Source organism: Phlebotomus papatasi, chromosome 3, assembly GCF_024763615.1.
Source record: "Phlebotomus papatasi isolate M1 chromosome 3, Ppap_2.1, whole genome shotgun sequence".
Lineage (NCBI taxonomy): Eukaryota > Metazoa > Arthropoda > Insecta > Diptera > Psychodidae > Phlebotomus > Phlebotomus papatasi.
Genome location: NC_077224.1, coordinates 6,582,400 through 6,654,488, shown reverse-complemented (window position 1 = coordinate 6,654,488; position 72,089 = coordinate 6,582,400). Strand labels below are relative to the sequence as shown.

Genomic DNA, 72,089 nt, shown 5'->3' with positions numbered 1-72,089 from the left:
TCACAGGACCTTTCTCAGGGATGGCTTTTTGATTTCCAACAGCTGACATCCTGCGCATCATTTCTGTTTTACATTCACCAAAATCGCATTTTTTCGGTTTTGGTTTTTGTTTTGATTTTTTTTCGTGTTTTTGGTATTTTTTTGTTTTTGGGATACAATCAGGAAAAACAAGAAATAATATTAGTTGGAATTATCACTTTAAACTGCTGTGGAACAAATTTTACAATATTAAAGACATAATTATATTAAGTATCGACATTTTACATAAATATATGGCTCTAAAATTCCATCAGACTGCAACATTATTTCATTCATTCACTTTAAATTCGAAGCATATGCATCATGCAATTTTACTGCCCTCTAGCGGGGAACTAGATAGACCATAAATGTTCTGAAAACCTCTTGGAAATTAGAATACCTCTAACAATGTATAAATACCAGAAAAATCAGCTAAAGAAACATTTGAGTTAAAAATTACGTGAACCTAATTATTCCCTTAGGGGAGACCGGAGCTAATTAGTCAGCAAATGTTTGGATTAGAATGGACAACATTGGCAAAGCGTCCCACGATAGCGGAATGTTCAAACTCGTGACTTCGATGCAATTATTTGTCTTTCACATTAATAAAGTTATTTAGCGGTGTAAGTCATGAAAACCTGTACTCACGAGTTTAAGCATTACACAAAGTTAATTTTCATTGTGCCGTGCCTAAAATATTTACACAGTTTTACAGCTGATTAGGACCGATTTATAGATCCCCTAATAGATTTTTCAAAATTGAATTTTGATAAAAAATAAATTATCGGTAATTTACCGGTTCATGACCGATTCTAGCAAAAACAAAAACGCTGAAAGTTAGGAAAGACTTGTTAAACAAAAGTGCTGATTTTCAGCGTTTGGTATTCCCTGGGGATTTTAACCATTTAAAATTTATTCAGTATTATGAAAACAATAAACTTATCTGAATCTGAGAAATACGCTCTTTAAAACTAATTAGAAGTGAACGTTTATAAAGTCGGTTCAAAACGAACCCTTCTATTTACCCCTGAAACAGTAAGAGACCCGGTCAAAATCCCGAATGGGTCAAAATTCCGAAAACCGAAAATCCCGAACACCAAAATCACGAAAAGCCAAAATCCAGAAAATGTCAAAATACCGAACGCCAGAATCCCGAAAAGCCAAAATCTCGAACGCAAAGATCCCGAACGCTCAAATCCCGAAAAGCTAAAATCCCGAACACCAAAATCCCGAAATCCAATATCCTGAAAAGCCCAAAATCCCGCAAAGCCACAATCCCGAAAGGTCAGAATCCCGAAAAGCTAAAATCTCGAACGCAAAAATCCCGAACGCCAATATCCCGAAAAGCTAAAATCCTGAACGGCAAAATTCCGAAATCCTGAAAAGCCCAAAATCCCGAATCTGTCAAAATCCTGAAAAGCAAAAATCTCGAAAAGCCAGAATCCCGAAAAGCCAAAATCTCGAACGGAAAAATCCCGAAAAGCTAAAATTCCGAACTCCAATATCCCGAAATCCAAAATCCTGAAAAGCCCAAAATCCCGAAAATCCAAAATCCCGAATGGGTCAAAATCCCGAAAAGCCAAAATCCCGAATGCCAAAATCCCGAAAAGCTAAAATCCCGAACGCCAAAATTCCGAAATCCAAAATCCCGAAAGCCAAAATCCCGAAAAGCCAATATTCTGAATGGGCCAAAATCCCGAATTCTTAAGTGTCATAGGTCATAGCTATTCCTACGATTGGACCCGCGTTTACTTACTGGAGGGAGGCAAAGGAAAATTTTTTGTGTCTTGGGAAATTATTGTACACATTATCGGATCATTTCGGGATTTTGGTTTTTCGGGTTTCTGGCTTTCGGAATTGTGCCGTTCGGAATTTTGACATTTTCTGGATTTTGGCGCTTGGAATTTTGGTGTTCGGGATTTTGGCTTTCGAAATGTTGACCCATTCGCGATTTTGGCTTTCGGGATTTTGGCTTTCGGATTTTTGGCGTTTGGCAATTTGACCTTTTCGGGATTTTGGTGTTCGGGATTTTTTTTTGCTTTCAGGATTTTGGCATTCGGGATTTAGGTTTTTATGATTTTGTTGTTCGTGATTTTATCTTTCAGGATTTTGACTTTTAGGATTTTAGCGCTCGGAATTTTGGTTTTCGGAATTTTGACATTTTCTGGATTTTGGCGCTCGGGATTTTGGTGTTCAGAATTTTCGATTTTCGTGATTTTGGCTTTCGGGTTTTTGGCGTTTGGCAATTTTACCTTTTCGGGATTTTGGCATTCGGGATTTAGGTTTTGTGATTTTGTTGTTCGTGATTTTATCTTTCAGGATTTTGACTTTTAGGATTTTAGCTTTCGGAATTTTGGTTTTTCGGGATTTTGGCTTTCGGAATTTTGACGTTAGGCATTTTGACATTTTCTGGATTTTGGCGCTCGGGATTTTGGTGTTCAGGGTTTTCGGTTTTCGGGATTTTGCCTTTCGTGATTTTGGCTTTACCGGATTTTGACCTATTCGGGATTCAGCTAACTGTGCTCACTGGGAAATTGTAGATTTTTGAAAAAAAATCCTGTTATGAGAAAACAAACACCCCTTTTTAAGTGTTACATAACCTTAAATTCTTGAATTCCTGAAGCCCTTCGGAAATAAGGCAAACACACTGAAATATATTCAACGTTCTAACGAAATCAAATAAAATTGGTTTAAAAAAAACTGCTTATTCGAGGAATTTAGAAGTTTTAGTCTTTATAAATGATCTTTTAAGGTCATGTAACCCACATTATACTTATTCTTAAGCTTCAATCTACAATAAATTAATAAATTTATATTACTTGGGGTATTATCCTCAAGTTACTAAACTTGGAAAATACTTTTAAAATGGGTGAGGTAAAATTTTGGAATTTCTGACAAATCTACCCTTAAAGTTAAGACTTTGATAATCCAATTAAATATAATTCTAGAGTACTTTCACGATAAATTATTCCCTTTTTTTATAAAGTTTTTAAGATGTTAACTAAACTATGAGTTCGACTTATCAGAATATAAGTCGAATAAGTCGATTTTTTTTTGCAAAATTCGTTTTTTCGCTTTTCGTGTACTTCTGTGAATATTATACCGGAAAGTTAATTATTAAGTTGTAGGGGTATCAAATAGAGTAACTATCCAATAAAACAAATTGGGAACTAGAATTCAAATCAGGAAAGAGGAAAGAAGCCAATTTTAACAAATTCGACAGGATGTCGTATTTTCCGTCCGCCATTTTGAGCAAAAATTTTGCATGACCTTCCGCGAAACAAGAAAATAATAACAAAATGTATTTTCATCTCTGTCGGACTATTTTTCGCAAGTAATTGAAGAACTAAGGTTACTAAAAATCCATTCCCGACAGCAATTCGGATAAAAATCGCCCAGGAATAAATCATTTAAAATCACTCAATTTGCGTATGATGTATAATACCATGGTAAGGAATGGGTTAAGAATTTTGTAGACAGCAATTGAGGATTTAATTACGAAAAGATAATATTTAGACTTATAGAATAATGCCTAACGCACATTAAATTTTGTTTAGTAAACATGTTTTTGACATTTCAATGAGAGTGATGCCAAACGCACAATAACTTTTGTTTGTAAACATGTTTGCAAAATTTTCTATAAGTGTGAGGGAGATGACTAGATCTGGATCTCACTCACTCTCATTGAAATGTCAAAAACATGTTTACTAAACAAAATGTATTATGCGTTGGGCATAAGTGAGATCTAGATCTAGTCATCTCGCTCATTATCATGGGAGATTCTGAAAACATGTTTACAAACAAAGTTATTGTGCGTTGGTCATAAGAATTCAGTTTTTTTTCTATTTATTTATGTAAAAAAAATCTTTTCGCAGTGAAGAAATCTTGTCAAAAAGGGAAAAAAAGAATATTACTCGTAATTTTTAGACATGTCGAATGAGGTAGGCACATGGCAAATATCGGAAGATGATGACACACAAAATGAAGAATTTCGCAAAATGACAAAGCATAAATTTACATTTCTAAAATTGACATGCTTGCAATGCTCTTTGATTTTGCTATTTTCTGACTATTTTTTTTTCTGCCTTTCAATCGCTTACTATTCAAAAGCCACAAAACATTAGTAGCATTTTTCATTTAAATTCTATCACAAGAATTTATCCATTGAAATACGGAAAAATTCTTTGGATGAGAAAATATGAAAATCAATTTATTTTCAATATTTATTTCAAATAAGATGCAATTTTAGAGCCATTTTTTTAATAACTATTCTACTCCCTCTCTTTCACATGAAATAAATCACAGTATATTTTCAGACAAAATTTCTCGATCACACAAAAGAATTTCGTGCAAATAAACATGACTTTTTATCACTATTTCCTTCATTCATAATTAAGCTATAAGAATTGATGTATCAATTTCCTTCTAAAATATTCCGCTGCAATATAAAGAGTTAAAATATTCTTTTGATGATTCCTCCAATGATAATGAATCATAAAGCAATGGAAAAAAAAATAGAATAAAAGAAAAGAAAACAAACATTTAAGGATTTTTAGAGGGAAATTTCTTATCGCTCTGATGTTGAATGGCAAAAAAAGACTGAATTTAATCTATTTTATAGAGTGAAATGAAATAAAAGATTTTTAACTGAGATTGGAGAAACGTATTCTGAAATATCAGCATGTATTTTTTGTCATTGAACATACACATCTTCCTCTCTTTCTATGAAACTTGAAAACATGATTTCAGAATCATCAAATTGATTATTGTTGTGAAGTGAATCATGATTAGTTAATCTTGGACACTTAGTTTCAAAATACGCAAAGATTATCTAAATTGGTGATTGGTTTTTGGAATCAATCACAATCAAAAATGTTGAAATACTCTGTTTTATCAAAATTAGAATTTTAAAAGATAATGAGAATTAGCACTGAATCATATTGAATTAAAAATTTTGTGAAATTTAACGTGGATAAGTTCTTTGACATTTCAGCTGTTTCATAATCACAGCTTTTGTATTCCTTCAGGTCAGTAAACTTTGTAGGGTAGTGAAACCACTTACGCTATTTTCTTTTTAATATTACCTTAAAAAACCACAACACTCTACCTGGCTTAGTGGTGGTTCATTTCAAAGTCATATAAGGAATTCTGTAATTTTTCTGGCATTGTCACACGTGAGTTCGAAACGTGACAATGGTAATCGAGCTTTTTTTTCTCTTATCACATGAGTTCGGAAATATACATGAGCACGATCACAAGTAGATTTTGATTCTCCAATAGTGTCTTGGATGAAAGGTAAATGGAACTCTATTTGCACAAAAAGTCGTTGAAGTTTGAAGAATTCAAGTTCAATTTCGAATTTTCATACTAAATTTTCGAACAAGGTGGGAAAAATTTATCAAATATCACACTATAAAGCTGGCAAAATAGTTACTCAGTCATTATTGAGTGATTAAATACTGGGGCAAGAACAGTAAACGTCGTTGTTCAGTTTTTTCCTCACAACAATGTGAAGACCGTCACATTTTGACACTTGAGCACTTCGAAATTCGAACAGGATGTAACTTACGCCACCTTGCGAAAGTATTAAGAAGTAAGAAAGTCTCTTTTTTGGATCTTCAAATAGATTTTCGAATTTATCAAGATATACTTCTGTACGGAAAGAGTCTATCCTTGTTGATTTTTTTAAAATAAAATTCATTGTCATTTGAATTGCTAGAAATCTCAAATATGTGACTGCAGACAATGCCAAATGGCAATGTCAGAGTTACAGAATCGCTTTTTCGAAAAAGCTCCCTGGAGGGGAATTCTGTAACGCTCTGGCAATGCCATATGACAAATTGTGTTTGAATCTTAGGAGAGCTTTTTCGAAAATGCGATTCTGTAACCGTGACATTGCCATTTGAGCTCGCGTGGCATTGTCAGAAGTCACATATTTGAGATTTCAGGCAATTTAAATGACAATGAATTTTGTTAAAAAAAAATCAACCAAGACGTACTGTATTTTCATAAAATCACCAAGGGATTTCATTTAAAATTCATTGAATTGCATTTTCGAACTCACAAGATATGACAAAAAAAGCTCGAATGACATTGTCAGGTGTCGAACTCACGCGTGGCAATGTCACAAAAATTACAGAATTCCCCTAGTAGTATTAATGATTTTGCCGATAGCACAAAAAATGCGCAAATTTGCAATTAAGAACATACGCACTAATTTAATAAAATATTTTCATTTTTTTTTCTCAATCTGACTACAGCCAGAATTTCCTCAAGGGAAAAGATGTTCGAAGATCGTTTTTGAAAGATAAAGGAAAGATTTTCACGTTTAGTTTGTGTGGACACTGAAGTACTGTTCGAATTTCGAAATGTCTCGAATGTCGAACGTGGTGTAAGTCTTCACTTTGTCAAAAAAAATCAAAACGACGAGTTTTATATTATTTCTGCCCTGTTATAAAATACCCTTCATTTGTAGCTCTTTTAACAGCTTTTAACGTCCGAAAATTCGAAATTCTGTTTGTATCTTTTCTCGAAATTCGAAATTCTGTTTGCATGTAAGAGAAAAGTTATTAGAAAAATGTTGAAATAAATTTGTTAATTATATTTTTTATCCTGTTAAATGTTATACATTATAGACCTGAGGAAGGGGCCAACAAGCTCCGAAACGTTGTCCTAGTAATAAAGGAGGAGAAGGATCTAGGTCAAAATCCGTGTTTCTTTTCATTCTGTTTGTATCTTTCGAACATTAATGACATTTTTGCAAATAAAACTCGTGAAACACTTGTGAATAATCAAACTCCAACAATAAGCATACGGATTGCGTGTTTGTAAAAATGCGCTTCTCTGTTTAAAAAGGGGGAAAGTGTCTCGGTTAAAAAGAGAAATAGTGACATCGTTCAGTAATAATCTTTCGAAAAGACACTCTAAAGCCAAGCCAAACCTATTCGAAAATCTACCGGAACCCTAAAGTTCAAGTTCACGTACTAGCCGTTTTAGCACTGATTGTTCTACCATTTCGAATTTCGAAATTCTTAACACTTCAATTGACAACATGTCAAAAACTGTGTGTAAACGTTTACCGATGTAAAAAGTTAAATTTTGCGTAGATTTGAGAAATATCCGGATGGTAGAACGTTCAAACTGCAGTTTTATTAAAATAAATGTCCTTTTGATGAACTTGCTTAGTTTTGAGTAACTCGTCGGTTTAAACTTTCGAACTTCCAACAGGTTGTTAGGTAAGTTCTCTCTGATATACCTTCGAATCGGTACAGGAAAAAAAAAACCTCGGGAAGGTTATTACTGAACGAGAAAAATGTAGTTCACAAGGTATTCTTACGATTCACAAGTAGATTTTGAAAAATTCGAAGACCTTTTTGAAAAGCTAAGAAAGACATTGTACTTGAAAATTCCGAAAAGTGACTGAAACACTTCTTATTCGAATTTCGAAGTGCTCGAGTGTCAAAATGTGTCGGTCTAAGGAAAAAAACTAAGCAATAATGCTTCCTATTGCAGTCCCTTGAATTCCATCATGATCATTTAGTCATTCTTTACCCTGCGTTTAGTGTGTAGATTTCATAAAGTTTCCCTTACTTTGTTAGAAAATTAGTATAAAAATTCGAAACTAAGTTTGAATTCTTCGGAGATTAACGAACATTTGCGCAAATAGTAACATTTACCTTTCAATTGGAAAAAAAAACTCAATATCTATAGAAAGTAATACTTGAAAAAGCAAAATAATAATTTGGGAAGCAAAAAACTAAATTCGAAGACTAACTGATTTAAGTTCGAAACTATTTTTTGATTTTTTTGCCAATTGCTTCCCTCACACGGTTGGAGTTTGAAAAATTCGAAGATCGGTTCCGAAAGTCCCAAAAGTCATTTTCACTTGTAATTTTAAAGTGTCTCAAGTGTCGATCCTCACTTTGTTGTGAATAAAAACAAATCAACGACACTCTTAATATTCTTAGTCCATTACAATTCCCTCATATGAAAAAATTGAGTTCGAAAATTCAAAGTTTCGAGCATCAGCGACATTTTTTGCAAAAAGAAAGTTCCTTTTACATTTTATCGAAGACACTATTGGAGAATAAAACTACAGCTATGAATGGGGAGAATTTATAAAAAACCAAGAACTATAGGAATAATTTAGCTATATACTTCCTTACGTCGCATTTTGTTGGTAAAATGCACTTTAATTAATTTATTCCTTCGTAACAAATGTCATAAACAATATCTTTCTCTTGATTCATTGCTATCATGACATTTTTGAAATATTAATGACAATCACTCTAAAGAAATATCTTTAAATTGCATGTCTTCTTCATTGAACGATGATATGAACAATATCCCTGATTTAAATTTATACTCAGACAGTTTTTTTTAAACAATTAATAAATTTTAAGAATAAAATATAAAGCTATCTAAATTTTACCTGACAGTTAAAAATATAATTTTTAACACTGTTCATGCCTGTAAAAAACCTTCTATCTCCTATAGCGTGCGATTGGTTGATGACTGTACATTTTATTTAAAAACTCTTTTGAGTAAAATCGTAATAAATTTGCTGCAATTTCATATTCATTGCATCTGAATGTGTCCCTCAAATTTGCAAATTAATGTGACTTTAAAGAATTATAGATTGTGCACGAATTATCTCTCTCACGTAAAAAACGAATGAGAATCTGCTTTGTTGTAAAATTTTATTATCGGGGTGATATAATATTTCTACTTAAGGAAATAACGATATTTTAATGCAATTGAGTTTAAAAATTCGAAGATCGGTATCGAAATCCAAATAAAAGACATTTTTACTTCTTGTTTCGTCCGCTTGGTGGCCGAAATACTTCCTATTCGAATTTTGATGTGTAACGAGTGCCAGTCTTCACTTTTTGTGGAGAAAAAAGACTAAGCAATGACGCTCATAATATTCTTAATCCATTATAATTCCTCTCATAATCACTGAGAAATTCTTTTAACAGCTTTTTAATATGATATATCATAAAATTTACCAATCCTGTGCAAAAATTTAAATAGAAAATTCGAAATTGTGTTTGAATTCATCGAGTATTAAGGACATTTTGTGCAAATAAAAGTTCTATTTTCTATTTACCTTTTTTCCAAAACACTATAGGAGGATTAAACTCCTATAGTCTATAGGCTATAGGCCTATCTCCTATAGGCTATTTGAACAAAATCTAGTTGATGTTCGAAGATCTAAACACAATTTCGAATTTTTAAATTAAAATTTTCGCATAAAGTGGAGGAAATTTATAAAATACCCACCAAAAAGGTGGCAGAAGAGGTACTGTAATTACAAAGGATTTTAACTCTTTCGCGTCATTAGGGTCATATATGACCCGGGGAAAAGACAATTTTTTTTGACTATTTACATTAATTGAAATCTATCGGTTTGTGCACGAAATCATAATAGAAGGATGTAAGATTCTTGGCTAATTTTCTCAAGACTCCAGATATTCAGGAAAAGAAAATATTTGAGATCAAAAATCACTAATTTCGAACTTTGTGAAATGACTTTTCTTTTTCAAAATTTTTTATATTAATTTATTTTTTTCAGCAAAAAGTTCTTTAGAAACACAAAATAGAATATCCAAAGATTGTATATTGCATATTTTGATATAATAAACTACTCTCAATTTTACAGGAAAGCGTGTAGAATTTTCCGGGTCATATATGACCCTATTGTCCCCAAGGGTAACAGTGTTTTCGTCCCAAACTTGTAGCGAAATGTAGTTGGGACATTGTTTTTCTTTGTGAAATGCAGGTGGGACATCTTGCTCCTGGACATTTCATCTTATATCTGATGAATTATAACATATTTTGCAATATTTTAGAGTATTCTGCAAGCGTCTCATATTGTACAATTGTATTGTGTGTGAATAAATATGTAGATAAGTTTATTTTTGCCAAATACCACTCAAAATATTGTGACAGTGACTGTTCAAGGGAATACCAGGAAGATTCCTTGAACACCAGGAGTACAGTGTTCATCAATCCAGTTTGTCATGATTTTGGCAAAATTAATAACTTCAAGCAAAAGAACTCTTAGAAAGCCCGTGATATAGATTTTAAAAATGGTATGTACACTTCCCTTGAGGACAATAGGGTCTTATATGACCCGGGATTTTTCCAAGTTTTCACGCAACGGAAATTTTTTTTTCTCTCTGAACTATTATATTTGATCATAAAGCATTAGGAAAAACTCAATTTTAGATGAATTCATCTACTGAATAAAAGTGTGACGCGAAAGAGTTAATGAAATCTAAGATATAGTCATCTCACTCAGTTTCATAGAAAATTTTGAAAGCATGTTTACGAACAAGTTACTGTGCCCTATAGAGGAATTCTGTAATTTTCATGGCATTGTCACGCGTGAGTTCGAAACGTGACAATGCCAATCGAGCTTTTTTTTGTCATATCATATGAGTTCGAATATGCAATTCATTGAATTTTTAATGAAATCGCTTTGATGATTTTATGAAAATACAGTACGTCTTGGTTGATTTGTTTAACACTTGGAAGGACCCTAGTAGCAGCCGCTGCCAATTTAGTTTTCAATTTAATTTTTTATAGTGAAGAATATATCATTTCGCCTGGAGGCCTGATTGAATGCGTGTAGAATTTATCTGGATATTTTTTCATTATACAATTTTTAATAAAAATTAAATATTAATGTAAATATATTGCAAAAACAAAAAACTGGACTCGGAAGGACCAAGTGGCAGTTGCTGCCATATGCATTTTATATGGGAGTTTGACGTTCTGCAGATGTAATTTTCTTGATTGTTAGTGTATAAAAGCCTTAAAAGAAGAAATTTAAAGTGTTTTTGCAAATTATTGAGAATAATTATGGGGGAAAGTGACATGCCTTTGAATGCGGCAGTCTTTGAATGCTTAAATTTTTCTCTTATTTACCAAAGCTAAAAATCTATTTTGTTAACTATTGTTAACTATAGTATTAACTATTGTTCATAAAGTAGAATATTTGTTTTGAGAAATGAGAGAAAAATTGAAACATTCAAAGGCTACTGCATTCAAAGGCAGACTACTTTCCCTTACTCCATTATTCTGATAAAGATGAAAACATCGAATGGTTAAAAATCTTTAGATACAGTACCCAAGGAGATGAAATTTCTGATTCAGACACTAGAAAAGAACTGACTAAAGCTCCGAATGTTTAAATATAAGTAAAAATATCAAAATATTATGTAAAATTCAATAAATGGCAGCGGCTGTCACTTGGTCCTTCCGTGACACTTTTAGCTAGGGTTCTACGAAGTTTTAACAAAATTCATTGTCATTTGAATCGCCAGAAATCTCAAGTGACTTCTGACAATGCCACGTGAGCTGAAATGGCAATGTTACGGCTACAGACCCAGCAACGAAAGTTCCCTGTTTGAACACCGTTCAGCAAACGCGTTCAGAACAGGGTTCGGTCCAATGTAAATCCTTACGGGCTGGGAAAAAGCGAACGCGGTTGAAGCAATAGTTCTCTCTGATGGCCACCACTTTCTGAACATTTAGGAGGCCGCCACCGTCGCTGCATGTCGAACAGGGAACTTTTTCGTTGCTGGGGAATCACATTTTCGAAAAAGCTCTCCTAAGATTCGAACCCAATTTGTCATATGGCATTGCCAGAGCGTTACAGAATTCACCCTCCAGGGGGTAAATTCTGTAACTTTGTGAGAACGTGAGAAGTGCTAAAAGCGAGAAAATACCGAAACAAACAAAATACAAAGTGGTCGATTTTTTTTCGTAAGTGTCACTGGTGTCCAACTCACGAAACCCCCAGGATTGGTTAATTTTTTACCAATCAGCGCCACTTCCGGTAATTCCATGAACCTTCAATGTCCACAGAAGTTGTTTTTAAGTCCAGAGCATCCCAAAAAAATCAAATTTTATTGCAAAACTATGCTGATATTTCAGAATATGACTTTAAAATATTACAATAGAAGGAATTTTAGACTTAAAAAAATATATATGTATTTAAAAAACAAAAAGAGGGTTAATGCAAAAGTACAGAGGAACAGATATTAAACCACAAACACAGAAATAAGAAAGAAAAAATTCTACAAACCACCACCTTTGAGGATAAAGGTGTCTACACATTGAGCACAATTCTCGTCAAAAATTGCTTTTTTTGAAGGAAATTGGCTGCAGTGCTGTAGGCAGAAACGTCAAAATTCTGTCAAAAATGCAATTTTTGACAAAAATTGCTCCCAATGTGTAGAGGCCTTAATAGATAAAGTTTTTAGCGCGATTTTTTGGTGGGAATGACGCAAAAAAAAATATTTTTCGTCGTGGACAATGGGAAATGTTGGATAGTAAAATTGGAGACATAGTGATAAACATGAGTTAAATAAATAAAATTTGTGGAAATAGTGCTACTTGCTTTCATATCGCATCAACCAGTCCGGCTTACAATTACTTTGACTAATGCTTTCTAAGCTACGCTGAATGAGAATACGAATATCATCAAATTCAGAATCAGATGATGTACCGTTTTCAATGTGCTCATCACTGGTAAAGTCCACGTTATTGGTGGGCTTCAGGGGCGACAGGATGGCACCATCTTTCAGCTGGATGAAACTCCTTAGGGCTGCCTCAGCTGCCGCCAATCTGGCCATCTTTTTGCTCCGTCCCTGACCAGTATACGTCTGTCCGTCCACCTAATTTTTTTTGTTTTTCGTGTGTATTTGTTTGTTCAAGAGAATCCGAGTGATTCCCAAGAGACAACCCAGAGATAGAGATTTACATTTTAAATTTAGCCTAATCGCAGGAGATGCTCTGGTTTTTCTAATTGACAATTACCTCAACACTTATTGTGAATAATGGAGCATGCACTGGACCCGTCTGAGCCTCCAGTGTATACGTCAGACCCTGACGGAGTTCATTGAGAAGTGCCACGGGATTTTTTGCCTGGGGCAGTTGTTCCCCATTCTTCCTCTTCTTTCGCGGTGAACCTGAAAACCCCGATTCCTTCTTTAGCACATCCCTATCCGGAAGAGATACCCTTCCCCGGAAAAATATACGAGAAAAAAAAGACACTCACTGGAAGCAGAAAGATTCTCTCCACTCCTCTTAACCGGACTCTTCACAGGAGACGGCCCATTGTTGAAAGAATTCCCATGTGATCCACTGTTCACGGGAGACTTTTCCGGTGTCCGTGGAACCTTTTTTCATCAAAACAATCCCTCATTTTCAGCCAAAAATTTCCCCCCTTTAACAAAGTCTCTTCCTTCCCCAAAGGAACAAAAAAAAGAAGAAACCTTAGGTAACTAGACTTACCTTAAAAATCTCAGGAGCCGGATTGCGGTTGACTTGCAGCATTTTCTGCCCATACGAAGTGACAAAATGTGCATGAAACGATAAGAGAGAAATTAGATGAATGCGAAGCTGTAAATAATAAACTGGTAATTGGGATGCTTTTTGGCAATGATTTTATAATGCCCTCCCCGACACTCTCGCACACAAATATAAAAAAAAGGACGTAAGATTTGATGAAAATCAATAAATTTGATAAACTCCTTGGTGGAAGAGAGACAAAACACTACAATCACCTAATGTGTGAGTAGGATGGCAATAGCGGGAGCGCTTTTCTCTCGCCTATTGATTATTTGTTGGCGAATGGGACAGGGAGAAAAAAGCGCAAAAGCCAGGAAGAATTTTTTGCATTTGGGGTGACTAATAACACAGAATTTCAGGGTATCCGTCAACTTACTGATCTTGATCGACGTGAGTGGCACCGGTTACATGACGCTGCAACACACAGAGATGATTAATAACTCAATATTTTCCCTTTGAAATACACAGAACGCTTTGGACAAAAATCCACTCAGAGAAATGTCAATGCGTACACTCTGACCACCCCGACTGACACAATGCCTATAAAGCCTAACAGTAATGCCATTTTCAGGCATAAAATAGCAAAAATCGAGCATTTTCGTGGTCAGTCGGGGCAACACATGATTTTTAGGCGCTTTTGGGTGAGATTCACAGTGGCGCCTCTAGCGGATGAATCACATGAGCGACCTTCCAGGGCTCGCATTTGAATATTCATATTTTAACTGTAATCATTCGAGGTTAAAAGAGTTTACAGGACACAGAATTTTTAATGCTTAATTTTAATTTTTTTTCTGATTTAGAACATTGGCAAAATTCATTAAATCTGTGAGATATCCTAAAATATTTATTTTTCATTTCCTCCGCAATTTTTGTAGCTTTTGCGAAAAATATTATCGATATAATCACAAAAAATGTAAGAAAAACTTAGGAGAAGTTGGAGCACCACTTGTACATGAATGACTTTATAAACTTAAATGTACAGTTTAAAAATAATAAATTATTACAAAGAGAAATGTGTTAATACACAAATAAACTAGCTTAATTAAGCTTGTACAGGTGACTGAAAAAAGAATGCAGCAATCGAAGACGGATGTATTATCTTCATTTCTTGTTTAACTCTTTTGAAATACAGTAGACTCTTCGATATCCAGCACTTCGATATCCGGGTGACAGCTGCCAAACACTGGCGGTTGATATATTCAAAATTATTTTCACTAAACATGAAGTTTGTCCAGAGTGAATTAAAGTATTATTAACATTGTATCGAAGTTTTTAATACATAATTGTAATAAAAAATGAAACATAAGCACACCATGAAGAAAATTCTCTTTTTCTTTGTCAGACAGAAAATAAATTCATACTGCACAAAATAGAAAAACCGTTGATCATTCAAAAAACCTAAATGTCATTTTGTCCCCCAGTCAGCCGGATATCGAAGAGTCTACTGTAAAGATAAAATGGTAGTATGGGGAGACTTTGATTTTTCGCACACAAAAATGATGTTCAAGTTCAGTGATTTTTTCTAACTACCATGCAAAACGTATGGATTCTCCAACTATGCCAAAAAAATGTCTTACTTATAAGGATCATAATCCCACCCCACAAAATCCCAGGAAATCCTTAGATTTTCCTCCAGAGGAAAATGAAAATTTAATGGCGATTTGTGCGATAGATCAATCAAGTTTCCATCTTCGCACACGATTCGCGCCATCATTGAACACCCCATTTTCACCGTAAATTTTACACCGGACACTAAAAGTTGCACATCATTGTTTAAAGAGGACTCTAATATCATCCAGAAATTTCTTTTGGAAATTTAGAAGGTAAGTATTTAAATTTTTGTACCAGTGAATTTCAGCTTAAAAAATTACATAACCAATTAAAAATTTATCAAACTTCTGAAAAATTTTAAGATCTATCAAATAAAGCACATTCTGCCTGAATCCGTTAAAAATACACTCTCTTACGCAGTCTATTCATTGGCCTTGGAAATTCCCAAAAGAAATGTCTGGATGATATTGGTGTCTGAGGACGAAATGTCCGCCTTGGTCCATATCCAAACATATCTAAAAATGAAAAGGTTCGATTGTTTATTTCTTGAGATATTTCCAAAAGAATGGTTTCTGGAAGAGAAGGAGTGGGATGAGAGGCAAATGCATGTTGTTTCGATTCCTTACATTGACTTTTGGGGGGTACTCAGAACAATCAAAGTCGCTAATTTTGTCTCTTTGGTCAGAAAATTGATCAGAAGAAATTCTGCTCTTCTGAACAGATTATTAGCATATACAAGAAGAAGAGATCGGACATCTTTGAGATGTATGGATGAAATGTCCGCTAGGACACTCTCTAAAACATATTCAAAACTGAAATTCATCGATGGTCTGGTTCTTGAGATATTCCTAAAAGAGTGGTTTCAAGAGGAGAAGGATAGACGTGGGAATGAAATTGAAGTGACATTTGGAGTCCTTGGATCAACTTATGGGGGGATACTCAGAACATTCCAAGTCGATATCTTCATCAGTTTGTCCAGAAAATGGGATAGAGAGTTTCTGTAATTTTTTCCTTGAGTTTAACATTTCAAAAATCTTGCAAGTCTATGAATAAAAAAAAGTGAATGTCCAAAAAAAAGTTTCTTCTGCAAATTATACCCTTTGAGTTTCTCTAACAAATAGTCCATGTGCAAGAATTGTGGGTCACTCCTAGTTCCAGCAGTAGATGGCCAAAAAAAGACGTTGCAAAAAGTGTCTTCTTCAACATAAGTGGTTCTGGATGACCATGGTTTACCCATAGCATATTGCATTATACCAGATTCTAAGGGCCAATGAGCCAAGCTTTCCAACAATAGTTCACTCATTCAATTATGTTCATCAGGAGTTGAGATATACCACTCCAAACTTCCGACGTCTTTTACTGACAGAATATATGTGCTCATCTAATATATAGTGCCCGCTTTGTTATTTGCATGATTGGGAGACAAAATGACAGATGTCCGCTTCGTAATCCGGATGGATTTTTTGAATTGTTCAACGTCTCGAAAATATAATACAAGTTTTTTTTTGTAGAATTAGAATAAAACTTTTAAAGAAGATTAGAAAGACATAATTAGAGAAGTCTATGCTATTATACTTCGTTTATTAAACAAAAACATCAAAGGATAATTCATTTTCATTGCTGAACACGCATGCATACATATCTTGTCCGGATTACGGCGATCCGGATTAGAAAGCGGGCACTGTACGAAGTTTCGAATTTCCGAACACCAAAATCCCCAATGTGTGAAAATCCTGAAAGCTCGAAATTACGGATGATCTAAAACCCGAATGTGTCAATATTCCGAAAGCTCAAAAAGTAAATCCTAAATTTGTCAAAATTTTGAAATCTAGAAAGCAGGAATGCTCTCTAAATCTCGAATGGGAGAAAATCCCGAAGGATCGAAATTATGAGTCTATCTCGAATGGGTCGAAATCTTTTAACCTCTTTGAAGTCTGTGTAGTTAGGGGCTAAGATTATGCAGCATTTTTTTTTTAAAAAAATCATATTCCGTTGTTACTCAAGCGATCTTGATCTAACTATATGGGCTTAAACGGTTCTAATTCGACCATCAAGTTCCGTAATAAAAAAATGTCGATAACCGCCGTAAAGGATGCTTCGATCAACCCATACTTAGGCTGAATCAAAAAAGATCCTTATTTTGTATGGTGGCCACTAGGCGGTCGAAGAGCTTAAGTCCAAAATGAACTGATTTTCATCAAGATCGCTAGTCGTTCTTGAGAAATTCGAAGTCGAATTTTTGAATTTTCTAAAGTAAAGGATAATGATTTATACAAAAATACTCTGGATTTTTAGTCCTGCGTCCCGGTGTTTTTTAATCTCAAGAATCAAGACCTATTACTCCCTTGTTTAATTTTATTTGTAACATACTTAAAAAAGACGGTTTTCTTGGAAAATCCAATCAAATTCTCATCTTTCAAAAGTTTGGAGGGATTGGGATTACCCCAGTTTCCTCTATTTGAAGCATATCATTTTTACTTTCATTCTATAATTATGAAATATTAATAAGATTCTAAATATGTGATTATTGGCATTGTAAAACAACTCAAAGTTGTACTACATCAACAGTGCGAGCTATTTTCAACACAAATTACCTTTGTTTAAACTCCTATTTAATCTAAATATAAAGAAATTAAAAAAAGGTCTATAGAAAAAAAAATCTAGCAAAAGGAGTAAAAGTCTTAAGATCTTGATTCACTATGATGGAGATTATTTCTGCAACTTTCGCTTCGGTATTGCATCAAGTCGGCGAGATTCGCTTTTAGATTTTCAAACTGCACGCTTCTTAAATACCTGAATTTAATGAACTTTACTTAAAATAACAATGTAATATTAACAAATCACTCACAAAAATATATTGTGTGACGAATGCATGACAGATGTTAACATGATTGCTACAACGTGTATGTTATAATTTTAAATTTGAACTCTCAGCAGAATAATTATGTGCTGGGAAAGATACATTCCAAGTCAAATAGGCGTGAAACTAATCTAAAATATCTCTCCAATTCTGTGCAAAAATATTTCTGTGTAAAATTGCATAAACCGAAAAAAAAACAATTGAAATTGAATAAAATTCTGTAATTATTGGGTAAAATACTGTGAGTTTTCATGAGCAATTTCTCATCACAAAATTAAATAACTTGAAATAGCTTGAACAGTTTTTAGCTATTTTATGAGAAGATGATTGTTGATGTGACGAAAAGAGATTGTGACAGGAAATGCAGTGGATTGGCAAAAGTCTCATCTCAAATATCCCCATAATAATTGAGGTAATTTATCACTTGAAGATATATTTTCATTATAATTTTGTTGTTAAAGGAGTGTGAATTTGCAAGTTTGCGGAACACAAACTCAAATTACTGGTGGAAGTGTGACGCATTGAAATATTTATAAAATACGGAAGTTTAAATCTCACAATTGCACTTGGTTTCTGTGTTGAATAACTGCATTTAAAAAAATTCAAAGAAATATTTTTTTGTGTATCAGGATAAAAATACTCACAATATGCCATTTTCAGTATTACTTTGATTCTGTTTTGAGCACCAAAAAAAAAAATTGATTTTGCCACAAATCACTTACGCACTTATCTATTGAATGAGCCCCGTGAATCAATTTTGCAGTGTAAGAAGTTCGCGATGGAAATGCAATGTGACAGAAAAATAAATCAACTGAAGATTATTATTAAATGCTACTTACTTTTAATATTCAATGTGAGAGAGGTGAAGGGAAAAAGGAAAATTCACCAATATATTTATATGATTTTATTTAGGGTCACGATTTACCAGCGAGTTTCACTTGGCCAAAAATAGAAACTATCCCGGATTCGGATATTTTCGTTTTATGTGACTTTTCAATGAATTGCAATTTCATAAGATTATTCTATGCTTCACTCTCAGACACAATTGAACACGTTTAGAGTCATTCTGCACTCATCTACAAAATTTACAACATAAATCAATCAATTGTAGAACTGCTCGCTCCTTTAAATTGATCGAGCGAGCTTGAGGAATCCTTGCAAATGCCAAAAAAAAAATCCTTTTAAATTTCAATATTTTCTTTATTACACCCCATTTTGGACTAAAACGAAAAATTCTGGTGTTACCTAAACTTCCCGGGGAAGCGAGTGATCCTCCTAGTGCTCCTCTGACTCGGCTGTTTTCATTCCGGACCCAACTGGCCCGTGACGCCTTTCCCAAACCATTCTATGCTTTTGCTTCATGTAGGCCGCCTTGGCAGCTCCGTAGTAGCCTAAATCACCGTACTTGATGAACCAGTCCTCCGATGCTTTGTTGTAGGTCTCAAGAATATCAACGCACTTTGTCTTGTGATCCGGGCTTTCGTAGTGGACGCAATCTTCGAAGCGCTGACGAAGAATATTCAAGATTTCGCTGTCCACCAAACGATCCCTCTTGAATTGCTGATCGGCCTCAAATTGACACACCACATCGTCCGTGTAGCACTGGTCAATTGTAGGAACACGCCTGAACTTCTGATGATACCAGGAATAGTTCTTCTGGTTCGGCTTAACGATCGCATCTGAAAATTTGAGGTTATAGTTATGTAATGCAAAAACACAATTTCTTCCTCGAAACATCCTCTCAATCCTCCATACAAGCAATCTTCCCAAAATCCAGACCCTTCTCAATCCAATTCACTGCAAATTCACAAGAAATCCCGACTTTATGAGGAAAAAAAACAATTTTCTCACCGTGAAACCAAGTGACTGGTCCGTCGAACAAATTGAAAATAAAATTGTTGGATTTCTCAAAAGCGTTGGGCTTTCTGTCTTCCTGAACCATCTTCGAGGCTAAAAGTGTAAGTTGTCTTTAGATAAAAGTCAATTAAACAATTATTTATTGAAAAAATACCTGAGAAAAATAACAAAATACAGGAAAAGTGCAACGATGTTGACTTTTCTGAAAAGCACCCAAAACCCAGCAAGCAAATGATACTGACGGGGACACCATCGTCTGATTTGTCCCTTGAATTGTCAGCAGATTTTCCATGAAACATATGTGAAACATAAATTTTAAAAAAGCTAATTTTGAGTGAAAAAAATGGTAAAATATCGTATTGTTTGTAGTTACCATTAAGGTTATTAAGGATTTTAAAGTTTCCGGTTTTTAGGTATATTTTGTTCTATTATCACACCTCTAATAAGTTACAATTATTATTAATGTTATCAAAGCCAAAGCGCTTAGAGTTGAAACGGTTAAACATAGTAACTTGGGGTTTTCTGATCACTCACCTTGCTCCATGCTCAACACTCACAATTCGTCTTTCCCTTTTGACCATATCTGGAGAATATCCAAATGGGCAAAAGATTACTCTGACTCAAAAATGACTGGTTTTTGGTGTACAAGGAATGGTCAAAAAATTACTCCTAATAATCTTAAAAGTTAGTCGTATTCGCGTCGAATTTTAGTCAGAGCATTACTGAAAATTGAATTAGTAATATTACGGGCTTAAAATTTACCCTAACATGAAGTAATAAAAACGACTCCAAGGGACGGTCCTTTTCTGTACGAAAAAATGACGCGCCAAAAACAGTGCACTTGCTATCCTTCTCTACCGCATTACGAAATCGACGTACGTACTTTGAATGAAGACGTCAAGTGGATTTAACAATATTGTTTTGCATTATTACCGTAGACACTATTTTCTCAACAATTCTTCACATTTTCTATCGTTTTCTACTACGTTCTATGTAAATTTCCCTATTTTTTCATTATATTTCACTACTCACATTTGCGAAGATTTTTGCCGTTCGACTATTGCTGAATGAGTCGTCCGACATGTCGAAAATATTCCAGCTGAGAAACAACAACACACAAATATCTTTTAAAATTTTGACTAAATAGGTCTTTTGAACACACAATTTTGATCACAGGACACTATAGAAACTGGAGCAAACTCCTAAATCACAAAATTTAATTTTCCAAAAAAATGTTTATGTGTTTATCGTGCAAAAAATTGCCTAATTTTCACTTAATTTCTGTCGGTACTGTACTTTTTCGAATCACAACACACATCTCCATCGGGGGAGCTTTTCCTCCCAATTCACACTACAGTGCCCGTTTCGTAATCCGGATGTTTGGGAGACAATATGGCAGATGTCCGCTTCGTAATCCGGATGGATTTTTTGAATTTGTTCAACGTCTTGAAAATATATTACAATGTTTTTTTTCTAGAATTAGAATAAAAGTTTTAAAGAAGTTTAAAAGTCATAATTAGAGAATTCTATGCTATTATACTTCATTTATTAAACAAAAACATCACAAGATAATTCATTTTCATTGCTGAATATTCGTGCATACACAACCTCAAAATTATTTTAAATGTAACCGTCGATAACTCGTCCGGATTACGGCGATCCGGATTACAGAGCGGGACACTGTATAATTTTATTGAGAAAACTTGCGTTAATATCAATTACTTTGCGAATTCACAGCAATGAGTAATTCTGTTTGTCAATTTTTTTTTAAAAAAGGCAATTTTTGATGAAAATTGTTTCTAGTGTGTAGATACAATAAGAATGAAGACTTTGAGCATTAAAAAAGCTTGATGTTTGACTCTGACCTCAGTCTAAATTCCTAATCTTTATAAAATTGTAAAACTATGAAAAACAAGATTTCCAAAGACAAAGTTTCCAAAAAAACAAAGATTTACAGAAGACAAAGATTTCAAAGACAAATTGGGAAGAACAAAAGTATGAAAAAACAAAATGGAAATAACGAAGATTCCGCAAACCGTTCGAGAGTACACCTTTTTTCTAGAAATGAGGTTGTAAAATTTGAGAATTCATTATTCCCTTCTTTTTTGAGGATAGTTAAATCAATTATAGACATAAATAGAATGTATTAAATTGTTCAAAACTGTGCGTGGTAGAAAATTCAAGACCTTTCCCATATTTATAAATTTCTATCGGTCAATGTAAGTAAAACGTAAATAATAAATAATTGTTATATTTTTGTTTTATTTTAAAAATTTTGAAATTTTATATTTTACTCCATTAATGCTTATTTATTTATCGAATAGTCAAATAGATAAAAATATTTAAAGTTACGTTTTAATTTTTTTAACACTTAAAAACCCAAAGTGGCATTTTATTCCAATTTTAAGTTTGGAGCTTCATAATATTAATTCTATTCAATATTATACTAAAGTGATAGCTCGAGCACGAATGTATAGAGAATTTAATTAGATTTCGTTTAGTAGAAAAAATAGTTGATAACTTTTCTATTATTTAAAAAATTGAAAAAAAAAAACAAAAAATGGGCGTAGAATATTAAATTGGCGTAAATGCCACCTTTTTTTATATGGAGTTGGCATTATAAAGTGGACATTTGAATATGGCCTGCATAACCTAAAAATGTTACCTTTGAGTTGCGTCACGATTCGAAAAAATCGCAAAAATACTTGAAAATGTTAAAAGATTGATTAAAAATTAAATAATATAAGACCTAGAATTGTTGTAGAGTGGTATTTTAAAGAAAAATAAGGTGAAAATTCAAAGCGTAAAGCTTTGTTTCTCTTTTTCGAATTCCTGTTGGAATTTCACATAAAATTTACTTTAAAAGAACGCAAACTATATATGAGAATTTGAAAACTTCACAGGAAAATATATTGGAGTCATAAAATCCTTTCCAAATTGCTAGGAAAAAGGAAAGTCAATGGAAATTGGCTTTTTGCTACGAAAATCTGTAAAAATTCACTTTAGCATTTTTTGTCAATTTTCAGAAAATTTATATAAAAATTACAAGAAAATGGGAAAATATTTATTGGAAAATGAATTAGTGAGTCTGTGAGTCCTAGGAATTGCTGTAAAAATGTTACGGAACGAAAAGCTATGGAAAAATTGCTTTTTTGTTGAGAATAGGTATCTGCACTGGCATTTTATGCCAGTTCGGTATTTTATGTGATTTTTTTGATTCGGGTTTTAAAGTGTTAAAGTTATTCGAGTAATGTAAATTAAAGAAATTATGACTGTACCTTTATGTTTCATCTGTGTTTCAGAAACCTCGCTAGAAATTTTCAAATAAGAAACGTACTGGAATTTTGGGTGGGATTTTGGGCCAAATTGGTTGTTATTGTCTTTTCCCGCAGAAATTCTAAATCTCTCAATCGCTGCAAACTTGCCAAAGATTTTTACGTGCGTGATATTTTAGTTCTTCAGTTGATTTCAGTTGAGCCAAATGGTGAATTAAGTGGTGCTTCTTTTTGCGCTGTAGTTCATTAAGTAATCTTTGTTTTTCTGGGCGAAAGTGAGAGTGTGTCCCAGTTTCTTTTCCATGACGCAAAGTTACATAACTTTTCCAGGGCAATAGGTGAGAAATCAAAAGCCAGATTGGAGGGTTTTTTTTTGTGGGAAAGGAATATGTTTTGATGAGGGTTTGGGTTGGATTTGACACAGGGCGGTGGCAGAGAGTGGTCCAGGAGCCACGAGATGTCATCGAATCCGTCAACGCCACTGAGCCAGCGTCGGATGGTTGGTGGGGGCGCTCAGCGGGAGGGCTCGCGTATTCCGCAGCTGACGTCGCCACAGCCGTTCCGGCGTTCTGTGTCGTTGCGCTTGCGTGGCAGCAAGAGCGCAACGAGCAGTAACTTCGCCTCGCCAACTTCTCCGCCGAAGCCACTTCACATGAGCCGTCCATTGGAGCACGCTCGTGCCACGGGGAAAACGCAATCTGCCACCACGGAGTCGATTCAGAGTGGTGCCAAGGAGGCCCTACCGGGGCCCTCCTGTAACCATCACCATCACCAGTTCTGCGATGGACACAGACCCAGTCAGCTTCAGTCACCATCGGCAGTTCCAACAAGTCACATCGGTGCCCACAAACGCGACCATGGTTTGGTGAGTTCAAGTGCCCCCTTTTTCTTGCAAAAAAAAACAGCTCCAATTTTATTTTTCTTGTGAAAGTGCCGTCCGGAAGTGTTGCGAAAAGTTCTGTTAATTGTACAATGTGCTAGTGATTTGTTGCTCTTTGATGAGCATTCTGTGCACTCCTCAACATGCTGAATCAGGATCATGTTAAGTTGAAAGTGTTCAGAAGGAAATGGATGCAAAAGTTCGAGGTGAATCGATCGATAAATTCGCTGTGAATTTTTCATCTCTAAATTGATGCACAATGATGGACAAATATTATTCTCGGACTCTATTACCGCCCTTGAAAATCCCTTTCCTGCCCATATTCCCAGAGATTAGGAGTGCTAAAAGTGTACAAAAAAAAAAAAAATAATTTGACCATGGGATGTTACATGCAACATCAATAGAGTGTCAGCGACTTTTGTTCTACTGAGCGTGAAAATAATTGGGCTGTTGTTTTTTTCTTTCTCTGCTTCGCAGTCACTGAATCTAACCAATTCCATCCCATCAACTTCAACTGGAAAATCCCCAGTGACACCACAGACCCCAAAGACTCCCTCAGGAGCCGGAAAGACGCCAAAGACACCCCCAGGGACCCCTGATCTCTATCCCAATGGCTACTACGAAGACGATCTGGATTCTGTGCACAGCTACAGTTCCGGACGCTCCACAATGTCCTGCGAGCACGCCTACGTGGCCAGGTTAGTCTCAATTATCTCCAATATTTCCTTTACAAATTCATTAGAGGAAAGTACTCTCCCTTCGAACGTTCATGCCTTCGAATAATGTGAATTTTCCTTCATTTTTCCTAAGAGATTTACACATTTCTATTAAATATAAGTTAGTTTATTTTCAATAATTGATAATTATGTGATAAATATGTGCAAATCTCTTAAGAAAAATAAAAGAAATGCACATTATTCGAAAGCATGAACGTTCGAAGGGAGAGTACTTTCCCCTACTGTCCCCTTGAACTCAATCGAACGGCAAATTCTTCTCCTAAAACTTCTCAGAACATTAAAAGTTCAATCCACCACCGCTAGTGGCGCAAAAAACAAAAAATGAATCACATGAAGCATATGCTTCAGGCAAAAAATGGCGCAAAACAGAATTTGGCTGGCAGATAATATTGCATAATAAATTATTTATTGCAATGATGAGAAGTATGACATACTTTGCGCAATGTTCGAACTAAGTACATTTTTGATTTTACGAGCAAATCTATTTAGCAAAATTAATTCTTTGACAAAGATCTCAAAATTTGAACCGATATACCTCCCGAAAGCCAAAATCCCGAATATTTAAAATCCTGAAAAGAGATGAAAATTATACGGAGGATAATGTATAGAATAATTTCCCAAGACACAGAAAATTTCCCTCTGCGTCCAGCAAGCGCGTGGGTGCAATCGTGGGAATAGCTATGACACTTAAGTATTCGGGATTTGGTTTTCGGGATCTTGGTGTTCGGGATTTTGACCGGGACCCAATCAAAGGATCTCTAATCAGTGATTCTATGTCTTTAGTCATGTAGATTTAAGATAAATTTTGATTCTCAAATTTAAGGGCCTTGGCAGACCTGGGGATTAGCCGAGAGACGGCTTAGCGTAATTATATTAGAAATAATGGTCAAACTACATTTCCATTATTTTCCACTAAGTCGTCTCTCGGCTTAAGTCGTAAGTGTGTCTAGGGCATTACAGGCTAAATGGACTAAATAATTTAGCAAAACAATTCGTAACATTTGACAGGCTTTATCTTGTGAAATTGAAATGTTTCCAATTTTTGAGATGAGATCACATTCTTTCAGTAGAAGAGATCTTAAGTTTGGAGTGTTATAGTTTGATGAAGAAACTTAGATGAATAAACTATTGTTGATAAATTTGGTGCGTTAGCTTTCAGAATGTCCTAATTTTGTGCACTTAGGTTGAGGAGGCAGCCTGAATTAAAAGGCCAAGACTTAGCAGTTTTTCGAGATTTTTTTTTTAAAGGAGAAGGAAAAGACCAAACTTCATGAAATTTCCGGCATAATGTTTAATACTGTTTAGGGTAAATGTCCTAATTCAAAAAAATTTCCAGACGCTTTAACTTTGACAGAAGATTCAACACATTAAGTTCATATTTTTTCTGAAAGAATTACATAAATTTGCTCCTTGACTCTTCTAGAATGTTACTCTTTAGTGAAAATTCTTTAGATATAATTTGAAAACTTCTTAAATACAAGAAAAATACGCGAGCGTAAAATGCTTCTATTGGAAACATATTAATCCAAATGGAAACAAGGGAAAGTTTCTAATTGGAGACAAACAGTGTAAGTGGAACCGCGACGAAAGGCTTCCAAAACCTTGTTGAGTTGCTCTTGAGTGCAGGATTTGTTCTTATTCCTGGTCTTTTATCCTTTCCCATCTAAAATAATAAGAAAATCTCTCCAAAAAAATCATACTTCCAAGGTTTTCTATTGAAGCATTTGCAGACACTTCAGAAAAACCCTTTTTATTCACGATTATTTCATTTGAAAACTTCACGTACTGTTAACAATAAAGATTAGTACTTGATTTCACATAATTTTGCCAGAAATATTACATAAATGTAAAAAAACGAATAAAGAACAATCACCTTTTTTGTTTTTCATTAGAAAACATGGTCAACCGATGAAAAATTCGATGGTGAAAAGGTACACTTTTAATTTTTCTGAGAAATTTATAAATTAAAATTTGTGAATATGAATGAATTTTCGCTTTATTTGGAGTAAAATTAACTAAATAATAAAACTGAGGTAAGAAAATATATAAATAAAAATTTAATATTGTATTTATCATGGAAAAAAATGATGTTTCCATTTGGAGTAGCGAAAAGTTTCCATTTGGAACAGGTTTTGAAATAGCTTAATGTACCCTATATGGAGGATAATGTACATAATGTATAGAATAATTTCCCAAGCCTCAGAAAATTTCCCTCTGCCTCCAGCAAGCGTGTAGGTTCGGGATTTGGCTTTCGGGACTTTGGTGTTTCAGATTTTGACCGGAACCCATACAAAAGACCTGTAACCGGTGATCTTTGGTCTATGGTTCTGCGGGTTTCAGATAAATCTTGACTCTCAAATTTTACAGGCTAAATGGACTAAATAATTTAGAGAATGAATTCGTAACATTTGACAGGCTTTATTTTGTGAAATTGAAATGTTTCCAATTTTAGATGAGATCACCAATTTCAAATTTCCAATTTCAGATGAGATTCAGTAGAAGAGATCTTAAGTTTGGAGTGTTATAGTTTGATGAAAAAACTTAGATGAATAAACTATTGTTGATAAGTTTGGTGAATTAGCTTTCAGAATTTCCTAATTTTGTGCACTTAGGTTGAGGAGGAAGACTGAATTAAAAGGCCAAGACTTAGCAGTTTTTCGCGATTTTTTAAGGACAAGGAAACGATCAAGCTTCACGAAATTTTCGGCATATGTTTATACATATTTCAGGTGATTAAATTAATTTTTTTCCTAAAAAGGGCTGGCAAAGCGTCCCAGGCTTTGCAAAGTGCTCGAACTCGTGACTATCCCTTAAAAGTACTTTAGCATAATTTACGGTTTATCGGGCCTCAAGCGATTTAAACTGATTTGTAAATCACTCGAAAGATACACCAAAATATCTCAAGAGTAATAGAATTGATTTTCAGATAAAAACTACTTATCGGTTCATGACCGGTTCATTACCGGTTCACAACCGATTTGAACGAATTTATAAATTGCTTAAAACATGCGCTCTCTAGACCTCTAGAGTCTTTTTTATGCTTTGACCTTGAAAAACCGTTATTAGGAATGATTCAAGGCATAACCCTTTAACTCTTTCGTCTCTTTTGGGAATTGGGACTCTGAGTACCCAAAGCAGCATATGAATATTCTATGAAAAACAATGTTTTTTAATTATTCAGAATTGATAAAAATCCGATTCTTGCGGATGATTACATACTAGAAGGATGTTCAAATGAAAGATATTTTTTGTAGGACCTCAATTAATTCCTGAGCTTAGATATTTTTGATTAAAAAATTGTGAAATTGGCTTGCAGCATAAGCTGCGGTCCGGAAAGAGTTAACTCTTTCCGGACTAAAATAGAAATAGATTAAAAACGAAAAAGAAACAGAGTTTCCTCTAAAAAGAATTCCTCAGTGAATTTTGTTTTTCCTAAAGATGCTAATTAGGAATTTTATTGATTTTTAAATAAGTTCAAATTAATGAAATTTGGACGTATTTTCGAGAAAGCTCTTTTTTTTGCATTCGAAAAACGGTTTCTTTCGGAAATAAACCTCCATTGCAGACACACCTCTTACTAAAATCCTAGCTACTAAATTGACACCTAAATAGAGCCTCCTATTAATCCTAAAGTATGAACACCCAAATCTATGTACAATTTTGTATTCACAATTTTATTTTTGGTATTCCTGGGTCCCTTAACCATTTTCTGACTGTATTCGCCACTGAGTTTATTATTCGACATTGTTTATTTTTTAAATTTGTTCAAAGGAGACAAAGACACAAGACACCCTTACCTTAGGTCAAAAACAAGCCTTTTCATGATTTTTTTTTTTAAATTGTAAAAAACCAAAAAAATAAATAAGTAAAAGCGGATGGCACAAAATCTATTCACAAACAACTGAACACAAATAATAATATTACCCATTCACATCCCTCTATTCTATACTTTAATTATCTAGTTTTATTGACTAAATTTAAAAAATAACGAGAAAAATGGGCAGTCATCTGCAACGATATGGTAGGCCTTTACCTCATGTTTAAAAATAAAATATTTTACAAATAATTAACTAATTTTTTTCTTGTCAAGATTCTAAGAAAATCTTCAATTACTTTATGCTAGAATAATCATTTGAATGTAGTTCATATTCGTTTGCTAAATGAATCTTGAAAAGAAGCTCAGCTTTGTGAAACTGCTTTTGAAACCTAATTTTAACACCTTTATAGCCTATATACTTTTCCTATATTCTCAGAATTCAGGCAATTTCGAAATAAAATACCGTGAATGTATCGCATTTTTTGTTGTTTTATAAGAAAATTTTATTTGTAATTCAAATTCAAGTGTTTTTTTCTCTAACTAGAAATCAAACACAATTGCATATCAATTTGTTGACTGTAAGGCCCATTAAATCCATTTACATTGAAAAAATGCATGTTTCATAATGTTGCAAATTTGCACATTCAAGAAGTCACAAGCAATTTCTGCAATTAATTGCTGTTTTATGAGATAGAAAATTATTTTATTTGTTTTTTTTTTTCAATTTACGAACTATTTTTTATTATGTGGCACAAAAGAAATTAAATGGAATATATTTAATATTCCGTAATAATATTTTATTCCACCGTGTTTTCTGATTGGCTAGAACTTTGCATACATTCAAACTCTAGCAAATCAGTGAACGTAATGACACTTAAATTATATGAAATATTTAATAACGTGTGGATAATGCTTGATGTTGTTGTAATTTACGCTTGTAAACACCATTTAAAAGAAATTCAAATATCAGTGATGTAATCTGCTTTTTTCAAGCTTAACCGGTTCGAGATATTTGCTTTTGGTGTTCAGTGACCCACCGTAAAATTAAAAACAATATCTAATAGAGACCTTTTACTAAACCGACTACACCCCTTCACTCCATTTTCTTAAAAAAACAGCCATTTACAATTTTCAAAGGTCATAGTTAGACTAGCTCTAGAGGTCTCAGTTTTCAACGAAATTACCTAAATTTGGAATTTTATGAAAGGTCTTGAAATTCGAAATCCGGTTACATCAGTCTCAATTGGCGATGAATCGTTAAAGTGTACCAGTGATTGTTTTTTTAATATAGTTTTTCTTAGATTTTCAGGCTTGTTATAGAAATTATTTCTGTTCTTTGTTGGTATCGAACATTTTGTTAATTCAGGTCATTGGAAAACCTCAGTTAAAAGTTAAAGTATCCAAAAGGGAGAACTTTTTGACAAATTTACTGAATTCAAAAGTTTTATTTATTTATTAAAACTCTCAAATGGTGCAAAAAACGTCATATTGATCAAATCAAACTATTAAAAGCCTGTTTTGTGATGATTTCGGGCATTTTGGGACAAAACCAAAAGGACAAACAGAAAATCATCGTTTTATGGCTCTGGCATACCTTTTAGATCAGAAAAATTTCATGTAGGATAAGTGTACCAAATTTCGGCCAGCTTGTAATTTTGGCCACTTTTTTTTGTTCCACAAATTTCCATGAATTTTTAGTTTTTGTATACCCTGGAGATTATGCAATTCAAAACAAAATCAAAAATGTCGCTTCCACGAACGAGATGATGTGAAAAAAAATCTGGATGAATTCCAGAAGCGCAAGGAACTATGAGAATCAACATGGCCGAAATATTACAAACAGCTCTGTCTCGATTTCTATTAATTTTAAAATATATTAAGAATAGTTTTAGAGAAAACAAAGATGATAAACTGTCTACAAGGTTCCAAACGACAGTCTTTCAAGAAAGGTAACAAAAAATTCAATTTGTATTAAAAAATATTATGGCGCTGAGACGCCTTTTCAATTTAGTAAAATTCAATCGATTGAAATTTTACCTCCTACTCTTTCAAACTAAAATAAAATTATGTTTATCTCATTCTGTTGAATGAAAATTGAAATTTGCATTTTAATTTCAAATATCCATTTACAGAAAGAGACAGCTATAAGATAAAGTGCCCTCTAGTCGACCGATTCCTCGACTCGACCGGTGGTCAATATTTGAATGTTTTAATGGTGAATTTCTATAAAATTGTCACTGATTCGTATTTATTTATGGAATAATTGATCTATTAACGTTAGATCATACGCCAAATATCAGTGCAAATATAAATAAATTGAACAAATAACTCTACCGGTCGAGTTGAGGAACCGGTCGACTTGAGGGCACTTTACCTTATCTGACTTAAGTTTGAAATAGTAAGAGGTGCAATTTCAATCGATTGAATTTTACCCAATTGAAAAGGTATGGCAGCGCCATTATATCTCAAGCTTGACACTTTCGCGCTTGCAAGCAACTATGCTGACATTTGGTACAGTTGCCCTAATCGAAATTGACATTCCTTTTTTCTCAAAGGTTTTCCATATCACTATCTTTCTCTTTCGGACTCTTCTTCTTCCTTTAAACATCATAAGAAATTCAATTTAGCTCAGTTGAATTTGAAGTGCGAAAGAATGAGATAAATATACGCAAAACGTATGAGAAAGGGATGTGAATTTTGATTTCAAGAAATATTCATGATCAAAAATTATGCCAGAGCCATTACAATCAAACTGACAATTGAGTTCTTTGAATCTGGTCAACGTTTTTCTATTCTGCGCTGTGTGAATTTATTTTCTGTTGGGAAACAACAGAATTTTCTTCGATGGTGTGCCTATTTTTCATTTTGTACCACAATTAAGTATCAAAGGCTTTGATAAAGTCAAAATAACATGCTGGACAAGTTGGATTTGTACGTCAATGGTCAAAACGCTACCTGAACAAACTTATTTTGACGTTTATTCGGTTTCAAACGGTTTTCTTGCACATCTCTGTCGCAAAGCATGGGATGCATTGCCACACCTTTATTCATTTATTATTAATAAAAATTTTTTATACCTAACGACAATAATGACCAGTACACAATACTTTTGTTTGTAAACATGTTTTCAAAATTTCCCATGAGAATGAATGAGATGACTATCTAGATCTCAGTCACTTTCATTGAAATGTCAAAAAAATATTTACAAACAAAAGTTATTGTGCGTTGGTCATAAGTGATGTGAGTGACAATATATCACGATCTATTATTTATTTATAAACATTGTCTGTTTTTAATCAATAATAAATATCTGCTAGGCCATCAGTGCAATCAATAGTATATTTTCCAATAAAAATATTCAATTAATTAAATTTGAAGCTTTTAGAATTTTAATTTGATTTCAAATTTGCCGCATCGTCAGTTATAACCTGTTAGCACAGCAATTAAATCATCACTTGAATTGTAAATTTATTGTTTGAAAAGGGGAAAATAATTTGTCCACAGGAATGGGACGACTTTTAGTGGGAGAAGGATGAAATATGTGGTACATTGCTCTAGCTATGCAGGAGCTACGGGTGAGGATTATTTGACGCCCACACAGAGGGCTCAGCGTCAGATAAGACGCCTCCGTGAGATGTTGATGCAGGCTAAGATGGATCTGGAGCAGAAGGACAGTGAGATTTTGCGATTGACAAAAGAAGTTGTTGAATTGAGGCTATTTAAGGCTTCACTGAGCTCCCCGGAGGAGCGATCGAATTCCAGTGATGCTGTAACGGTTCGTGAGAATACCGTGAATGATCTGCAGACATCAACAGATGTCTCTCCCATTGTTGATATGGTTGATGAGGGTGGAGGAATGTCCAAATTGAGTCCTAGGCATCAGTTGCTGCAGTCCAGTGTGACTCAGGGGCAGATGATGGAGAAATTGTGTCAGTCGGAGATGCAGAGTTCTTTTGCTGATTCTGGGCATTTTGAAGACATGACAACATCTTCGATTCATTCGAAGGATTCCTATGTACAGACACAGGATCAAGCCAGTGGCTGTGATTACACCGAAGCCGATCGGCAGGAACTCATTGAGATCTATGAGCGTCGCATTGAAGAGCTCATCCGGCAGCAGGATAATGAGAAGCAGGAAAACAAAAGAACGCAAAATGATCGAATTGAGGCTCTGCTGCAGAAGCTGTCGGAGAGCAATGCTCGCTTCACGGATCTCATGCCGGACTATGAGCAGGCCAAGGAGCGTATCAGGGAGTTGGAGAAGGAACTGGAGGAGCTGCAGGCACGATTGCATGAGCAGGAAGATAAGCAGAATAAGATGTACTTGCATATGTATGCAAAAGGGCAGGAAGCCGAGAGGCTCAGTCATGCAGAACAGGTGAGGAGAAAACCACACCATCTGGGTCGAAAGACCAAAAAAACTAAAAAAGAAGAAGAAATAGAGGCTAAAACAAAAACTTTTAATTTTTCTTTTTTTTCTATTTTGCGCAAGGTGATGGAATTTGCGAGGCAAGCACCGAAGCGTGTCTCAGTTCCGGAGCTATTACAGCAACTGCAAGTGACTCAAGACGAATTGGAAAATATCAAGGTAAATTTTTGTATTTGGCGCGCGCGGTGCAAATTTTTCAGACCACGGAGCTGCTTCTCTTTCACTTCACCACATTCATTACAATCGATCATAATAGTTGGCGTGTGTGTAAGATTGCTTAACATATTGTACTAAAAATCTCATTTGGGCAGTTAATTGATCTTTTCTCTCTTAGCAATCAGTTACACACCTTCCCTCTCTCTTTCCTTCTCTTCTTCCCTCTGCAATCTTACCAAAACTCATTTGATTCACTTTGTATTTGCACCCAAATAAAACAAGTAATTAACAGAGAGACTTCTTTTCAACTGGAAATTCTCGATTTCAAGCTAAAGGGATTTGCTACGCAAGTTCTGTGAGCTTGAAAAAAGAGGGCATAACAATGCCAAGAGATTAGCTGTGACAGGCTAATTCACAATTTGATTTGGTTGGAAATACAGTTTCCCAAAAGTTACTCTTCAATTCTTATTCGATAAATCATTCGCAAATACGAAAAGGCATAACTGATAAAAGTTTATTGGGTTCCATTTGAAATTAACCATTTTGAAAAATCAGATAAACATCAGCGCTTTCTGGCGAGTAGCGAAACTAATATGGCATAACTCAGCCTTAACACTAAGTACTTAATTAAGGCCTTTGTAAAACTTCTTAATTCAGCTGTTTGGGTATTAAAAGTATTTGCATTAAGTGCTTAATTACGAACTTTTGACTAAGCAATTGTATGTTACCTGAATGTAAATGAATGAGTGCTGCGTGAATATTATGTCTCGTGCGTGAATGATTATGAAATGACAAGTGGTGAACGGAAAAGACCTGTCTTGTCTCTTGCAATTTTTATTTTAAACGTGTCGGGAATCTATGTCCCCTTCATCAGGTATAAAATAATGGGGAAGAAACACGTAAGGTTTAAGTTCGTACACTTCTATGGACAAAACAGGGTCGGGAGCTCATCTCCATGCAATAGATAGACACAGAATGTCTATTATGATTATGAAATGATTGTGGCGTACCTGAATAATTGTAAAAGGATGTTGTATGAAATAATGAATGCCTGCGTCACTATTGCTCACTCTGAACTGTATCTGTAACATGATTGATAATTAGATGCGGCTCGAAGTGCAAATTTCAGCCCTTCCGGATGACGCCGACTTCTTGCACCAAAAAAACTGTTTTAATTTGATAACTTCAACCTTTTATTTGATCAAAATATAATTCACCGGATTTAATTTAACTAAATGTACTTGAATTTGACAAGAATATAATAGGATGTATCGGATAATAGTTGTTTTTAGATAGAAAGAATCTCGCGGCCGCAATGGCGTGCTGCTGCTTTCAAGATGATGTCCCAGAGAGAAAGGGAAGACGATGGGAAATTGTGACGTCCGTGTATATGTGGGGTAGAAGGGGAAATATCCCAAAAGTTACTTCACTCACTTTCCGCATGGGGGCTCTGTTGTCGCATGAGCGATAAGAGCATTTTTTAAAGATACCCAAAAACTGCTTCATACGGGCCTCAGATTTAAGATTTAGCCATATGCCTTAACTGCTGTAATGGCTGTAAATATTTACCAATTAAGGTTTTTTTTTTTGAAAAATCTATTGGATTATTTAGGATAAATGACTTGTTAGATTCTGAAAAAACCACCACTTGCCATTGACGTAGCACGTTTTTGGGCAAGACATGCTTAATTTATAGGCCTCGACACGATTAATTAATAATAATTCTAAAAAAAGCAATAAAATTGGTTGCTGTTTAGGATTTTGAGATCTTCGGGAACTGGGCTAAACCTCTAGTCTTAAGACCGCTTTAAGGACTTAACGGATTACGTGGGTCGAACAGATTGAAAAACAACACATTTTTTTCTATTTTTTTACTCTTATATGCGTATGGCCCTGTAGGGGAATTCTGTAACGATATGACGATGTCATATGACAAATTTTCGTGATAAATTTGGAAGCAGGGTAACATTTAACCTCGGTGAGCGTCGAATGACCATTGCAAGGAACTCTCTGAAGGTCTTAGTAACTGGTTTAAGTCTGATTTTCGAATATATTTTAGAGGTAGTCCAGGTAGTCCAGATGAATATTTCGCCCAAACATACCTATGACCAGAAAATTCGCCATCTTGAATTTTTTAAGGAAAAAGAGTAACTTACACGGTAAAAAAATTCGGCACATATTTGTACCAAAAATTAGCTCGTCTACGGACACCATACTTTTTGGCATAATCTTGTTCATTTTATGAGACTCAAAAAGATACCCAATATTAGTAACGAATTTGTTCCAAATTGTAGCTCGTCCACGGACACCATAATTTTTGGAACAAATTTGTACCTTCTAGGAGGAACAAAAAGATACCCAATGTTAGTAACAAATTTGTTCCAATAAATAGCTCGTCTAGTATAAAAGCGTATCCCTCCTCTCACACTCAGTCACCCGTCACCGAAGTGAAGAGGACGCCAAATCTGTGGCAGTTTTCGTGCTACATGATTTCACTTTTTTAATTCGAGATTCCCTTCCCCTCCTCTTGCTGCCAGCACTCGCATATGATTTCGTCACGCACGCGTCTGTATAAAACACTCTTAAGTTGATTTTTATTTGATGTCCCTTATGAACTTTCGCCACCGAAATCCATCTCGACTGAAGTATAGGCCTTAACTGTAAGACGAAAACTTAAAAATCTTGTGTAAACCCCAAAAAAAATATCATGGAACTTGATAAACTTTGAAAAAGTTTAGAGAATTGAAAACACATCAGGAAATTTCGTGAAATTAGAGAAACCGTGAAAAAACTTTCAGAAACTCAAGAAATATAAAAAAAAGGTTTAATAAAATTCAAAAATAAAAAAAGGGTGACAAAGCGTCCGAGGCTTTGCGAACTGCTCGAACTCCCGAGAAGGAGCTTCTTTTCGCAAATTTTTCTGGTGCATTATAAAATTATTGTCGAATTAAATTTATCCATAAATCACCACAAAATCATCTTGAAGCTGAAAATTGTTGAAAAAGAGAGTTTCAAAAAATCATTAACCTTTTAATTAATTAATTGAACAAATCGGGTGAAAATTAGGCATTTGATCTCAAATAATTCAAGATAGCGAATTTTCCGGTGATAGGTGTCTAAGGACGAAATGTTCAGCTGGACTACCTCCGAAACATATCCAAAAATGAACGAAATCGACAGGGCCAATTTTTTTGTAAAGTTCAAAAAACATCATTTTTTACCTATTTTTGGGGGATAGGGAACGCATGAAAGGGGAGGGGGGAAAACTAAAGAGATTATTTTCGAGGCAACGTCATTTGAGGAGGGGTCACCGAAGACCGGAAGTTGATATCTTTTACCGTTTAAATTTTATATGGGTCAAAATTTTCAATTACCGTTACTTTCCCGATCCATGACCGATAATGACCGATGCAGTCGGGTTCAGAATTAAAAGATATTTCAAAAATGTCCAAATTTGTCCAATTCCGTTGAAAATTAGGCCCTCTAGGGTAGTTGACCTTTGGCCTTGAATAATCCAAGATGGCGAATTAACCGGTGAAAGGTGTCTAAGAACGAAATGTTCAGCTGAACGAATTACAAAACATATCCGAAAATCATTGAAATCGCTATGGCCAATTTTTTGCAATGTTTGAAAAACCTCATTTTTTTCAAAAAGTCATGTTTTTGGAGGGGATGAAAGGGGTGAGAGGTGATTCGGGCAAGTTAGTTCGCTAGAGAATGTTGACTTGTGGGGGGTCACCGAAGACCGGAAGTCAATATCTCTTACTGTTTAGCAGCCAGGATGGTGAGAGTTTGAAAGTAAATTTGGATTGTGAACTCTCTCTTGGAGTTCGAGCAGTTAAAATGCAAAATCTTGCGAAAAACTCAATAAATTTGCCGGAGAAACTTCAGGTTTCTTAAGATCCGAGAAGCCTTAAAATATTTTTGTGCGAAAGCAGAGAACTCTATAGAAGAGGCTTTAAAAAACTTACCGTAGATGCAGATGATTTTGCCCCCCTACCGTTCGTAAACTTTTTTTTTGAATTTAAGAACGGTTCTCACCGATTATACATGGTAGATCGGGTAGATCGGATCGATACGAATACTAGAATTGATTGCTAGAATTAAAGAAAAGCTTACGTACAGGGGGGAGGGCAAAGTCATCCACGGAGGACAAGGTCACCCGCATCAACGGTATGAAATAAGACAAACCAGTTTCGTAAGATCCAGAAAACTCAGGGGCCCATCAAGCCTAATAAAAAGTGAAGCTTTTTTTCACTTTTCCTTGTAAAAATTTTGCAGCTATTGCACCGCAACTTAAACAAATTTGCTCGTAGTTCTTGTATAATTTTGGCGAACATTATGAAATATGTATTTTCAGATAGCTTTTGATGCACGATTTCGAAATATATCAGACTGATAAGTCAATTCTCTTTAGGAAAAAACTTGCCAATGGTCTTCAGTGCCTCTATGCAAAAACGTATGGAAAAATGAAATGTCGAGAGGCCCCTGAGAAAACCGATAACATTTCCAATAGAATCTGAAAAACATTCGGAAAAATTCCCGTATAAGAAACTTGCGATGAGTTTAGGGAACTTACGCACCCCTTGCGAAAAGAAGTTTGATAACAAGAAGATCGCTAGGTGAAACTTCGGATCGTGCAACCAATTTTAAATGGAATTTGTACATTTATGCCTTTTATGCGAATAACTGTGTCAGAATTATCATTTGAAACTTCATACTTTACTTAATTTGAAGACGATGTAGCGGAGAGATTGCAAAAGAAAACAGAGGAAATTGCATTTACTGCGTTTTGCATTTTCCAAAGGTTCCAAAGCAATTGAAGTTATGAAGAAGTTGCAAGACATTTGTATCTTGTATTTGTCTTTTGGGTGCAAATACCTTCATTTTCATTTCACTTTGTGTGCCATCAATGACTAAGTAAATGTGTATAATTGTAATTTTCATTAGGATACAAGCTATCATCCCGAATGTGGCAGTTCCCAAATCCTGTTAAGCGCTAAAGAAGCGATTTCATTGTGGCTACTTGGCGCCAGGAAGGTTTGTAGCATAACTTTTAGGACATCTAACTAGAAAAACAGAAAATAATACATTCATTTTCATTTAACCAAAATTTATTCCTTGGAAAAAAATTTATGTTTAATTATTTTTTTCGTTCAGACTTTGGGAACTTTTGCATTATAATTTATTTTTGTGTTTAAAATTGCTTCCTTCATTGGCTTTATGTTCTCTTGTTTACTCAACCATTCATTTTTTTATTTGTTTTATTTCAATAAAACAGTTTTGTAAGTGTAAATTGTTAATGAGTGTTCACAACTTTGCAGACAATGTATCGTCGGTTGATTGATGCGCAACAATCGAAGAACAAGGTTGATCCTGAAGTGACGCTGCAATTTCTTAAAAGTGCAATTTATTATTTTCTCACGGACAAGGAGAATTCTCAAGGGCATTTGAATGCCATTGAAAGTATTTTGGGATTTTCTGACATTGAAAAGTCCAATATTGATAAAGCTAGATCTAACAAATGAATTTTTCTTTAAAAAAAATCTTTTTATTATCTTGAATATTTATTATTTTTAATTTTTTTCTTTTTTTTATTGCATCTTTTGGCAGAATGACATTCCTATTGAGTTTTTCAAGTGATATTTTTTTTTATTAGACTGCTTTCTGTACATTAGTCTAGGACATATTAAGAACAGAAATAACGAAGATAAATAGAAAAATTTACTGAATACACTATGTGATTGCGATAAAGTCAGAGTTTAATTGAATTTAAGACAAAGAAAAAACAATGAGCTATAGAAAAAAAATAACTGAAGCTACGTCCATAGGAATATTTAAAAAAATTATATTTTAATATAATTTCCACAGTTGAAATCGGCCATTGGTGCCTGTAAATGCTGTAACTGTACAACACAAACACATATATTTTTATTTTGAAAAAGAAATCATGATATTGTGACTGCATTTTTTAGATTTATTTTAAGATAAAATTTTACATCACACCTCCGATGAAGACAAAAGCACTTTAAGCAAAATCTATGAAAAAAATGTTTTTTGGTGTTGTTAGATTTGTTGGGTCGCTAAATAAATTGTTGAAATGAGCACAAAAGAATGTTTTTTTTATTGCGTGGTTAATAGTTTCCAGAAGATAATGAGCAGCGCACAATAACTTTTGTTTTGTAGACATGTTTTCAAAATTTCCTATGAGAGAGAGCGAGATGACTAGATCTAGATCTCACTCACTCTCATTGAAATGTCAGAAACGTTTACTAAACAAAAGTTATTGTGCGTTGGGCATAATGCCTGACGTAGTTTTGTAAACATGTTTTTCACATTTCAATGAAAGGGAGTCTCTTCGATCTGGTCGTCTCTTCTCGCTCACTCTTGCAGGCAGTTTCCATGTTTTCGAGATTAAAGTTATTGTGCGATTGCCATAATGCCCAATCTACAATAACTCAGAAACGAAGGAGTTCCGTTCAACAGGCCACGATGGTGCGGTGACCTCCCAAATGTTCAGAGAGTGGTGGCCACTATGGAGATGCAGATTGCTTCGATCGTGTTCGCTTTTCCGAATACGTTCGTTAAACAGGGTCCAAACAGGAAACTTTCGTTGCAGGGAATTTTTGTAAATATTTTCGAAACAGTCCATAAGAGTGAGAGAGACGACTAGATTAAATCCAGATCACACTCATTCTTATTGAAATGCCAAAAACAAGTTTACAAAACAAAATCCATTAAATTAAATAGTTCACAGGTTACAATCTCAGTGAGGATCTCATTGACGCAATAGGCAAGACCGTTGTGAGTTTTGCTGGAAATAATTGCTGGACTGCTGTTACTGAAGAAATGGTTCTAGGAATCTCAGGAATGATATCCTTCTTTCAATCAGTGCGTGGATAATTGTTCGTTTGTGGTGGAAAACTAACGAATCTGTGGTCATGTCCAACAACTCATGAGTTCCTGCTGGACAGATTCAACTTAATTACCATACATAAGATATTTCTCCTATCAAACATGACACCGAGCATGGTAACCTTTCCCGGTCGGTGCAAGGATAATTATGTGATGGATTGAACATTATCAACATAATATATAACTTTCCGCATTTGAATTGGCCTAGAATATTTCAAACAATTCCATACTTCATGGTGAGCTCAGAATGAATAAAATTTCACAACAACTATTATTTACTACTAAAAAAATTAATAAAGAGGATTTAAGGGAATAAAAAAGGTATTTACTTACTAAAATATGTATAATTTTCACTAAATTTCACTTCGAAAGTTCAAATCGACAGTATCAGAGATGTCGATAAATTAGTCGTCAGTTAAATCAGCATTTGTCGTAACTTCATTTTTGCGATTTTGGGATATATACATATTTAGAATCGGCGTAATTTTGTTTATTAAACTCACTTAAGAAAAAGAAACATTTATAGGCCCATTAAAAATTATTTTAAACAAAAATTATCGTAAGTGTCCTTAATTAATAAAAATTTATCAGAATTTGTCGTAACTTCCATTTTTGGGGAAGTTACGACAAATTTTCATACAAAATTTGCTCTAATCAGCATTTGCCGTAACTTTTTTAGCTCGCTTGCGTGGCTTGTAATTTGCAGCAAAAATTTAATATTTCTCATTAAAACGTTCACAAACTCTTCCAAATATCCAAAGACAGTGCGAATAATGCAACATTAAATCATTTTAATTCGATATTTGTGAGAAAAAAGTGAGGAAAAATCCCTGTCCATCTGTCATTATTTCAAAACAAAACAAGCGATGCGGCGCACAAAATTTATTAAATAAAATTTATGAAATAAAAGCTTTTAGTGACAAGAACCACAGTTTAATTGACTAATTTCGTGAAATAAATGCACTCATTATCACTAGAGTAATTAAAATTGATATAATGTGTTTTTGAAAATTGTCGTAACTTCCAAGATCTCCATACATTAGAAGTTAAGGCTTTATAAACGATGCAAGTTACGATAAAATATTACTGTGTTTCTTCTAACGTATATCTCAATATCTCAGCTTTTAAATCATTTTATAAAGATTTTCTCAAGTTAACTTACAGTTTATTAGTGCCACTTTTATTATTTTGACTCAAAAGTATCGCATTCGGGGCTCATTTTTAAGAAAAATAATGCTGAACTGAAAATTTCGTCTCCTGAAAAGTTGTCAAAAGAAAGTTACGACAAATGCTGATTTAACTGACGTAGTGGCGAGAATTATCGACACTAGCGACAAAAAATGCAAGTTAACATCTCGATTGTCCATAATCGACACTCGATACTAGCGATGGGACAATTTAGACAGAATTATCATTTCACCTCAGGGTTTCAATCTACAGTGCCCGGCAAAAGTGACTTAATGTTTTGCAATTCCATGTAAAAAATTAAATATTTCATGATCTAATTTTATATGAAATTTTATAAAGGTCTCAACTTTTTTTCGTCTTATATGCATTTTAAACCACTCCCAGGGCTAAAATTCTTCTTTTGTTAGAGGCAAAAATGTGCAAATTTCCGTGTTACACTGGATAATCTCTAGAGTACGTAAAATCTAAAAGTTCATGGTAATTCGAGGAACAAAAAAGGTGGCCGAAATTACAAGCTGGCCGGAATTTGGCACACTTACCCTATATCTATGAAAATTGTTGTTCGCTTTATTGTCTTCCAAAAAAATTGCGAACAACAGCTCTTTTTGGGCTCCAATTGAGGGAATCCCCATAATTATATTTAATTTTTAATGCATTGAGAGGGTAAAATCTCCTACAACTTTTCAGAACATCTAAAGTTCGTTTAATCACTCACAGTGGCGCTTAAATCGTATTTCTTTACTTACGCTCTATCAAAGATATCAAGATGATTAACATAAGCATGTGCATCTTCAATTTTAAATTTCCCTCCAAAGAAGAAACTTCACAGTTTGGCCATTTACGGAAAAATAGCGCTTTGAACGCTGGCGAAATGGTTTGTGTCTCCAATGGCAATCAGCTGTTTTTATAAACAAAAGTTGTGTTTCTGTTTGCACGTGCATTTTCCCTCATTTTCCCAATGAAAAGCCGCGAAATTCTGACCCTTCAGTTGGGAAATTATGCCAATTACGTGGGCACGCATTTTTGGAACATTCAGGTAAGTTATTTTCTTCTAATCCCAGTTCTTTTCTAATAAGAATCTCTCTTGTAGGAGGCTGGATTCCAGTATGAACCGGGATCTGGAATTCCGGAGATTAATCATGATGTGCTGTTCCGGGAAGGGCAGAATCATCGTGGAGATGTCACATACACGCCTAGGATGCTTTGTGTAGATCTCAAAGGTGCTCTGGTGCATTTATCAGAAGATGGAGATCTCTATGGTGATGAGTCACGGAAGAAGATTCTTTCTGGTGGATCTGACGCTCTGAATCCTCAGATTCCATGGGATTCCCAGAGTATAGAAGTTGTCCGAGAGGAAGCGGCGGAGAAACCAACATTCCAGAAGGATTTGGACACAACTGGCCAGGCCAATGTTCAGGGAGATTATGAGTTCAGGAATACAGTGAAATCTTGGACAGATTTCATGTACACCCGTTACCATCCGCGAAGTGTAAATGTCATCAGGGAATATAGCCACTCTGATGAGGAAAACTCCTTTGATACGTTCACAAATGGCCGGGAATTGTGGAAATCCGGGAGTTTTGGTGAAGATTTCGGGGACAAGATCCGCCAGTACATTGAGGAATGTGACAATTGTCAGGGATTCCAGGTCCTCTTTGACTGCACTGATGGCTTTTCCGGTCTCACTGCCCAGTGTTTTGATGATCTCAACGATGAGTACGGGAAATGTATCCTGGCCTATCCATTAATTCCTCCTCAAGTGAGGAACTTCAAGAATGCAGATTCCGCTGTGACTTCCCAAATCCGTGTGGTCAATCTCTCCCTGAGTTTTGCGTCCCTCATCGAAAGTTCCTCGCTGTTTGTTCCTGTCTCAACAATGGCTCAAGGCTGGAGGAATGTGTCTGGAAGCAGGCAGTTTCCCAACGTTTCTTACGATCCGGAGAACTTCTACCAAACATCTGCGATTCTGGCCACTTTCTTGGACACTTTGACACTGAAATATCGCGCCAAGGACATCCTGCAGCCGATGGTTTTATCCGAATTCTGTGCTGATCTCAATGCCTACGGATTGAAGATGTGTTCAGGAAATTTAGGTGAGTTCCCTCAACTTTTTTTTTGTCGCATTCAGGAAGGATTAAGGTTTTAATTCGGTATTTTAGAATCAATTATTTTAGAATAATGCCATTACTGTGCAGACTTAGTGAGATGCTTAATAATTTGGGTCATTGCAAAAGTTCGTGCCGAATTCAGAGAGATTTAATTTTGAAAGATTATTTATTTTTTCAAAAATAAGAAAACTTTTTTTGTGTTTGAGCACGAATGAATTCAATTTAATTTAAAATTATAATTTAAAATTTTTACAAAATTTTGTGCCCTGTGATCGGGCTCAAACTTTAACAAAGTGCTTCTAGTAACTTCAGTATCGTGAACATATGAGTTAAGCTTAATTAGCTTACTGGAGATTAAGCTTAAAAGAGGTTTTTTTTAACAAGGGGTAACTCATATTGAGAAACCCTTGTTAAATCTCCGAAAAACGCTTCGCGAAACTTGAGAAACGCACTTTCTGCATCGCGAAACCCGAGAAACCCAATTTATGCATCGCGAAACCCGAGAAAGCCATTTTCTGCGCCGAGAAACCCGAGAAACTCTAAAATTTGCATCGCGAAACTCGAGAAATCTAAGATTTGCATCGTAAAACTCGAGAAACCCACTTTCTGCATCGCGAAACCCGAGAAACCCAAGAATTGCATCGCTAAACCCAAGAAATTCAATTCCTGCATCGTGAAACCCGAGAAATCCTCTAAAATTTGCATCGCTAAATAGGAGAAACCCACTTTCTGCATCGCGAAACTCGAGAAACCCAATTTCTGCATCGCGAAACCAGAGAAACACTAAAATTTGCATCGCGAAACCTGAGAAACCCTAAAATTTGCATCGCGAAACCCGAGAAACCCAATTTCTATATCGCGAAACCCGAGAAACCCTAAAATTTGCATTGCGAAACCCGAGAAACCCAAAATTTGCATCGCGAAACACGAGAAACTCACTTTCTGCATTGCGAAATCCAGTTTCTGCATCGCGAAACCCAGGAAACCCTAATTTGCATCGCGAAACCCACTTTCTGCATTGCGAAACCCATTTTCTACATCGCGAAACCCGAGAAACCTAAAAATTTGCATCGCGAAACCCATGAAACCCAAAAAATTTGCATCGCTTAACCCGAAAAATCCAATTCCTGCATAGCGAAATCCGAGAAACCCAATTTCTGCATCGCGAAACTCGAGAAACCCAAGATTTGCATCGCGAAACCCGAGAAACCCACTTTCAGCATCGCGAAACCCGAGAAAAACAATTTCTACATCAGAAACCATTGTCAGAAAAAATAGCAATTAATCGAATTGGAGGTTTCGAATGTCGAATGAAAATCTTCCCGTTTTTAGTTTATCCATATCTACCCGACTTTGTCATTTCATTAATTTAAAAAAAGACGATAGAGCCCCTGAACTGTTCGAACGTACGACATAGATTTCTCCGTGAATTATCTTTCAGCATAGCTCTTGAATAAAGTTCTTCTTAATAAAGAAACTCGAAAAACTAATAATTTCCAAAAATACAATTTGATTTGATGAATTTGAATAAAAATACATGAATATTTCCAAAATTTATAAATTTCATGAAATTTTGATAATATTTTCCTTTAAATTTCAAGTTGATTTTACGTTTTTGGGTAAGATAAGTCAAACGTAAAATTTGCTGGCCGATTTTTATTTTTATTGACCACTTTTTTAATTTTCCTCTTTTGTTTAAGCTATTTCGAAGATATTTTACTGTCTTGTATCTGAGATCGAGATATTTCTAATGATGGATCTCATCAAACACAACTCCACCCAACTATACCCCGATCCTTACAATTTCGAAATTAACCGGATTCTACCTCTAATGTTTATTAACAGATTTTAAGGAATTTTATTTTCTTTTTGTTGCCCTTGTGCTTCTGTACTCAAACTACTTAAAATAGAAAATTACCTCGAGGACCTCGGATTGCTTGCAATTCGGAATGCGTAAAAATTCGATTTTGAGTTGAATTTTAGGGGTAATGGCTCTGGCACACCTTTTAGATCAGGAAAATTTCATGAAATCGAAATTCACATCCCTTTCTTACTTAAAAGCTTTGCATATGCCTATCCCACTCTTTCGGACTCTTCTTCTTCTTTTGAATATCATAACAACTTCAATTTTGAGCAATCTAATTTTGGGACCGAAATAGTGGAATATCTATACAAATCTTTTGATAAACATACGCGAATTTTGATTTCAAAAAATTATAGCGAGCTGTGCCAGAGGCATAAAGAATTGTATAAAGCCATTTTTTATGCATTTCTGTCGCCGAAAACAGTTTTCTCCCAACGCGATTCTTTTCCCCAAAATTCAACTCACAGTTAAATTTTCAAGTATTTCGAATTGCAAGCACTCCGAGGTCCCTGTAAAGAATCCCAGCTACAAAAGAGCTACTACTTTTCGAGGTTACCTAGGTGAATATTTCGTCCATATACGAAAATGTAAAGTAGATTCTATCAAATTCGGAAAATTGGGAGCGAAATGTCATCAGAATTAAAGATGAGAAATTCTGGTGTCAAATTGTTCGAATTGTACCGATTTTCAGTTCATCGGCATACTCATATTAAGTTTACATAGGGTAAGTGTGCCAAATTCCGGCCAGCTTGCAATTTCGGCCACCTTTTTTGTTCCTCGAATTTCCATGAACATTTAGATTTCACGTACTCTAGAGATTATACAATGCAAAAGAATAACAAAAAATATAGCTTCGACAAACGAGATGACGTGAAAAAGATATTGGAAGAATTCCCGAAGGGCAAGAAACTATGAGAATCAAGGTGGCCGAAATAGAGCACCAAAGTTCTGTCTATATTTTTATTCATTTTAAAATCTATTAAGAATGATTTTAGAGTAAATAAAGACGGTAAACTCTTTACAAGGTTCCCAACAATACTCGTTCAGAAGAAAGAATAAAAAAATCAATTTGTTTTTAATATATTACATATCAAACTTGAGACTTTGACGCTTGCATGCAACTATGCCGAAATTTGGCACACTTACCCTATTCTTATTTATTGTAAATATCTTGAAAACCCCTCAATAATGTAAAATCAAATCATAACTAAGGAAAACCGTGCCAAATTTGAGGATATTTGATTCATTCGACAAGAATGAGCAACAAACGTGAAAAATGTCAACAAAATTTTTCAAATATAATTGTTGCCTGAATTAAAAAGTAGGCTGATCCTAAAAAATCCGATTAGCGAGAGTTTACTGTACTATTGAACGGTTTTTCAGAATCAAAGGTTAAAAAGGCTCTACATAGCGCATTTGTCAATCGAATGGTATCATTTTGCGTTCATTGGAAAGGTCTTCGAATTCCTCACAAGTCTGAATCGGTTCCAATGGGTTATGAGTCGATAATGAACCGATTCATAACCGATTAGTAATTTTTGTCCGCAATACAATTATATTCTAAGATATTTTGGGATATATTTTGAGTGATTTATAAATAGGTTAAAGTCGGTTGTGAACCGGTAATGAACCAGTTATAAACCGATAAGCATTTCTTGTGGGAAAATTGAAAATTAATTTTATTATTTTTAAAACTATTTTTTCGGATCTTTTGAGTGATTTATGAAAGGAATCGAATAGGTTGAGAAGCGGTACCGGTACCGGTAAACGGTAAATGATGGGAACCCCATAGCAAAATTCCGCAAAAATTCCAATGGAAATCTTCCGTCCAAATGGCTAAATTCGCTGGAATTTGACGCTAAAATTCCACTAAGTTTTCCTATGGAATTTAAAGCCGGAAATTCCATGGAAATCATAGTGCTCCATGGAATTTACTAGTACGACATGCTGGAATTCCAGCGTTAAATTCCGCGGTTAAGATTTATATGGAAACTCACACGTGAAACGTCCGCGGGATAACCTGGAAAAAACATATGGAAATTTCCACTATCTTTCCATAGTGTTTTATATGGATTTTTCCACTAGTTTTCTGAAATGTCAAACAAATAAAATGGTGTTGCGACAACTTTTAGAATTTGTTTCCAAACCTTCCGCAAACATTTCTAGTGATTCATGTGGCAATTATAATATAATTAATTATGCGATGCTACGTTTCGTGTAGATAATAATGAAGTGATTACATTAAATAGGTCGCCAACCTAAAATAATGCTGTTTTTATGTTAATTAATATATATTTTAGGAAAAAATTTTTTTTTTAATAAAATATTTTTTTATTGCTCAAAGTGTCAATTCGTTATTGCTGGTTTAGAAAAACATATTATAATCCACGTAATCTTTGTCGTTTCTATAAAATTCGGAAGTAAAATCACGAGGTGCATGTGACAGCTTCATTTTTTCTCCATTTTATTTTGGTGGAAAAATCCACATAAATTCCACGAGCATTTCCATGGATGTATTCTATAGAAAAAATCCAGCATAAATCCATTAAATTTTCCTTGGAACCTATTATGGAAAATTCCTATGGAATTTTTTAAGGAAAAATAGTGGAAAATTCCAAGGAATTTTTCGCTTGTTATTCCTATTCCGCTTTCTTTTGCAATGGGGAAAGTACTTTTGAGGTATAGCATCTAAGACCGTGTTCAGACTAGAGGTTTAGCCTAGTTTCCGAAGGTCTCAAAATTCTGAATAGCAACCAATTTAATTTGTTCTTCTGATTCAAATAGATTAATTCCCCTTAATAGTCCATTTCTAAATCAAAATTTTCCAAAACTTTTCGACTGATACGAATCTAGAGAAGTTAAGCCTTATGGCTAAGCCTTAGGTCTGAAGCCCGTATAAGTCACGAGTTCGAGCATTGCGCAAAAATGCTTGATGCTGCATAACTTTCTTAATTTTCTGTCTTGATTTTATTCCTCTCTGATGTCTTGAAACATTTAAGATTCTAAAAAAAATATCATTAAAAATTTTATTTAGAGGTTTAAGAAAAGCCTAAAACGTTAACGTTTTAGAGGTCTAGTTTTTAAAAGCCTTTAAAAGAGAAATCCTTTAATACAGGCTTACCATTTGACATGCCGCTGCTTGAGAGTGTGTCTGATGGCTTGGACCAGTATCGTCCAAGTTCCATTTTCACCCATTTGACGCCCAATAGTGAAGTTTCTCGTGGACTGACGATGCAGACTGTCATCCGTGGCATTCACAGATCACAGATTTATTCGAAAGATTCACGAGAAGATCCACAATCTCTCGAATCATCAATCTTTCCCTATGGAGCTGCCAACTTCAAGTTGCAACAGCATTTGGGGTCATTTGGATGTGCAAATGCTGTTCCTGTGATGACTCTGCAGTCTCCAATGCCCGTGAAAGTGCCTTATCCTGGAGAAATCTTTGCAAAGACTCTCAATGCAACTGGACATGTGACGGGGTATTTGAGGGAGGAGGGAACGAGGATGATCTCAATTCCTGTACTGGCTTCAGTGTCATCCACAAAGCATCTCATGGGAACCATTGAGAGTCTCCATGTGGAAGCGGAAAAGGTCAAATTGGGCAAAATGTGTCGCTTCAAGGAAACTGGCCTGGAATCTGATGAATATTCTGAAGTTTTGAACAAATTGTTAGACTTTAGAGATCTCTATGATGATCGTGTAAATCTCTAAAAGATTCATTAAAAAACATTAATAAATGGTCTGCGAAATAAAGAGTTTTTCTTTCTTGTGCTGGAAAAAAAGGAGGAGAACATCCCAGTCAAATTTTATGATCAATTCATTGTGAAGGGAATTTGCAATGGTGCCGAAATGGAAGCAAAATTAATTTACATTGAGTGTCTTAGATGCCTTTTGCGAAGGAATAAGTATCTCATTGTGTATTTTCCATAAATGTGCCTCAAAGTGTATTTTCTCCCCGTCTAATTTCCATATTACCACACACAAACGCGCCCTCCAGCCAGGGGGAGGGGGACATTTTAGGGGAGGAAGGGTGAAAAGTGCGAGGGTGAAATTGAATTTATGACACGATAAAATTAATAAACGCCTTCCTCACTTCTTCTCACCACTGCGACAGATACTTGGGCTCCCCGTTTTTTTTTTTCACTGCTCTCAATTGTCAGGCAATGTTACAAGAAAATTTCTACTTGAGTTCTGCGTGCTGGAATTGGCCCGTTGAAATTCTAGGAGTTGAATTGACACAAGGAGACCTATTCGGGACAGCAGTTAATTCAATTTGCCTATATTTGAGAATAGGGCAATTTCACCAACTTCCACAATTTCTTCTTGTGCAAAAACATATGAGAGAATTTTGTTTGAGAATTTTGAGAGAAATTTAATAAATATTGTGCCCCTAATAGCACAGAAACCTATTTTAGAAATTCTTAGAGAGACAACGGTAAGTGTAATTGACTTGTGGTTCTCGGAAAAATGTGGAGAAAATATTCTTGAGTGTTTCTGATGAACATTCAGTTTGGTAAGTAATCCCAAATATATTTACCATGTCCTATATAAGATTAATATTATAAGATTAATAATTTCTGAGGGGTAATTTACGAAATATCCAGACAAAATTGGCGGGAGCGCGAATATGACGGAGACATATTTGGTGTGGCGAAAAGTGAACTAACACTAAATACAGTAGACTCTTCGTTATCCGGCTGACTGGGGGACAAAATGACATTTAGGTTTTTTGAATGATCAACGGTTTTTCTATTTTGTGTAGTGTGAATTTATTTTCTGTCTGACAAAGAAAAAGAGAATTTTCTTCATGGTGTGCTTATGTTTCATTTTTTATCACAATTATGTATTAAAAACTTCGATACAATGTTAATAATACTTTAATTCACTCTGGACAAACTTCATGTTTATATAGTGAAAATAATTTTGAATATATCAACCGACAGTGTTTGGCAGCTGTCACCCGGATATCGAAGTGTCGGATAACGAAGAGTTGAGTGTAGTGCATTTTCCGTCCGTTTTTATTCGCCGAAAAGTAGGCAAAACGCAATTGGCAGATTATTTATTAAGGCGCGTATTTAAAATTGAAACATATAGGGGAAAGTGCCCATGCTTGATACGATCCAAGCTTGATAATAACTATTTTTATCCTACGCTAATCAATATTTGTGACTCATAGTAATATATTTTAATAGCTGGTCGTAAGACTCACATATCCTAAAAAAATTAGGATCCCAGCTCTTTTTCCCTAGTTTCAGGAAGCAAAAATCAAAAATGTGTCCAAAACTGTAATTTCGATACATGATATTTCATAAGTATTTTCTTAATTAATGTCGCTGTTCAGGACAACTACTATCATAGGCACATAGAGGGTTCATCAGTATTAATATTTATGTAAAAATATTTTTACTTAGGGACAATGTTTTTGTGGGTGGTGACAAATTCATAAATTCTACCTGTGTCCTTCCTATATTCTAAGAAGGGTCCATGAATGATAATTTAAATGTAGCAACTCTATCATTAGATGTGATTCTTTCATAATTACACCTATTGTAATCCTCCAATTTTATCGACAATTGACTTAACCTTCAACCCTGTTGCCTTAATTTTAAGGTTGCAGAGTGACATTTTCGTGGACTCAAAGTAAAAAAAATAGTTTTCGCTAGCGCCCAAATATCATAAAAACATGGCTTAGAAAAATGACATAAAAGTGATTTTAAAACTAATAACCAGTCGTACAAAGGATTTAAGCAGATAGATTAGAGTTCCGTCTAAATATTGATGTAGGGTGGAGTCTACACTTATGGACAGAGTGAAAAATCTTAAGATTTTACGTAAAACAGGTTTCGAAAAGTTATAAAATTATTAGTTTATGTTGTAATTAACACTTTTTTTGATTTTTCGAAATCTGTTTAGTGTAATAATTTAAGATTTTTGCGTTGTCCATAAGTGTATATAACATCCATAAGTGTAGATTCCACCCTACAATTTTTTGTATCCGGTGAAATTTTTGCAGTGAAAATGGGACTCCGAATTTTCGAATCAATTATTATACAGGAGGGCCCCAGCCAGACCCAACTTGTATAAAAATCGCCACTGAATTTCCATTTTCTTCTTGAGGAAAGTCTAAGGTTTTTCAGGAACTATTTGAGGTGGGATTATGAACCTAATAAGTGAGACATTTTTTTTGTCATAGAGGAAGAAGCGTTTCGGTTTATGTGGTAATCAGAAAATAATCACAAACCTTGAAAATCATTTTAGAGTATCAAGCATGGGCACTTTCCCCTACTAATCGTTATAATGGTTATAATAAATTAGGAATTTAATGCATTCTAAGCAAGGAAAATTTTCAAATACCAATATAATTTTTTTTTTAATATTTTGGTGAATTTTGTTGAACATTCAATGGTACAATTATATAGTCATTCGAGGAGAGTTGGAACAGTGGGAGAGATGGACCACTTCGCCTCCTGCCTATACCCTATGCACGATCTCCACCTCATTTGGTCTATTTGTGCGCTTCAATATTCTAATGAAAACCCCCAAGTTACAGCTTTCTACCTTTAAAATTGTACGAGAAAATTGAAATTGAATTTTTTGGATGTCTGAAAAATGGCCAAAAATTTTTATTTCGCCATGAGAATACGTGTATTTGGGGGTTGAGGAGAGATGGAACTTAATAGTTTTGGCAACATTTCCGGTGTGAATTTTGGTCAATGTTCTTCAAAATCTCTTCAAGTAAATCTTAGAAATTATTTTCCCTAAATATCTGGTAATACTGACTTGATACACTCCGCGAAATTGCCATCGAAGTATATGAGCCACATATTCCACAAAATAAATTATTTATACTGAAAAAAATAAATTCAATGAAATAGTGTTCATGTCTAAAATCACTTCCCTCCTATTCTAAATTAATAAAATAAACTATAAATATTTTGCTAAAATTAGGGGTGTTCCATCTGACCCTCACTTTTTTTGAGTGCCTCAAAATGCAACTTTTTTTAAATCCTATTTTTCGAAGTGACTATTTTCATCTAGGCATTTCTAATATTGATATCTTAAATTTAGAGTCTTCAAATGATAAACCAATGAGATTCGTCTTTGTCTCGCATTCAAAACGTATCCGCAATATTGAATATAAAAAAGGTGTTCCATCTCTCCTCGAATGACTATATTGCTTCAAATGAAAATAAATATTGCAATAATGGTCTATCTAGTGCAAATATAAATGTTTATATTTTGAACCATTTTTTTCCAAAATCACTTTGACTTCTTTTCCATTCTTTTAAATTCTAAATACAATTTCAAAATTAGAAGGTTATAAAATTATTTGGGTTTTAATCAAAAGGTCTTCACATAATATTTTCTGAGAATTATAATAAATGTTGTAAGTCTGTAAAGACCAGTTACCTCTCAGAAGTAGCATCGAAAAAATTTCATTGAAATTGACATGTCGTGGTCTTTTCAGAGGGTTAATTTGATATTAAAAATAATTTGCTAAAGATCTTTATAGAAGTCTTAGCTTGGCGAAAATTTTGATTCGAAATAAATCGTATGTAAATATTAACAAGAAAAAAATCTGAAACTTTATAACCCCTAATAATAATTCCTTCCCTGAACTTACCCAAAACCTATTTTCTCAGAACGCAGGGAGTATCTCTTTCGCGTCACACTTTTATTCAGCAGATGAGTTCATGTAAAATTGAGTTTTTCCTAATGCTTTATGATCAAATATAATAGTTCAGAGAGGAAAAAAAAATTTCCATTGCGTGAAAACTCGGAAAAACCCCGGGTCATATATGACCCTATTGTCGGCAAGGGAAGTGTACATATCATTTTAAAAATCTATATCACGGGCTTTTTAAGAGTTTTTTTTGCTTGAAGTTATTAATTTGGCCAAAACCATGGCAAACTGGATGGTCTTGATGAACACTGTACTCCTGGTGTTCAAGGAAACTTCCTGGTAATCCCTTGAACAGTCACTGTCACAGAGTGGTATTTGGCAAAAATAAACTTATCTACCTATTTATTCACACACAATATAATTGCACAATATGGGACGCTTGCAGAACATTCTAAAATATTGCAAAATATGTTATAATTCATCAGATATAAGACAAAATATCCAGGAGCAAGATATTTTCCTTCTGGATTTCATAAAGAAAAACAATGTCCCAACTGTCCCAACTACATTGTTGGCACGAAAACACTTTCATAAACTTTTGCCCTTGCCGACAATAGGGTCATCTATGACCCGGAAAATTCTACGCGCTTTTCTGGAAAATTGAGAGTAGTTTATTATATCAAAATATGCAATATACAATCTTTGAATATTCTATTTTGTATTTCTAAAGAACTTTTTGCTGAAAAAATAAATGAATATAAAACATTTTGAAAAAGAAAAGTCATTTCACAAAGTTCGAAATTCGTGATTTTTGATCTCAAATATTTTTTTTACCTGAATATCTGGAGTCTTGAAAAAATTAGCCAAGAATCTTACATCCTTCTATTGTGATGTCGTGCACAAACCAATAGATTTCAATTAATGTAAATAGTCAAAAAAAAATTAAATTTTCCCCGGGTCATATATGACCCTAATGACGCGAAAGAGTGAAGAAAAGTAGGTTTTAGTATATTCTAGCACGAGTAACAACAAGCTCTCGAAGAAATAAAAAAGTAAATCCGACAAACGTAAATCATTTACGGGTACTATATCCGCTCATGACCGATTGTGATGTGACCGATGCAGTCGGCTTAAAACTTTCGAAATCTTTCGAAAAAAATCCAAATTTAAGCAAATCGGTTGAAAAATAGGCCCACCAAAGTGACGCGAAAGAGTTAATCTATGAAGAGTTAAATTAGTTGCACTTATAGGGGAATGTGGGCATTGTTCGTACACAGTGTTTCATTTTTGTTATTCATTTATTATTTGGTTACGAAAAGTGATACTTTTCAAATAATCTTTGGGGATCCCTTTATTTTTACCAGTGAAGGTGTTCTTGGATTACCAAACTATAAATTTTTTATTAGAGCACAACAATATCTAAAAATTGATAATAATCGGCTTTCACCGCTGCAATAGTGGATGGGCGATATGTATCCGAAGGTAGGGTAGAGAATTTTTGAAAATACAGTAGAGTCTCTCAAATCTGAATCTCTCAAATTCGAACGACGTTTGGATTCAAAATGTCAATTGTGAGGTTATGTTAGAAAGTTCGTATTCTTGGTGAATGAAAATCATATTTATGTGCTTCTTCCTGAATGTTTACATACATTATGGTCGTGTAAAATGAAAAGAAAGTATGTTATCACTAAGACTAGCGAGAAAGTACGGGAATTTGATTCAAAGTACAATTTAATCTCACATAAATTTCGTTAGTTTTGAAAAAAATCGTTCGAATTTGGGAGGTGAGAAATGTCAAAAATACCCCCCGAGCGTTCGAATTTAGGAGACTCTACTGTAGTACATCCTCTGTACGATATATAAAACGAATCATTGGAATGAGTGCTCGTTGATTAACTTGAGCTTAACTTTTTCTCCTTATCGAGAAGCAAAACTTTCAGAAGACGCACAATGTAGCTATCACTAGCACAAAAAATTGTCCATGGTAAACAGTGTGTATGAATATTAGCATAAGTTCCGGTATGATGCTGTTGACGACAATAACATTCAAGTTTCTAATCCACCCTCGATGTTTCCCTTCTGCTTTTGATGCCACAAAATTGATGACAACGAAGAGATTATACAATTTGTTTCGATGCGCGCCACAATCTAAATTCTAAATATCCCATGCGAGAGGGAGGGAGAAAGAATATAGATATGTTGTGTTAGATATCTATGCAAGCTCTTACACATACACGGTCATTAAGTCAAATGTTGTCCATTCATTTTGCCAGATGCACCCACACCATTCTTCCCTTGGATGTTCCACCAGCTTCCATGTACATATAAGGTCCCAAATATGGGAAATGGCAAGAGAGATTCATCTCAGCGTGTAGCTCATCAGCACATAGACAAGTGTCATGGGTTCAAAGAGTTCTTGCCGGAAGAAGGGGCGGCAGAAACCGGAAGGATACACCCAGAATATATCTGTATAGCGAGTAGGATTTTTTTTTCTAAGTGAGATTTAGAGTATTTTAAGATATGACATAAATTATTTGACGCGAAAATGATCCATAGGAGGAGTTTTAAACTTTATCCCTGCTATGCTTCTCTCTTGTGTTATGTTGGATTTGACATGTTCATGTTTATGACACCTCTCCAAGCCCCAACGAAACAACAATTTTAGATCCATAACCATGTGATAATTCTTCTAATTAAGTTTTTTTTATTTAATTTTATTTAATTAAGTTTTGATTATAAATTATCGTTTTAAAAATCTTTTACAAAAATCTCATCATGTCTTAAGTGAAAGCCATGACTTAAATGCTGTGGATCAATTTATAATGGTATTACAGTCAAATGTTCGAGTATAATACAAAGTTTATTCTACTGTGCTTTTTTTATATTCACGGATTCACAGCCGATTCAAATTGATTCAGGTTTTGCATGGAGTAATTAGTGGTTGATGAAATATTAAGTAAATAATTAATTATTTGTATCATTTGCATAATTATATATACAATAATTGGATAAAAACCGAGTAGGAATTTGAATACAGGCTAGGGACATGATTGGTCATTCTACTAAAGTAGGGTGAGAGGAACACCTATTAACACTTTAAGAACTCATGTCAGGTCAGGACCTATGGACACCCTACACTATAAAAATTCCGAGCTTTCGTAAGCATTACTGGTAAGGAGATTAAGCATTACTATAGTATAGGATACGAAGTCCATAATTAAAGGCATAATTAAAGGGAGCTGATAAATCAACTACAACTTACCCACATGAAAATTATCATTGTTGCAAAACAGTCTGGATGTATGATAATGCTCAGGTGCAATAAATAATAATAATAATAATAATAATAATAATAATAATAATAATATTTTCGTACAAAACCTCTTAATTTTACTCCTATCCGTCATGACTTCACGTAAGGCATACCTATTGAATACCGGTATGGCATAAGTATGGTCCCCCTTACTTATGCCCTACCACTGGAGTATATGTATAGAATAAATGTAATGTATAGTTATATCTCAGTTATATAAGCCATATGAGTACGCCTTACATAGACCCTACATATTATGGCTTAAATAGGGCATAATTAACCCTTACTTTGTTATAAAGTAAGGCTTACGTGTAACTCATGATAGTCTTACGTAAGGCATTCTTGTAACCTATATGTATTCTATACTTGTAATGTGTAAGTCAATATTACAAAAATAAGAAGACATATTTTGTCCTTTTTTAGTGGTAATACCACCCACCAACCCACTTCCTACCACTCTACTATTATTGTACAAAATTCTAACTGCCAATCTAACACATTTTTAATTGGAGAAAAACTTTTCCTTACCTTGCCGCTGATGAGATTCGAACCTTCTGCATTCCATATACAAGTCCACTGCCATAACCACTGAGCCAATGTAGTGTGTATCGTGTGTTAAGTGTATGGCATACGTAAACAGTTCTTAATGATTTTACGATTTCCAAATACTCTTATGGATTTTTTAGTATTAAACTGTTATTTACTTTGTCAGTCATAATTAGATTACTTATATGATATATACGTAAAGTATATACGAAAAAAGTGTCTTAGAAAAAATATTACAAAATTCGTAAATCGTTACTACAATTTTTGTAAACCCCGTACAATTTCTTTTCTTGAAACCCTTACAATTTCCTTGCATATGCCGTACAAACCGAAAAGCGTATAAAAACCATTTTACAATGGTTTAACAGATATAGATATATGCCAATAGACCAGACGTCAAAACAGTAAACTTGTATGAATAGTTGGCTGCAGTTTTGCAGGTTAAAGTCTCACGACAGCGTTTTAAGCGAAATCTAGTAGAAACTTTTTTTTATAAGAAAAATCATTACTTTTTTTACTTTGAGAGTTCAAAAGTGTGTTAAAAAGGAAAAGGAGGACTTCCTGAAACAACATCATCTGTATGCCATAATATTGTTTTACTTGTATTGACTACGGAAGGTATAACTTTAAGCCATAATACGTCTTCCATAAATAGACATTACCATTAGCACAATAACATGTTACTAGAAATGAACGGTTCAGATATAAAGTCAAACAAATCGATTTTTTTTTAAATTTTTGGATAGCTGTTCATAGCGTGTACCTGACCTGTAAATATTAGACCAATAAGTTAATTGACTTCTAAAGTTATGTTTTAATATTTTCAAAATATTATACAGTAGGCACTCGCTCATTCGGGTCTTTTTCAATCGGACTACTTTCTTATTCGGGTGACTCGTGCATTTCAAAAAAGTTTTTTGACATTTTTCACGTCAGGTTAAGTTTGTCTATTTAAGCAATATCGCTGTGATTTCATTTACTTTTATCGATTCTTTATCAATGAGATTATGACAAAAAGATTATAAGCATTATGAGTATGTAAATTTATTACGGGGTTATGTAAGTAAACAAAAAATTGTTGGATTTCAAAAGTTTGACATCAGAAGTTCTTTCCCAGCAGCGAAAGTAAAACTTACATGTAAGTGATAGTGATTTGTAAGGCTCCGTGTAAGCCTTACTTTTCAACGACATGTAAGGCATACGAAAGCTTTGCAAGTGTATTGCTTTTAAAATGACTAGCATGTATGGTATATGAAAGCATATACTATCATGTAAAGAATGAGTAAGTCATATTTTAAGGCTTTTTTTCAATGAACATGTAAACGGTACAAAGGCTTTACCATGTATTGCTTTCGTAATATTAACATGTAAGGTATTTGAAAGGGTACACCATTATGTAAGGCTTAAGTAAAGTACAGTAGAGTTCCTCAAATTTGAACATTTGGGGGGTATAGATGACATTTCTCACTCCTCAAATTTGAACAATATTTTCAAAAACGTAACGGAATTCATGTGAAATACACTTTCCCTAAATTAAGAAAAATAACTTTAGAGAATATATCAATGTAATTTATTGTTAAATAAACGGAATTTCTTGAGGAAATTAATATAATACGATAATATTGAGGAAACACCAGAGAAAAATAGTTCTAATTCAGACTCCACGCAAAACTTTCTTCGCATAACTTCAAATTTTACATTTTGAACACAACCGTCGTTCAAATTTGAGGAGTTCAAATTTGAGGAACTCGACTGTAAGATGTAAAGCTTTCTTTTAATCAAAATGTAAACTATCCTAAAGCTTTACCATAAAGTATATGAAAGTTTATACTGTCATATAAAAAAATAAATGCAACATGGTGTAAGTTTTTCCCTTCTTCAACAATAAATCATTTATGAAAGTTTTACTATGTATTTTTTGCATATTATTCATCATGTAAGTTTTATGAAGGATACGTTATCATGTAAGACATAAGGATGCCTTACGAATGGATTACTGGAAATTTTCACTTTAAGGATATAATTCATGTGAGTTACACCGGAGTCCTGCTACAAAGGTTCAGGTGAAATATTTTATTTCTATTCATCAGTAGGGTTTAGTTTAACTAAAACTTATAATTAAGATGAATGATTATGAATATGATTCTTATGATCATATTCTAGAGTGACTTTTCTAATGAGAGTCACTTTAAGTTTTGATACCAATGCTTTTCATGAAAAGCGTTCGTCGGCCCTAAATTTAAGGCTTACGTAGGTGACAAAAAAGTAGTTATACAATGTTAAACGTCCATAAGAGTTAGTTTAACGTATGGCTTACAGTATGGTCCTTTTTAAGGCTTACCTAGAGCATTTTTCCCCTTTTGGGATGCTTTAAGTAGCACTCTTCGGAAAACGATCCAGTTACCCCACCTTACTATATATTGCTATCAAAATTTTCGCTAAACTAAAGCAGAAATGACAATTTTGTATTGTTTGCGTTGTGTTTGTAGGAAAAAAATTCGTTAAGGACACATGAACTATTCTAAGAATGGAAAGTTTTGCATTTCTCTGGAATATTTAAGTGGATACAATGGCGAAATTCTAGTTCTAAAATCCAAAGCATTGCAACTAACCTAGTTTGCTTTTAATACAGAGGAGAAGGAGAAAAATCTGTGAAATGCATTTCATTGTGATTCACAATGGCTGTTGAAGAGCTTGGGTGGCAAACAGTGTGGCAACTAAATGGCCAACCACTAAATTCTGTGTTTCACTTGTCTGTTGTAATACAAAATCTACTACACGCTTCTGTGAATTGCACACGATTCTAGGTACATTTCGCATTGCCGGACTGCAAGGGTTGTGCTCCTGAAAGGAGGGTGGTGATGGTGAGTGGGTGGCTGGGGGGGTGCTTCACAGTTTGCAATAATCGATTTGACCGTGTCTCTCTCATGTGTGGTAGTTTCCTGGAGGAGGATTTGGGGACGGAAGGAGTTGGAATGGGGGAAACGATGCGTATGTAGTTCAAAAGGGGCTCTGAATACACGATGGGGATAAATTGACGGCGTTTGGGGTTTGCTGCACTGAGTGACCAACATCACCATAAACCCCCTGATGAAGCTCCGAGTGTGGGTGGCTCGGGTGATTATTTAGTGTGCCTAACATGAGGAGGTCGATGTGTTAAATTAAATGTGCAAATGCAATTATGGCCGCAACAGATTCGAAAATTCCAGGGTGGGAATTGGTCCTCATGGTACTTATTGCGGGGGTGAGATTTTCCCAACCTTGGGGACACCCCTATGAACAGATATGTCCTATCGAATAATCTCGTCTGCAGTCGTTGGTGCGATAAGGGTCTATGATCTATCTAGTGAATTGTTTTGCATACCGGGCTAGATGTGTTGAACACGGAAGACAAATCGTCAATTTGTCTCAAAAATTCTACAATTTGCTTCAAATTGTTAATAGTTTAATCAAACTTTGAGATTTATATTTTTATGGTTTATAAATTTCACTAATAAATTAAATTATAGTTAACTAGTCTAATGGAACTTTTTTTAAGTGCATTTGCGTTTTTGTTGCTCGAACTTTACCGATAGAGCAGTATACGTTATTCCTCGATTATAACCATTCAAATTTTCTGAAAAAAATGTTTTTTGAAAGAAATGAAGTCGTGCCGTTCGTTCGTGTGACAAACGGTTAGAGATATCGACCCAGACCACTTAAATCCCAGTGGCCAATCCATAATTGTCTTTGTCATGCCTTACAAATTATAAGACATATTCCACACTAATTTGTATTGTATTTGTAATGTAATGTACAGTAATAGATGACATTTGACTGAGAAGTCGGCTGCTCAGTCGGCTGTTCAGTCGGGTGTTTGATATTTCACAATGACATTTTGATATCCCCATGTGTTCTGAGAGCTTAAAATATATTTCAATATTTTCTTTGTTTATTTATAGACTACATTTAAGGTTTACAAGAATGCATATTGGATAATTATACATACAGTAGAGTTCCTCAAATTTGAACATTTGGGGGGTATAGATGACATTTCTCACTCCTCAAATTTGAACAATATTTTCAAAAACGTAACGGAATTCTTGTCAAATGCACTTTCTCTAAATTAAGATAAATAATTTATCAATGTACTTTGTTGTGAAATATATGGAATTTGTTGCGTAAGTTAATATAATACGATTATAATGAGGAAACACCAATGAAAAATAGTTCTAATTCAGACTCCACGAAAAACTTTCTTCACATAACCTCAAATTTTACATTTTGAACTCAACCGTCGTTCAAATTTGAGGAACTCTACTGTATTACTTTACATGCAGGCATTTCTGAGGGCGAACATTTATAAAGTTTATGTGTAAAATTTTCATTAAGAGACAGTGATAGATTAAGCATTCATGTCATGCCTCAGGTAAGCATAGTGTAATATGTGGATTGACCACTGGAATTGTACCTACCCGTCTGACCAGGTAAGCGTGGATTATAGCCTCAATTAACCCATTCAGTCAATGTACCAGAAATACTTGAGATAGAATGTTCTTATTTTGGGATTAGTTTCCTACAGATTAATAGATGAATTTTTTGAAAAGAAATAATTTTTATCCATTATGGGGGCTCGGGGAGCCGCCCGCAAACACGCGTCTTAACGGTCACTGAATTTAAATTCTGTGCATTAATTCATTACAAACTCTATTGATTTAGATAGAGTAACTATCCAAGAAAACACAATGGCAACCAGAATTCAAATCAGGAAAGAGGATGAAGGTCAATTTTAACAAATTCCACGGGATGTCGCATTTTCTGTCCGCCATTTTGAACAAAATTTTTGCATGACCTCACGCGAAGCGAATAAAGAACAACAAATTGTATTCCTTTCTCTGTCGGGCTATTTTTTCTAAGTAATTGAGAAACTAAAGTTGCTAAAAATCCATTCCCGACAGTAATTCGAATAAAAATGTCCCTGGAATAAATTATCTAAAATCACTCAATTTGCGTATGATATATCATACAATGGTAAGGAATGGGTTAACCCCTTACTTTTAAGAAGCTCCTATACAAAATACCCCTTACTAAATATATGTGAAGGACACTGTTTTGTGTTCATAGTGGTGAGGAGCGGAACTACGAAAATTATGTTGCCGGCCTTGTTGCTCAGCTGTCAGCGACAAGATGGAATATTTTTCAGAACATTTTATTTTTTTTAAATTCTCACAAAGATTCTCAGTGTTTTTAGTGTTTTTTTTTAAAATAATATTAAATATGCGTGAGTTCGTTTCGTGTAGAGAAAAGCGTCGTGGTAACTATAAACAAATTTGCAACCTTGAAATACGTGTTTTTATTTCCTTTCGGGGGTATTTTTTAGGAGACAATTTTTTTCAATTCAATTTCAATTTCAATTTTTCAATATTTCTCCTCAATTAATGCTTGGTTGCGTCTGCCGCCGACTTACCACGACCGATCTCATCAGGTAAACGGCAGAAACCCTGAATCATAGATCGTATATGCCAGGATTTATGCAGTTTTACAATTTAAATCAGTTTTCAATCAATTTCAGAATAGTTTTTGCTTTTCTAAAGTGTTAAATCGTTCATCCTGGTTGAATAAAACATATCCCTATCTTTGTAGCTTCTATAATTTATATAAAATTTGAAGGTGAAATCAGGATGTGACATTGACAGTTTCATTCCACCGCCATTGATATACGTCGCAAGATTCAGTCCTTAATTTGTGCCTACCACTCGAATCTTGCCTATAAGGGCTAAAATAGTGCCTAAAGCTGGGTGTTAATTAATGGCTCGACGCTGGGTCCCCCTTATCCTGTGTCAGACGGGTGCTCACTTTTGTGTAACTCGTCGGTTTAAATTTAAACTTTCGAACTTCCATCGGGTTTTTTAGATAAGTTTTCTCTGATATACATTCGAATCGGTAAAGAAAAAATCTCAATCGGAGAGAACTTTCAAATCGGGAATATTATTACTGAACGAGAGGAATAAGAACTTATTAAGGACTTATTTTATGCACTTGGACCAAGCTTATTATTTAAAGAGAAATTAAAGAGAGCTCATTTGGAATTATCCAGGGAAATTCAATTGTATTACATCTAAGGATTTTAAGAGATCTATCGACTAATTTTCAAATTGGTTGAAATCGGTTATGAACCAGTGAATTTCAAGACAAATCTCTCAGTGAAAAGTAGAGATATACCTAAACTTCTGATTACGATGTATTTTCTGTTGAATTGTACTCCTTAGAAATTTTATCAACAAGAAATATGGGCTGTGTGAAACTAATTTTCAGACGTAGTCTTTCCGTACAGAAGTAGATCTTGAAAAATTCGCAAATCCATTTGAAGATCCAAAAAAAGAGACTTTCTTACTTCTTAACACTTTCGAAAGATGTCTGCAGTCGCATCCTCTTCGAATTTCGAAATGCTTAAGTGTCAAAATGTGACGGTCTTCACATTGTTGTGAGGAAAAAACAGAACAACGGCATTTACTGTTCTTGCTCCAGTATTTAATCACTCCATAATCACTGAGTAACTCTTTTGCCGACTTTTTAGTGTAATATTTGATAAACTTTCCCCACCTTGTTCGAAAATTTAGTATGAAAATTCGAAATTAAATTTGAATTCTTCGAACTTCAACGACTTTTTGTGCAAATAGAGTTCCATTTACCTTTTATCCAAGACACTATTGGAGAATCAAAATCTATTTCTGTTTGGGCTCAGTATTTACATTGGTGATGAGTTCGAGCATTACGCAAAATTTGAATGCTTTGACATCCCTTTTGATCAAACATACATACCATTGGAACTTGGAACAATTTAGTGTGTGGGGAAGGGGGAAGTCCAGTGCAAAGTGGTTTGCTCATTACATTTATGTTACATACAATCGCAATATTGCGGTATAGCTGGTTTCTCCATCGTCTACCACTCTATATAAGTCATTCAATCCTTTCGAGACTATAATGTTAGTCAATTGCTATAATACAAACATTTTGGCCAATTAATGAGAATTAATGAGAAACCACATTTATGTTAAGGTCTATTTAAACTGATTTTTGCGAGCCATATCCGGCATTTCCTTCCTGAATAAATCAAAGTTTAAGAGTTTACATAATTAAAGGGCCAGTACAACATCTGAATAATATCTGAATGTCGGAAATTAATGTGAATCGTCATAAAATTTTATTGTACAATGTGAAAATACGGTAAACCATAATTATTCGTTTATATTGTGAATTTAGATTTAGAGTGAAAATTATTCATTGAAGTTTTTTTTAGAACATATATTACTTTTTCTTGTTACTTTTAGCCCCAGGTTACCTTACATTAAATATTTGACACTCATTATAAGGACATCAGATTCAGATCTATTACGGCTTAATTGCTCTAATTTCATAATCGGTGAAATTGTTGGTCATTTTATTTCTGAATTGAAGTTGAAAGGTAATTAGTTATGAAAAATCCTTGTGATGGCTTTTTATTTAAAATATCTCTTATTTAAAAAATTCAGGACAATCGGAAAGAAGGATAAACCTCTAGTCTGAAGCGTGTTTGACACTCATTCACATAAAAATGCTTTTTATTTAATACTTCCGGGCGATTAAAAGTGATTTTCCTCTTAAGTTCATGTTAATTTAAATAATAAATTTATATTGTTAGCAAAAGTTACTGTTTCTATTTTATTAAATATGACATATCCATATAAAAAACTCTTGAAATGTTTATCCTGCTCCATTTAGAATTATTCGATTGCCTTTCCTGCCTGGAAGATTTGAGTATCTCAACTAGAATCCAAATTCCTCAGTCGTTTTGATTTAATATGTAAGAATTATACTTCACGATGCCGAGATCAAGTAAAAGGGGCATCCTTTGCATATAAATTCAGTAAGATATGGATAACATCACAAGATTCAGGGATCTTTCCTATATATTGTAGTGCTATAAGTTTTGGGGGTGTTTTTCGATGCCAGAAAATCGGGGGATATTTCGTGGACAATGTGGAAGGGGTGATTCTGGACGATATAATTTTTTTGTGCATAGACTGGTATATATTATATTGTTAAAGAGCGCAGATCTTTCATCTGAAGCAACTTTCAAGCGGAGGAGGGTTTTTGTTGTTGTGTGGTTTCATCAATTTCTATTTTATATGTAAATAGCCAGTTGGGGGTTGTTGGTGAAGTTAGGGGTGAAGATTTGAAGCTAAATTGAAAATTGATAAGTGGAAAATCGAAATGTTCAAGTCTTTCCTTTTTCGCCAAACGTTTTCCCCCGTCTGTATACAATTGGCTAAGAGGATATAGCATATAGTCACACAATTGTTAAGAAATTGAGGAAAGACGATATTAACTTGAGGACTATCTGTATGTGAGGCTTTTTGAACGCTTTTTTTGGCCTCAAGAAAATTAAAAGACAAAAATCTTTATACAGCTGTGATTATAATTTATATCGTTCGGAAATTAATAAAATTAAATACAACAAACACTAAAGACGTAATTCTCAAATAACAATTACTTAAAATGAAGTCGATTCTGGAGACAAAATGTTCAAAGATGAAATGAAAAATACAAAGTGCCCTAATCCCAAAAGAAAGAAGAATCTCCCGTTTTTTTTTAAATTTAGAAATGTTTTAGATAAGGCATGCAAAAAAACTTCACTGAGAGTTTTTAGAACGCAATTTAAATTCAAATTATACCTAAAATTTAACGATCTTTGTGTTAATATATCCTAAAATGAATAAATATTTAAAAGCAAAATGAATTCATTGACTATTCGAAGATTACATACATAATTTTAATTAATTTATTTACATGGCCGAAATTATACTCAAAGTGGCCGAAATTAGAAGCTGGCCGAAATTTGGCACACTTCCCCTACGCCTTATTTTCTCTGGAAATATTATAACGGACACAAAAATTTGCACATCACTATATAGATGGAACTTTCATCTACTTGCTTTACCCATTTGTAGGAGGTATCATGCATTTTAAACTCAATTTTATGCGATTTTCCTAAGACATGTTTTTGTGACATTTAAAAACCATTTTTTACAGCATTTTGACAGTCAATTAGGTGTGATTCTTTGTAGTTGAAAACTCTAAAAGATTATTTTTTAGTGCGTATAGGAATCGAAATGGCGTCAAAATACGATAAGGATAACGATATCGTATTTTGACTACATTCCGATTCATACTCAAATGGAAAACGTTACAAAATTAATGATTTTTGTGAACATAGGGCTTAAGTTTTAGGTAAAACTAGTATAAACATGAAGGTTTTAACTAATTTCTTTGAAGAGAGATAACAAAAAAAAAAGTAATATTAATAAAAAAATTAAAATCCATCGTCTTTGAACTATACCCTACCCTTCCGTTCTGTACTTTTAATCCCTCCATACTAAACAAACACTACGAATGCAACTAAGACAGTATTTAAGCCTATAAGGCTGCGCACAAAACTTTTTCTGTTACTTTACTCAGCAAGAAATTCATTTTCGATATCTCATAAGATAAAAGAGATTGAGAATTCAAATTGTTCTCACAACTATTTATAAGCGTTCACAGAGTTAAGTGATTCAAACACAGAAAATTAAAAACGAAAAATGAAATATTGCATTTCCTCTCTAAAATACATTCTTTAGAGAAAAGATTAATTTTGTCTAACTTATTATCCGAAATTTCTACATTAACGGCAAAATCTTTTTGGACGGTAAAAAATTCAAATTGGTCAGTAAAAAATAAAATATTGGTCAGTAAAAATTAAAATATTGTTCAGTAAAAAATCAAATTCGGTCAGTAAAATTAAAATATGGTCAGTAAAAATCTTTAAGAAAATCAGTAAAAAATTAAATTTGGTCGGTAAAAAGTTAAATTTGTTCAGTAAAAAATCAAATTTGGTGAGTCAAAAATTAAATATGGTCAGTAAAAAACTTTTTAAAAAATCGGAAAAAATTTAAATTCGATCAGTGAAAAATAAAATTTGGTCTGTAAAAAGTCAAATTTGATCAGTAAAAAATCAAATTTGGTCAGTAAAAAATAAAATTTGGTCAGTAATAAATAAAATTTGGTCAGTAATCAATAAAATTTGGTCAGTAAAAAATAAAAAAAAAAATTGGTCAGTAAAAAATCAAATTCGGTCGAAGAAAAGTCAAAAGACTAAATTTTATTTTATACTGACCAAATTTTATTTTTTACTAACCAAAATATATGCTGATAAAATTTAATTTTTTACTCACTAGATTCTTTATTTTTTACTGACCAGATTCTTAACTTTTTACTGACGATATTTTATTTGTTACTGACCGTATTTGATTTTTTACTGACCAAATTTGACTTTTTACTGACCAAATTTAATTTTTTACCGATTTTTTAAAGTTTTTTGCTGACCATATTTAATATTTTACTGACCATATTTTATTTTTAACTGACCACATTTAATTTTTTACTAATAAAATTTAATTTTTAACTGCCCATATTTAATTTTTTACTGACCAAAAGGTCACAACCTACATTAACGAGTGTTTTCGAAACAATTTTAACCCAAACTTTAAACAATTTAAACATCAATCATTCCTAATGTTGATTTTTCAATGTCAAAAGGTTTAAAGGCTTTAGAAAACATAATTCTTAGTCGATTAAGTCAACCTTGGTTTTGTTGGAAAGGTCTGGGAATCTTTGACAAACCGGAATTAGTTGCGATCAGTTATGAACACAACATTAATTTTAGTTCATAACAATTTACTTTTGGATTACCTCTAGGTTATATGTCTAGAAATCTTACTTACGAGAAGATCTACTTCATTTTTATAGGATGTGCCAGAAATATTTTTTTTTAATTTTTATTATAATACTAAATTGGATATTGTTTTGTATTCGTAATTATTGCTTTGTCGGATTTGTACATATTAAGCGATTTTTTTCAATAACAAAGGTCATTATGGTAAAATTAAAAGGTCATCAGTATAATTTAAAAGGGTGGTAGAGATTAGGTGAGTTCCCATTAAGCAATGCACTTCTCTTTGTCTTTTCGATTTTAGATACGCTGCTCATATATCTGTAAAACCTTTTCCCTTCACTTCACGCTAAGCTTTTATTTCTGTTACTTAGTAAAGTGCATGCTTGGTAGAAATCATTCACTAAAGTCAGTCAAGGGAGAACTTTTCACCTCCAACTCCATGAGCTTTTTGGGCTTCTCATTTCTTTCCATTAAGAACCTCAACAGACGCAGAAACAGAGAAATATGGTGAAAAACAGAGAGGCAGAAATGGAGGCACTCACATTCTTTTAACAAATTGTTTCTACAGCAGAGGAATCGCTTGAGGTTTTTCTTCCTTATTCATTTCAACTATTTCTACATCCGGAAGAATGGTTTTTAGTGAACTCTGGCATTGTATTGCATTTGAAATAGAAGAAATATGTTGCAGTGAGTATTCCTTCAAAGTGGAAGAAAATGGGATGATTTTGTGAAATTCAGGACATGATGTATGCACTTTAATTGATTTTATAATATGGAACAAAAACATCATCTTTTTTCATCGACTGTGCTCGAGATTACCTGTATTATTAAGGAACAATGATTGGATAAATGCCAGATTATAGGGAAAATGAACAAAGTTTTCTCTTAATATTCTGCACAGAAGATGTCTCTATGAGAGCATTGTTGTTAAACTGATCCCAAGTACACATATTTAGGAGATATTGATAGGTTTTAATAAGAAGAGATATTGGAAAGGATATGGAGTTCCCTCAGCTTACATTGTCCTTATCTATGAGCTCTAATATACTATATCTGTTTGTACAAAATAAAATCCTATTGAAAGTATATAAATTTTATTTTAAAGCTGCTTTGAAACTTTAAATCTGTTGAACAAACAACTTACTAAAAAATACCTGAAGTTCTCCATCGTAAAAGGTGTATAACTTTTTGTCTCACAAGGCACCTTATTATTTATTTAGGATGAATTGGATTTATTGAAATTCTTATTTTGTTCTTTTTTTCCTAATAGAAGGAATGAAACCGCAAAATAATCTCTTTTGTTGTATGCCATTTTTTATTTATTTGCACATTTGACGGAATATATGATAGCGGAAATAAATTAAGGGATTAGAAAATGTAAATTTTGAACATCCATTTGTATTTTAGTAAGTAGGGAAAGGCTTTCACGCTTCCAACACTTAATATTTTTTCTATATTCCTTTGAAGCTGTGTCCTTAATCTAAAGATCAAAAAGGTTCTATATTTTCTATTGCTTTATATCCATAGATAAACTATCTAAGAATATATCATAAAAATTTTAGAAGAATATTTGGAATACAGTGTCGGCCAAAAGTTTCTTGACAAAATTATGTTCGGGAAGCCAGATAGAAAAAAAATAACTTTTTAAAATTTTTCATTTCGAAAATGAGTTGTCTGTAATCAATAGATGTTACTTATGCATTTAAAAAAATCATTTCTTTTCATAACAAAAATATAATTGTTTTCTTAAAAAAATGATCATTTTTCTTCAGCCAAAAGTTTCTTGACACATTTCGAAATGTAACTCAAAATAGTCATATACTTAGAGATAAGTTCTTTTAATCCTCTTATGTTTTGAAGCTACGTTATTTGATAGACAAATGGTGGGTTTGCAGATTTCTAAAGTTTGCAATGGTCTTTAAATATGTATAAACATATAGGGGAAAGTACTCTCCCTTCGAACGTTCATGCCTTCGAATAATGTGAATTTCTTTTATTTTCCCTTAGAGAATTACACATAATTATCACGCAATTATCAATAATAATTGATAATATGCTAACTAATATTTAATAAAAAAGTGCAAGTCTCTTAAAAAAAATAAAAGAAAATTCACATTATTCAAAGGCATGAACGTTCGAAGGCAGAGTACTTTCCCCTACTATAAATATCAAAAAGATTGGTCTTTTTTTCTTTCTTAAAAAAAATTCGAAACAACTCATTTTTGACCGCCTAATTAAGCACTCCCTAATGAATCTGACAGGGGCCCATGAAACCTAATAAAAAGTGAAGCTATTTTTCACTTTTCCTTGTAAGAATGTTGCAGATATTGAACCGCGATTTGAACAAATTTGCTCGTAGTTCTTGTATTACTTCGGCAAACATTTAGATTTAGATAGGTATTTTTTAGATAGCTTTTAACTCTTTAACGACGAGACAGTTTTCTCTGACCGAAAATTAGCAATGAAAATGAAATCGATAAACAAAACTTGTAAAACGTCTTATATCTCACCTTCGAAAAGCAAACAGAGTCTAATTTGGTGTATTTTTTGTCTCTATGAACCATAGGGACAAAAATAGCCCAAAAATTTAAATAATTCTTCTGAAGATTCCAATGACTGATAATTTTCACTTTAATGAAAAATATTATGTTTGAGTATTGTAGTTTACTTGTCCAAAACGGTTTTGCTTAAAAAAATAGGAAGTATAAAAAATAATTAAAATTAAATTTCAATCTGAGAATTTAAAAATTCGTAATTTTTTAGATTAAAAATTTACTATTATCGCAAATAGGTGGAGACTCACAAAAATATCTTAGATACCTTCAACCTTATACTTTACAATTATGTATAGACATAAGAAAAAAAATAACTTTAGGTAAGGTAAAGTGTCCTCGAGTCGGCCGGTTTCTCAATACGACCGGTAGAGTTAATTATTAAATTTATTTATATTTGCACTAATATTTGGCATGTGATCTAACATTAATAGGTCAATTATTTCATAAATAAATACGAATCAGTGACAATTTTATAGAAATTCACCATTAAAACATTCAAATATTGACCACCGGTCGAGTCGAGGAACTGGTCGACTCGAGGGCCTTTACCTTAGTCAGGAAAAATTATTTTCTTTATGGGACACCGGTGTTCTAATCGTCCTTAAAGGGTTAATGCATGATTTCGAAATATATTACACTGATAAGTTAATCCCCTTTAGGAAAAAACTTGCCAATAGTGAATCTTGCCAATAGTTGAAACTGGAAAGTACTAAGGTGTCCCGAAATACCACACGTTACCCTATGCGTATTATGAGACCATTCTGAAAATTGAAAGTTTTCTGGGAATAAAAAAAGGACTTTGACAAATCTTTTACAAAATTTTTATATTAGGGGAAAGTGGTCTGCCTTTGAACGAAAAATGATGTTCAAAATTTGAGATTTTTTTCAGAGTAAACTACAACATGAGTTTTACTTTGCACTACACCAAAAAATTCTCTTGTTCATTGAGCTTCTATGCTTAGCCCATTCAGGACTCGCAAGTCCTCAGTTTTTCTGGTGAGAAACTTGAAAATGTGATGTCGATATATTCAAAGGCAGCCTGCATGGTCTGCCTTTGAATGTGGTTAGGCAGCCTTTGAATCTTAATTTTTCACTGAGAATATTAGGTCTGTAACATTAAGCGGTCCATAATTGATTAGCATGAACCCTAATGCACTCAATAAAACCACCACTGTAGTCAAAAGTCATTATACAACAACATTTTTTACATTTTTCTGAAGCACTGTTTTTCACTTGAAAATTTGTAATAAAACGCAATTGAAGTTGACAATTGTCAGTTTGAAACATCATGGCCGGAGCAAGATAGCATGTTATAAGTATTTGTATGACATTCGTCAGACCAAAGTAGGAGTTCTATTCTGCTCCCGGACAGGAAGCTGTCAGATGTTTCAATGTATGGAAAAAGAGGATTCAAAGGCACACAACATTAAGATTCAAAGGCTGCCGCAGAGCAATATTTGCAAACTTTTATCACCCACAAAAATTGTCTCATCTGAATCAAAATGTATTTGGAGAAATACCATCCAAGAATAACCTTCTATGATTCACAATAGAAGATTTGTTCGAAAAATTATTTTGATTATGAAAAAACACATGAATTGTGGAACATCAAAATTACGGTTTAGAGCTCAGTTTGTTTTTTTTTGCCCTAGCACCTAGAAAATAAGAGCTAGGGTCTACATTTTTTGATGACTTGTGAGGATTATGAATAGCTATCTAATAGTTAATAGAAAAGAATTTATGCTTAAAAGAAAAATGAAAAAAATACAATATTCAAAGGCTGCCGCATTCAAAGGCAGACCACTTTCCCCTAAGTGTAAATATCTTGATGGTTATGTTTTGCAGGTTTTGAAAGAATTCCTGTGGCAATAGAGGTAGCTAAACACCTTGATACTTTTCTATATGGGGTAACAAGGATCAATCAATGGTGTAGCAATGGTAGAAATTGAATTTTCAAATTTTCGATTTGACAAACTTTGCTACAGTCTCTATTTAATCCAGCCTGGGAAAAAAATTGTAGTTCTAAAAGGACCTAAAGAATTTCCTGTTTTCTGTATAACTCAAAAAATAGTCCAAAGATGCTTCTTAAATTTTTGGAGATGTCTTTTAGAAATTTTAAATATATGTCTCGTATATAGGGGAAAGTACTCTCACTTTGAACGTTCATGACTTCGAATAATGTGAATTTCTTTTATTTTTCCTAAGATTTTTATGCATAATTATCACATAATCAATTAATAATGAGCTAACTAATAATTAAATAGAAATGTGTAAATATCTTAGGAAAAATAAAAGACAA

General features: G+C 33.9%; 4 protein-coding genes across 6 annotated transcripts in view; 2 read left to right on the top strand and 2 right to left on the bottom strand.

Moving 5' to 3' along the window:
• LOC129806573 (double-stranded RNA-specific editase Adar) overlaps nt 1-13,995 on the bottom strand; it is a 36,198-nt gene extending 22,203 nt beyond the window's left edge. Inside the window, exons 1-6 of one of the 2 annotated variants that reach the window (XM_055855258.1) lie at nt 13,757-13,995; nt 13,324-13,368; nt 13,088-13,208; nt 12,847-12,998; nt 12,428-12,704; nt 1-63 (exon numbers count right to left, since the gene is read on the bottom strand). The exon at nt 1-63 is cut by the window's left edge and continues 292 nt beyond it. In XM_055855258.1, the coding sequence (XP_055711233.1) occupies nt 1-63; nt 12,428-12,704; nt 12,847-12,998; nt 13,088-13,208; nt 13,324-13,365 (655 nt within the window). In that variant the 5' untranslated portion in view covers nt 13,366-13,368; nt 13,757-13,995. The remainder of the gene's footprint in view (nt 64-12,427; nt 12,705-12,846; nt 12,999-13,087; nt 13,209-13,323; nt 13,369-13,756) is intronic. The other variant, XM_055855259.1, reaches the window with a different exon arrangement.
• Nucleotides 13,996-18,970: 4,975 nt separating this feature from the next.
• LOC129806590 (NADH dehydrogenase [ubiquinone] 1 beta subcomplex subunit 10) lies at nt 18,971-19,913 on the bottom strand. Its single transcript, XM_055855284.1, has 3 exons — nt 19,803-19,913; nt 19,643-19,741; nt 18,971-19,470 (listed from the first exon to the last, which is right to left on the bottom strand). The coding sequence occupies exons 2-3, from the start codon at nt 19,731-19,733 to the stop codon at nt 19,067-19,069; spliced, it is 495 nt and encodes a 164-aa protein (XP_055711259.1). The 5' UTR covers nt 19,734-19,741; nt 19,803-19,913; the 3' UTR covers nt 18,971-19,066.
• Nucleotides 19,914-22,997: 3,084 nt separating this feature from the next.
• LOC129806574 (protein quick-to-court) lies at nt 22,998-39,054 on the top strand. 2 transcript variants are annotated; one of them, XM_055855260.1, is made up of 7 exons: nt 23,006-23,261; nt 23,348-23,788; nt 24,281-24,501; nt 31,862-32,735; nt 32,850-32,945; nt 37,893-37,982; nt 38,267-39,054. In XM_055855260.1, exons 2-7 carry the CDS (start codon nt 23,381-23,383, stop codon nt 38,468-38,470), a joined length of 1,893 nt encoding a protein of 630 aa, XP_055711235.1. In that variant the 5' UTR covers nt 23,006-23,261; nt 23,348-23,380; the 3' UTR covers nt 38,471-39,054. The 2 variants fall into 2 exon arrangements, with proteins under 2 accessions (XP_055711237.1, XP_055711235.1); XM_055855262.1 differs by lacking the exon at nt 37,893-37,982 and having other exon boundaries at nt 22,998-23,261.
• A 2,856-nt stretch (nt 39,055-41,910) lies between these two features.
• On the top strand, nt 41,911-48,773 carry LOC129806577 (protein misato). The gene is made up of 3 exons (XM_055855266.1): nt 41,911-42,081; nt 42,136-43,138; nt 48,133-48,773. The coding sequence occupies exons 1-3, from the start codon at nt 42,004-42,006 to the stop codon at nt 48,729-48,731; spliced, it is 1,680 nt and encodes a 559-aa protein (XP_055711241.1). The 5' UTR covers nt 41,911-42,003; the 3' UTR covers nt 48,732-48,773.
• The last annotated feature ends 23,316 nt before the right edge of the window (nt 48,774-72,089 follow it).

Excerpts from the sequence above, each read along its gene's own strand:
- LOC129806590 (XM_055855284.1), bottom strand. The coding sequence starts at position 19,733 with ATGGTTCAGGAAGACAGAAAGCCCAACGCTTTTGAGAAATCCAACAAT. Across the intron at positions 19,471-19,642 it reads ACCAGTCACTTGGTTTCACG|ATGCGATCGTTAAGCCGAAC; the intron begins GTGAGAAAATTG and ends TCAAATTTTCAG.
- LOC129806574 (XM_055855260.1), top strand. The coding sequence starts at position 23,381 with ATGTCATCGAATCCGTCAACGCCACTGAGCCAGCGTCGGATGGTTGGT. Across the intron at positions 23,789-24,280 it reads ACAAACGCGACCATGGTTTG|TCACTGAATCTAACCAATTC; the intron begins GTGAGTTCAAGT and ends TCTGCTTCGCAG. Across the intron at positions 37,983-38,266 it reads GGCTACTTGGCGCCAGGAAG|ACAATGTATCGTCGGTTGAT; the intron begins GTTTGTAGCATA and ends ACAACTTTGCAG.
- LOC129806577 (XM_055855266.1), top strand. The coding sequence starts at position 42,004 with ATGAAAAGCCGCGAAATTCTGACCCTTCAGTTGGGAAATTATGCCAAT. Across the intron at positions 42,082-42,135 it reads CGCATTTTTGGAACATTCAG|GAGGCTGGATTCCAGTATGA; the intron begins GTAAGTTATTTT and ends TCTCTCTTGTAG. Across the intron at positions 43,139-48,132 it reads GATGTGTTCAGGAAATTTAG|GCTTACCATTTGACATGCCG; the intron begins GTGAGTTCCCTC and ends CCTTTAATACAG.